Below are 72,089 nucleotides of genomic sequence, written 5' to 3'. Positions count from 1 at the left end.
AGATTGGTTTTGGTTGATAGTAACTTCTAAATATTTAGAGTCACCTTTGTTAGACATTGGTGACATTTAAAAACTTATTTTGGTTCTTTTATTTGGTGTTTAGAGCATACATTATGTAAATCTTATAAGAAAAAGGATTGAAGAAAGATTTTGGTAGCAAAGGGAGTAATTAGGGCACCAATATAGATGAATGGAGATGAATGATGAAAATCTCCATTCCTATTGGTCAAAAATCATGACCAATGGGCTTTGAGGAGGCTGCCCGTGGCCATATTAGGGATTAGAGTTAGTTTCTCGAGGCCATTCGAACATCGAAGGCTAGGGTCAGAAGGTTTAGGTTTTTGGTTAAGGTTTTGGTGCAAGTTTTGTATCATTTGGGGTTTTTATGAAGAAGTTATAGGCGCTCAAAGTTAAGGTGTTAGTTTTGGACCTACTGTCACTCTTTTGGGCATAACGCACGCGTACAGATGGCAATTGAGGATCAGCGAACGCGACTGGAAAGAACACTTTTGCGGCTATACTTTTCTCATACATTTTACTGGATTCCAAGTTGGCATGAAGGAGTTATTGGATTTTGAAGTCAGCACATGCAATCTAAGGGTAGTAAGTAAACCGATTTACTAGTGTTTGTCTCTTGAGCTATATCTTGAGCAATTTTGTGAGGTTTTGGCTCAAAATTTCAAGGAATGTGTAATTTCATGTTAGTAAACTTTGTGCATTAGTTTTATGACATTTAAAGTTCGGATTTTTGAGATATAAGGAAAATAGTTATCGGGTGCTTGTAAATTAGGGTTTGGAGTGTCTGCTAGGGTTTCTTAGATGCTAGAAGATCGGGAGTGAATTTGCAGTTGGTTTTTTTTGTGGTACAAGTTAAGGATAAATTCTACCTATTTTGTAAATTTGATACAAACTGAACGGTTCGATCAATAGTTATGATTTTTTAAAGTTCGGGGCGAGAAAACCCTTCGCGGAAAAAATATGTTTTGAAGGGATTTTGTTATATTTGGAGTTTTATACAAAAATAAAGGAGTTTTTGGAAGCTAAGAAAAGAATCATATAAAGGTTTAAGGTACACTCTCTATGGCTAAATACCTAGTGTATTCTCAGATAGCAAATCACGCCATACGACAACGTAAACGTGCTTCTCCTTCTGGAACATATAGGCGTCCTTTGAAATAGAGTAGGTTGTTCTTGAATTCAAATTTAGATGGATCATGAGATTTAGAAGAATTATTCTTGATATCATGAACAAGAGGATCTGAAGACATACTTAACTGGACTTACTTAAGAAAAGTTAAATCAACAGTCAATGTTGATTTTATTGCTCAAAGATGAAATTGCTTCGGCTTCAAGAGAACCATTCTTTGTTGCTCAAAAGCTGCATCTCTTTCTTTTGGTGTAAGATAAGAACGTCTAGACAAGGCATTGGACAAACCTTATTTTTTTCTTGACTGATAACTGATAATGAACTCGAATCTTCATAAAGACATGCTCCAACGAGCTTGACGACGATTTAATACACGTGCTGACATAAAATATTCAAGGTTCTTGTGATCTGTATATACGCTGACTGGATTGGAAGTGCCTTCTAAAAAATGACACCATTCTTGAAAAGAATCCATAATTGTAAGAAGTTCTTTGTCATAAATCTCATAATTGATTTCTGCTATTGAGAATTTTTTTGAATGAAAGGCTACTAGATGAAGTTTGTCATCTGTTCCCATTTGTGATAAAACCGCACCTACAGCAAAGTCTGATGCATCTGTTTCCATAAAGAATGCTTTGGAAAAATCAACACGATACAAGATTGATGCAGAAACAAATGCTATCTTCAAAGATTCAAAAGCAACTTCCGCTTCTTAATTCCATTAGAGTTTGTCTTTACAAGTCAAATGTGTAAGTGGAGCTGCAACTTGAGAGAAGTCCTTGATGAAGATTCGATAGTAGTTGACAAATTCCAAAAAACATTGGATATCTCTTACCATTTTTGGGATCTTTCAACCTATAATACTTTGAGTTTTTTTAGGATCTATCATAAGTCCATCATTTGAAATAATGTAACCTAAGAAATTGACTTGAATAGTATAGAATACACACTTTTCTATCTTGGCATAAAGTCCTACATATCTTAATTTTTGTAACACATGACGAATATGAAGTTCATGTTCTTTTGGATTCTTAGAATAGATCGAAATGTCGTCTAGATAACAAACCACAGAATCGTCCAAAAACTCTCGAAAAACATCATGCATTAGATGTTGAAAAGTTGCTGGTGCATTTGTAAGTCCAAAAGGCATGACGTTGTATTCAAAATGTCTATACCTAGTTCAAAACGTAGTCTTCCATTCATCTCCTTCTTTGATGCGTACTAGATTGTATGCTCCCCGAAGATCTATTTTTGTATAGATCTTAGCTTGATTCAACTGATCAAGAAGTCCAGATATTAAAGGTAGTGGATACCTGTTCTTGATGGTAATCTTGTTGAGTCCTCGATAATCAACATACATCCGCAATGATCCATCTTTTTTCTTCACAAATAAAATTGGAGCTTGTGCCAGAGATTTAGAATGGTGTATGAAATTCTTAACTAGATTTTCTTCAATATACTCCTTGAGTTCAGTCAACTCATTTTGTGATAAACTGTAGATTGGTCTGAATGGCAATTGTGCTTCTTCTTGAAGGTCAATTGAGCAATGATGGGGACGATGTTCTGGGAGTGTATCTACATTCTTTTTTTCGAATATATTTTAAAATTCTTGATATTGGCTTGAAATGCCACTTGAAGTCTTTTCACCAGTAGGAACAAGTGTGGCATAAATAATATATGGTGATTCTTTCATAGCAGCATGCAAGAAAGCTTTTGCACCTATAAATACGAGTTTAAATGATCTGGACTTATGTCTCTCTACTTGATTAGCTACACTATTAGTTATACTTTTAGAGAAAGTAAGAATTTGAGAAATCCAATCTATTTGAGGGTTGTATTTTTCTAACCACGATAAATCTAAAATGACAGGATTAGAGGAAGATCTAATGATATTAAATACTACAAAACTATTATGACCATTGATTATTACTTCTATAGGAAGGATTTCGAGAGTAATATCTCTAGAAGACAATGGACGACCATCTATGACTTCTACATAAATAGGTTTAGTTTTCTTTACTAAAGATATGCTATGTCTTTTAGTAAATTCTTCATCTAAAAAACACGCCGAGGCTCCCGAATCTAACCAGGCAGAGACTTTGTAATGTTTAGGTCCTAAAATAATATTTAATGTAAAATAAGGAAAGGGCTCTGAGGAGAGAATAGGACCTTTACTAGATGTTGTGCAAGGTTCCAGCCGCACGGTCCCTATTGTAGCTGGACAAACTCGTTTTCTGATAAATTGTCTTCTTTCATAGCCATACTCCTCATTTTGTAATTGCGTCGTTTCTTTGCACAATATTGAGTAGTGTGCTTTGGTTCTCCACAATATAAACATAATCTTTCTTGACGACGACGAGTCTTTTCTTACTCAGTAAGAGGTTTGAAAAGTACTGCATCAATTTGCATATCCTCTACTTTTGAATGTATGTGTTGAAGAGGTGTTGGTGTTGCCATTGAATTATAGTAATGTTGAGGTCCACTTGTACGGTTCTCAGATCGAAATTCAAAAAGGTGATTGTCGTACTTCACAGCAAAGTCAATTGCTTGACTCAATGTTTGAGGATCTGGTAAGTTGAGCATTAATTTTTTTACCTCATATTGTAATCCGTAGAGAAATTGGCTAATAAGTGCAGCATCATCCCACTTGATATCAGTTGCAAGTTATCGAAATTGTGAAGCATATAACGTTACAGATTGATTGCCTTGTCGTAAAATACAGATCTTATTGGTTGCAACATGAATTGCATCATATTTTCCATACATGGATCGAAACTCCGCCAAAAAAGTCTCTAGATTATCCAATATTGGATCTCGTCGTTCAAGAAAAGATAAAAACCACGATAGTACTGAACTTGAAAGAATCGTATCAATGAATCTAACTTGTGATCCTGGAGTTGGATAACTTTGGGGTTGAAGTTCAATCACAAGTTGCACTTAATTGATAAATCCTCGAAACTTGGATCTGGTGCCATCAAAATTCTTGGGTAGGGTAATTCTTGGTTCTCTAACATTTGAAGGGCGTTCCACCATAGGAAAAAAGACATGGTTTGGTGCAGATGTTGAAGCAGTTCCAACCATTTCTATATCTACACTTCCTGCCAATCTTGTTGCTCCTTGTGGTGGTAAATTGAGTTGATGCATTGCAAGCATTAACTCCCTCAATTGCTCTTGCATTTGTGCCATTGCACTCTTCATTTCAAGAAGTTCTGCCATGATAACACTTAGACGAGGGAAGATGTCTAATATCACTCAAGATAAATAGAAGAGAGGACTTGTGGACAAAGAAAATATTAAGGACAATATCAGTTTAGAAGAAGGTAATCTGAAACTTCTAATACGCTTATATCTTATCAAAGAAAAGGGGTAATCCACTCTTAATCAAGATTAGACAAAGCTCTGATATTGTAGGTGTACTTTTGTCAATCTGTCAAGGATAAGAACTCGATGAAAAAATAATCCAGACAAGTGAGCCTTCACTCAAAGAAAGGTAACAAAATATAAATAAATAAGTATGTATATTAAAAGAGAAACTAGAATGGCTATTGCCAAAAGACAAGAAAACTAGAGACCCTTGAAACTAAACTAGAAGCAAGAAAGGAGTTGACAAGAGTGAAGAAGGCTTCACTCTTGTCCTTATATATACTATCTAACTAAGGGCTACGTTGTCGTATTACGTGCTTTCCTGCTCGAGAACGCGCTGAGCGTTTGGTTATAGAAGGTAGTATGGAGATTTGCTAATAGTCAAGCAGTCTATCAGTTTTTGACTGCTGGAATATAAACGACTGCAAGAATACATCGTAAATCTATACGGATGCCCTTCGACTGCTTGTCGAAGGCCTTTTTGCCCCAACCGGTAGGTCTCTAGACGTTACAGAGAACCTCGAACAACCCAATCTGCTAATCTTCGATACCGCTTTGTACTTATGATCTTGTATCCACTGACTATCTTGTTAGATTAACCCAATAAATTTCATTCACTCCGCATACTCAATCCTATAGACACCCTTTTAATTCTTCAATCACAAACGTACCTCGATTTCATAAAACAGTTCAGAGTAATCAAACCTACTTCATTAAAAATCTCGATTCACCATTACAACACTGACTTCAGCAACGATTGCCTCAGTCTTCCCAAAACCCCATGAAGAAGAAAAACCCAATTCTCCGTCTTTTCTTCCCCGACCTGAAGCATGAAGCTCCTCTCCAATCCCCTTGATCTTCAAAAACCTCCAATAAAACTGAACTAGTAACCTTGAAAAAGCTTGAAGCTAGCTCCTCGATCAAAAAAAATCCCCCCAAAAACTTATTCTCCTCCTAACCTTATCCTCTGAATTTCTTCAATCTTCCATCTTGGATCCGGAATTGGCTCCCACAGTCAGAGCTTAGATCCAAAATTGGCTCCCGCTATCAGAGCTTTTTCCTCTGTTTTTACCTTTAAGAGATCCATTTACCGAAAACAACGTTCCCTGAAACGGCACAGAGAATAGGTGTCAAGGACAAAGACTCGATGAGGGAAAATATACACAAAAAGGCTATCTCGATATAATAAGTCAAAATATAAATAAGGAGGTATATTAAAAGGAAACTGGAATGGCTATTGCCACAAGACAAGAAACTAAAGACTCTTGAACCTGGACTAGAAGCAAGAAAGGAGTTGACAAGAGTGAAGAAGCCTTCACTCTTGTCTCTATATATACTATCTAACTAGGGGCTACATGGCGACGTTCTATAGGACCTCCAATATGTGTTGACTTTGTAGGACACATGCCTTGACTTACAAGGCAAGTTTTTCTACGTGTGGGCCACATAGTTAGCTTGATCTTCAAGCTAACAACATGTGTGGCACATGGCCAACTTGTTGACCACGTTTCTAATCCAAAAAGCCAATTAAAGACACCTATGAAGTCAAAGCAGCATCTAGGAAGTTTCTAGGAAGCTTCTATATTAAATATTATAGAATTAACTTACTTTTATCTACTTTTACTTACTTCTACCTATTTCTATATGTAATTATTAGCTTACATGATTATGGCCATGACATTACCCCCCCTTCTAGAGACGAGTTCCATGAGGAGCGGTCATCATATGTTGAGAAAATCTATGATGCGACGAATTGTATTCGCCACATACTCTGATCTCTGTTCTCTTCGAAGATGATTGATAGGGCCTCTCAACCATCGGTAGTGTCCCATACCAGGGCGTGAAGATCTCCCAGTTATTTGATCATTGTTGAGGCCTTCGTAACTTCCTTCGAATAGAATATTTGGAACACCATCAGGAGTTGTTCCTACCTCTAACAAAATCACCAAACATCGGGAGTCCCTTCCCAAATCGTGATACCAAACGCGTTGTATCTCACCATCTATTCGAGGAAGAACATGTCGTTCTTGAAGATGTTCATCTCGATTGCGTCGTCTTGAAGGTTGTGACAATCGTAATGTCTCGTCCGGTAGGTCAACAAACGAAGGTTCTTGAGTTGAATCCATTGGTTGTTGGCTCTCTATCTAATTAGCGTCACAAATGCAAAGAAGTTACAAACAAGGATAGGAAATTGAATGTTATCTTGCCTCAATCTTGTCTCTTTTATAAGAGAGATTTTCATCTTGGTTTTGATGGATGTCGTTGATGAAAAACTTTGACTTTAGCTGATGCATTTGCTAGATTCCTGGATGGCTCCCATGTGCGTTCACTAATATCATATCCGCGCCAATGAACAAGATATTCCAACTTATTTCGGCGCCGCCTTGAGTCTAATATCTCTTCCACCTCAAATTCTTCATTATTATCTACTTCTATAGGAGGCGGTGGCATTTGTCTTCTTCCTTGTATATCCACTGTCTTATATGGTTCAAGAAGAGACACGTGGAATACAGGATGGATTTTCATTGACTCTGGTAGATGTAACCGATATGCAACTGGGTTGATCTGTTCAGAAACAGAAAAGGGGCCAAGCCTACGATAGTCCAACTTGTCACAAGGTCGAGTAGTCTTGATATTGCGACGAAATAGCCATACCTTATCATCCACGTTGAGTTGTGGTTGCTCCTTACGATATAGATCTACGTTTATCTTTTGTCGTTCTTGAGCTTCCTTCAATTGTATCTTCATTATTGCATGTAACTCTGACAACCGATTTGCCATATCTTCTGCTGCACGATTATCAACTTTTAAAAAATCAAAAGTATCAAGTCGTGGATGATAGCCATAATTGGCAAAGAAAGGTGTTTGTTGTGTGGAAGAATGTACCGTATTATTATAAGCAAACTCTGCCAATGGCAGAAGGGTTATCCAATTATCTTGTTGGTAGTTGATAGTACACCTTAAATACTGCTCCAAGACTTGATTTACACGCTCTGTTTGTCCATCAGTTTGAGGATGGAAAGCCGAAGATAGCTTTATGTCCACTTTTAAAATCTTGAAAAGGGTCCTCTAGAATCTTGACACAAATTGAGTTCCCCTATCCGATATGATATCTTTAGGTAATCCATGATAGCGATAGATATTATCAATGAAAAGCTTAGCTGTTTCTTCACCTGTGATAGATTTTGTACATGGCACAAAGTGTGCCATCTAAGTGAAACGATCTACTATCACAAATATAGAATCATAAGATCTTGAGCTTAGAAGATCTATGATGAAATCCATAGAAACAGAAGACCATGGTTGTTCTGGTATAGGTAATGGCTGAAGAAGTCCGTAAGGTCGATGACGAGGAATTTTTGATCTTGAACAAATATCACATGATTGTACAAAGTCTTTGACTGACTTCCACATTTGTGGCCACCAAAAATCTCTTGATATGAGTTCCAAAGTCTTATTATATCCAAAGTGCCCTGCTGCTGGAAAGTCATGACGTGCTTGAAGAACACGTAAACGTGCTTCTCCTTCTGGAACATATAGGCGTCCTTCAAAATATAATAGATTATTCTTGAATTCGTACTTAGAAGGATCATGAGACTTGAAAGAATTATTCTCCATATCATGAACAAGAGGGTCTGAGGACATACTGGACTGGATTTGCTTGAGAAAAGTTGAATCAACAGTCAATGTTGATTTCATTGCTCGGAGATGAAATTGCTCCGGTTTCAAGAGGACCGTTCTTTGTTGCTCAAAAGCTGCATCTCCTTCTTTTGGTACAAAATAAGAACGTCTAGATAGGGCATCGGACAAATCTTGTTGTTTTTCTGGCCGATAAGTGATAATGAACTTGAATCTTGACAAAGACATACTCCAACGAGCTTGACGACGATTCAACACGCATGCTGACATGAAATACTCGAGGTTCTTGTGATCTATATACACAGTGACTGGACTAGAAGCGCCTTCTAGATAATGACGCCATTCTTGAAAAGAATCCACAATCGCAAGAAGTTCTTTATCGTGGATCTCATAATTGATCTCAACTGTTGAGAATTTTCTTGAATGAAAAGCTATCGGATGAAGTTTGTCATCTGTTCCCATTTGTGATAAAATCTGATGCATCGATTTCTATAAAAAATGCCTTGGAAAAGTCAACACGATATAAGACTGGTGCAGAGACAAACGATGTCTTCAAGGCTTCAAATGCTGCTTCCGCTTCTTGATTCCATTGAAATTTATCTTTACTAGTCAAGCGTGTAAGTGGAGCTGCAACTCGTGAGAAATCTTTGATGAAGATCCGATAGTAATTGGCAAATCCCAAGAAACATTGGACATCTCTTACTTTCCTTGAAATCTTTCAATCCATGATTGTTTGGACTTTCTTAGAATCCATCATGAGACCATCATTTGAAATGATATATCCTAAAAAGTCAACTTGAGTAGTGTGAAATACACACTTTTCCATCTTGGCGTACAATCCTGCATCTCTAAGTTTTTGTAATACTTGACGAACAAGTATTTCATGTTCTTCGACGTTCTTAGAATAGATCAAGATATCGTCTAGATAGCAGACGACAAAATTGTCTAAGAATTCACGAAATACATCATTCATGAGATGTTGAAAAGTAGCTGGTGTATTCGTGAGTCCAAAGGGCATGACATTATATTCGAAATGTCCATACCTAGTTCGAAACGCAGTCTTTCATTCATCTCCTTCTTTGATCCGTACTAGATTATATGCTCCTCTTAGATCTATTTTTGTATAGATCTTAGCTTGATTCAACTGGTCAAAGAGTCCTGATATCAAAGGTAATGGATACCTGTTCTTGATTGTGATCTTGTTGAGTCTTCGATAATCAACACACATTCGTAAAGATCCATCTTTTTTCTTTACGAATAGAATTGGAGCTCCTGCTGGAGATTTTGAATGGCGTATGAAATTCTTCGCTAAATTCTCGTCAATATATGTCTTGAGTTCAGCCATCTCATCTTGCGATAAACTGTAAATTGGTCCAAATGGTGGCTGAGTTCCTTCCTTGAGGTCGATTGAACAATCATATGGACGATGCTCAGGAAGAATATCTACATTCTTTTTCTCAAAAACATCTTGATACTCCTGATATTGACTTGGAATGCCACTTGAAGTCTTTACGTTTTCAGAAATAGGTGCAGCATAAATAGCAAAAGTTGATCCTTCTTTTGCTGCGTGTATAAATGCTTTTGCACCTATCAGTACGGGTTTTACTATACTAGACTTATAATTTTTTACTTGGTTAGTAGAACTATTAATAACGCTCTGGGAAAAGTCAAGTTTATGCGAATTCCAATCTATTCGAGGGTTATATTTTTCTAGCCAAGATAAACCTAAAATAACTGGATTGAACGGGGATTTAATTATGTTAAAAGCTATGTAGCTATCATGACCGTCTATTGTTACTTTTATAGGATGAGTTTCATGAGTGACATCTCCAGAAGACAAGGGACAACCATCTATGACTTCTACATGTACTGGTTTAGGTTTCTGTATAAAAGGTATTTTACGACTTTTAACAAATTGTTCATCTAAAAAACATGCTGAGGCTCCTGAATCTAATAAAACAGAGGCTTTGTAATTCTTAGGTCCTAAATATAAGTCTATTATAAAACAAGGAGAGGGTTCTGAGGAGAGGATAGGACCTTCATTAGGAATTGTATAAGGTTCCAGCTGCACGGTCCCTATTGTAGCTGGACGAATCCATTTTCCGACATGTTGTTTTCTTTGACCATCGTATCCCTCATTTTATAGTTGCGTCACTTCTTTGGACAATGTTGAGCAGTGTGCTTAGGTTCTCTGCAATATAAACATAATCCTTCTTGACGACGACGAATCTTTTCTTGCTCAGTTAGGGGTTTAAAACGTACTGCGTCAATTTGCATGTCTTCTACTTCCGAATGTACGTTTGACAAAGATGTTGATGTTGCCATTGAGTAATAACGTTGAGGTTCCCGTGAATGATTCTCAGATCGAAATTCGAAAAGTTGATTATCACATTTTACCGCAAAATCGATTGCTTGACTCAAAGTTTGAGGATCAGGTAAGTTGAGCATCAATTTCTTTACTTCGTATTGCAATCCATAAAAAAATTGACTAATGAGTGCAGCATCATCCCACTTGATGTCAATTGCAAGTTGTCAAAATTGTGAAGCATACACTATTACTGAGCGATTTCCTTGTTGCAGAATTTTGATCTTATTTGTTGCAACACGAGTTGCATCGTGTTCACCATACATAGATCGAAACTCCGCCAAAAAAGCTTCCAAATTGTCCAATATTAGATTTCGTTATTCAAGAAAAGACAAAAACCATGATAATGCAGAACCAAAAAATAGAGTGCCAATAAACCTAACTTGTGATCCTGGAGTTGGATAGCTTTGCGGTTGAAGTTCAATTGCCAATTGTACTTGATTGATGAACCCTCGAAACTTTGATCTCGTACCATCAAATTTCTCGGGTAAGGCAATTCTTGGTTCTCTAGTGCTTACAGGGTGTTGTACAATTGGAGAAGGAACGTGATTTGTTGTAGATGTTGAAGCAGCTCCGATCATCTCTATATCCCCACTTTCTGCTATTCTTGTTCTTTCATGTGTTGGTGAATTGAGTTGATGCATCGCAAGCATTAACTCCCTCATTTGCTCTTGCATTTGTGCCATTGCACTCTTCATTTCAATAAGCTCTGCCATAATGACACTAAGAAAAATTTGTTTGATACTGCTCAAGACAAAAGAAAAGAAAGACTTGATAACAAAGAAGATACTAAGAACAATATCAGTTTAGAAGTGGGTAATCCGTAAACTTCTAATATGCTTATGTCTTGTCAAGAGAAAGGGATAATCCACTCTCACTCAAGAAAAACAAAGCTCTGATATTGTAAGTGCACTCTTGTCAATCTGTTAAGGACAAAGACTCGATGAGGGAAAATATACACAAAAAGGCTATCTCGATATAATAAGTCAAAATATAAATAAGTAGGTATATTAAAAGGAAACTGGAATGGCTATTGCCACAAGACAAGAAACTAAAGACTCTTGAACCTGGACTAGAAGCAAGAAAGGAGTTGACAAGAGTGAAGAAGCCTTCACTCTTGTCTCTATATATACTATCTAACTAGGGGCTACGTGGCGACGTTCTAAAGGACCTCCAATATGTGTTGACTTTGTAGGACACATGCCTTGACTTACAAGGCAAGTTTTTCTACGTGTGGGCTACATAGTTAGCTTGATCTTCAAGCTAACAACATGTGTGGCACATGGCCAACTTGTTGACCACGTTTCTAATCCAAAAAGTCAATTAAAGACACCTATGAAGTCAAAGTAGCGTCTAGGAAGTTTCTAGAAAGCTTCTATATTAAATATTATAAAATTAACTTACTTTTATCTACTTTTACTTACTTCTACCTATTTCTATATGTAATTATTAGCTTACATGATTATGGCCGTGACAATAGGACAGCCTGAAACAGAATCGAAACCCCGTACTCGAGTCCACATTGAGTCGCCCGACTAATTCAGGTCTCATATTGGGTAAGATGCCCGTACTAAGACCTGAATTTTTCCGTAATTAGACTGCATTGGGTTGCTCGGCCAATTCAGGTCTCATATTGGGTAAGATGCCCATAGTAAGACCTGGATTTTCTCGTAATTAGACTGCATTGGGTTGTCCGGCCAATTCAGGTCTCATATTGGGTAAGATGCCCGTAGTAAGACCTGGATTTTTCCGTAATTGGATCAAATTGGTCCTTCGCGTCACACTGACTAAGGCCTGTAGTAAGACCTGGATTTTCTCGTAATTAGACTGCATTGGGTTGTCCGACCAATGCAGGTCTCATATTGGGTAAGAGGACCCGGATTGGATTCTTGAAATTGGATCCAATTGGCTCTTCGAACCAGGCTCACCCGTCGTGTGAATTAGTCCTTTCTCTTCCTGCTGACTCCTGTTATTGGAATCGAACGGAGCATTTCAGTATGCCCCGGCTGACTGTAACGGGGTGACTGAATCTGGCCACTCAGTATTTGCACTGGAGTTGGTCGTTGCTCCCAATATTCGAGGTAACTGAACATTAATAAAAGTCCCCTTTCTTTATATTTTCACGGTATACTCGTGTTACAACACGACAACATGGCGATGTTCTATAGGACCTCCAATATGTGTTGACTTTGTAGGATACATGCCTTGACTTACGAGGCAATTTTTTCTACATGTGGGCCACATAGTTAGCTTGATCTTCAAGCTAACAACATGTGTGGCACATGGCCAACTTGTTGACCACGTTTCTAATCCAAAAAGTCAATTAAAGACACCTATGAAGTCAAAGCAGCATCTATGAAGCTTCTTGGAAGCTTTCATATTAAATATTATAGAATTAACTTACTTTTATCTACTTGTATATGTAATTACTAGCTTATATGAGTATATCCATGACACTTGATGCCATAGCCTATTGAAATAAATGCTCTTCGAAAACCTTCTTCATCTTTTCCTTTCCAAAATTGATTTTGAAAAACTCACCTGTATTTTGCAACGTAGTTTTTCCATCTTTCTATAAAATTACTCCCTGTTGCAAAATATCAGTAAAATCTCCACATTCCTTATAAAGATGTTCAATACTATCACATCAAACACATCTTTGTATATATCCTTGTTTTGATGCAAGTTTGATCTCACATAATCTTTCTTTCTCCTCTAGCTTTGTCAATTTGATTTGTAAGTCTTTCATTCTTTTTACTAACTCATCAATTGCATCTTTTTGTGGTACAAATATAGACATAGGAATTGGAATAGTACTTACTGATATAGCAGGTTATGATAATTGCCTATGAGGTATTGTTGTTGATAGAGGTCTAGTCTCTTGCCTTACTACCACCTTACCCCTTCGATACTTTCTTTTAGCAAGTATGCCCATAGCTTTAGAGACTTTCTTCCAATCAGTAGTAAGTCCATCATCTTCTATATTATCTTCCAATAGTAATTCCAACTTCTTTTATAAATTATTGCTAGTTGATTGAAAAAATAACTCCACCTTATTATTTTCAAGTGTAAGCTTTTCCACTCAAGACAATTGAAGAAATTGTCTTTCAAATTCTTGAAATAACTCATTTACAACCAACCCCTTATTGGATTTAATGATCCATTCTATAAACAATTTTCTTGTCACCTTTTTTGCATCTTCTAAAGAATACTCTTCTTTTAGCTAAAAGATAAAATCCTCCCATTTCTCTCCATGAGTTTGAATAATTCTCTTTATATACTTATGAAGCTCTAGTACAATTGTAAGCTCAAATATTAAGATTATATCTTTCTTCTGTACTTTATTGAGCTCTATCTTTTAAGAATAATACTTAAGATATTTAGAAATATTTCTTCTATCAAATTGATTCAATAAACCAAAAATAGATTGCAGGCTTTAGTAGCCATTGCTTCCTTGCGTTCGACTACTTGCTGTTGTTGCATAAAAAGTGTAAATACTTGAAATATTTGAGTTGTAGTAGGATCAAGTTGCAATGGAGATGCCCCAATGCAATCCCTACTACCACTTCTTTCCCCCCCTTCCATATTAGAAAGCCAAAATATTTCTTCAAAACTCTCTAACTTAGAAATTTTCACATTGGGTTTATCAGGTCTGTAGTATGGCATGATTTTCTATCTCGGAAAAAGATGGATATCTAGCTATAGAGAGTTTAGCTTAAACCTTTATATGAATCTTATCTTACCTCTCAAAACTCCTTTGCTTTTGCATAAAATTCAAAATATAACAAAATCCCTTCAAAACATATTTTTCTTGCAAATGATTTTCTTGTCCCAAACTTTAGAAATTCATAACTCTTGTTCTAACTGTTTAGTTTATTTCAAATTTATAGAATAGGTAGAATCCACCTTTTACTCTTACTTCAAAAAAATCCAATTGCAAATTCACTCCCAATCTTTTGGCATCTAAAAAACCCTAGCAGATGCTCTAAATCCTAATTTACAAATACATGAGCACTATTTTCTTAATATCTCAAGAATCCAATACTCAAATGTCATCAAACCTATATACAAAGTTTACTAACATGAAATTATATATTTTCTCAAATTTTGAGTCAACACCTTATCAAATTACTCAAGATATAGCTCAAGACACAACCACTAGTAAATAGGGTCACTTACTATCCTTAGATTACATGCACAGACTTCAAAATCTAATAACTCCTTCATCCTAACTTAGATCCAGAAAGTTGTATGTAAAAAGTGTAGCCAAAAAAGTGTTCTCTCTAGTTGCAATCACCGATCTTCAATTATCCTCCGTACGTATGCGTTATGTCAAAAAAAGTGATTGTAGCTCCCAAATCAATACCTTAACTTTGAGCGCCTATATTTCTTTTATATAAACTCCAAATCATATAAGATTTGTACCAAAACCATAGCCAAAAATCTAAACTAGCTAATCCTAGCCTTCAAAGCTCAAATGGCTTCAAAAAACTAATCCTAATCCCTAATATGGCCTCGGATAGCCTCCTCAAAGCCCATTGATCATGATTTTTGATCAATAGGAATGGAGATTTTCATCATCCATCTCCATTTATTTATATTGGTGCCCTAATTACTCCCTTTGCTACCAAAATCCTTCTTCAATCCTTTTTTTATAAGATTTATATAATTTATACTCTAAACATTAAATAAAAGAACCAAAATAAGTTTTCAAATGTCACCAATATCTAACAAAGATGACTCTAAATATTTAGAAGTTACTATCAACCAAATCCAATCTTAAAAGCCACTATCAAAATAAAAATTAAACTTATACAAATTTTATAGTAATCTTTTTAAATAACTTTTTCTCAAGATAATAATCAAATTATATTCTACAACCAACTAAAATCTAATAACATAGCTTTCACCATGTTACTTAATAAATTGTATATTAAGTATATAATTTCATTATTTTCATATAATAGCCAAATCACAACATGACAACGTATTTGATATCATGACCTTGGAAGAAACTTTTGATGTTTTGTGATTTTATTAAAGGTAGGAATAACTCTTGACGGTGTTCCAAATATTTTATTTGAACGAAGTTATGAAGGCATCAACAATGACCAAATAATAGGGTGGTCTTCTTGCCCTTCTATGGGACACTATTGATGGTTGAGAGGACCTATTAACCATCTTTAAAGAAAGCAAAGATTGGAGTATGTAGCAAATACAACTTGTCGCATCTTGGACTTCCTCAACATATGAAGACCGCTCCTCATAGAACTTCTCCGTAGAAGAGAGGATAATGTCATAGACATATATATTTACCTCAATAGTTACTTATATGATTAAATAGAAGTAGATAAATATAGAATAATTTCATAAAGTCTTCTAATGAAGCTTCCTAGAAGCTTCATAGATGCGGTTTTGACTTTAGATGTATTTTTAGGTTAGAAACTTGGCCAAAAAGCTAATCATGTATTGGTAGCTTGTGGAACAAGTTATCTTCATGTAGTAGCTTGTAGAACAAGCGAACTACGTCGCGCATACATAGATAACTTTTCTTGCAAGATAAGACATGTGGCTAATAAAGTCAATACATGTTGGAGGTCCTATAGGACATCGTCACGTAACTCTTAATTAGATAGTATATATGGAGGCAAGAGTGAAGCCTTCTTCACTCTTGTCAATGCCTTTCAAGTCTTAATCTTATTTCAAAACTTTCTAGTCTTCTTGTTTTTGGCAATAGCCATTCTAGTTAATATTACATCACCTTTTGAGTGACTTTTTAATTCTTTCCAATGATCAAAGAGTATATTGAAGATTCTCTTTTTTCGAGATTCATATCCTTGACATTAGGTGGAATTTATTATTAAGATCATTTTAGAATGTTCCAAGATGGTTGGATAAAGTATAAATAAGTTTGGCAAGAGCCATTTGGATATTTGATTAGGTATAGCTTTGGATCTTTTTTCTTAATAAAGTTTGATTTTGCATCTACTTATTCAATTTTGTATTATTTTTTATTTTTATTTTTATTTTTATATTATAATTTTCTTTGTTCTTGGTTGTGATAGAATTTATATTGTTGTGAATTAGAATGGTTTTAGATTTTTGAGATAGTTTGGTCTTATTTTATTCATATTAAAGCAAGTGTTAGACTATTCTTTAATGGCATGTCAATAGCCATTGTTTAGTTCAAGGTTAATTATTGTGATCACATTAGATATTATATTAAGGCTACTATGAGCTACTCTTAAGAAGTCAACTAAAAAAAAAAAGACATTATAGTGATGGAATCTAATGAGGAAATTGTAACATAAGAGATACGACAATGCAATCTCAAATAGAGGCTGAAATACAATACTTCCTAGATTAGATAGCTACCTTGCAAAGACAAATTGAAGCCTTTAGTATAAAAGAATTGACATCTATTAGGCTGAAATTGAATAAGTCTGATACATACTCTTGGACTTTAAGGTAAGAAGATGTATGCCAATGGCTCTTAAGCATGCAAGAATACCTCCAACTATGTGGGACAAATACTATTGAAGGAATTATATATGCAGCCAACAATTTGAGAGATACAGGAGCCATTTAGTGGCAACATCAAGTTCAAAGCTATGGAGCGCAAGGTGGATTTTGTCAATAAAAGGAGTTTGAGATTGAGTTTAAGAATCAATTTTGGTCCATCAATATAGAGAAGATAGCATGTAATTAATTTATAAATCTTACACAATCTAAGTCGGTGCAAAATTTTATTATTTGATTTAAGTCTTTATGTCTTTAAATTGACAATGTTTCAAAGGTAGAGATGATAGATCGATTTCTTTGATAATAGAAATCTAGAATCTAGCAAAAGATGGAACTAAGGGATTGACAAATATTTGAAGAATAATTAGGATTGCAGAGACAATCAATGCTATAGATTTTAGAAATAATAGAACATAGTCTATAGCACAAAGTCCTATACTACTATCTAATACTATGGCATAACAGCCAACGTTAATGGAGATTGATGCCTGCAAGGATCATTTGTACCAAAAAGATGATATATATTGTAGAAGGAATTATATTTCAATTGTCAAGAGCTAGGCCATCTAACTGAAGGTTGTTCAAAACATCAAAATTTAAGCATTAACAAATTAAGGCAGGTTCACAATTTCGAGATTCATCAAGTTGATAACAAGATGGAATAAGAAATAGAGCTCTCTAGTAAAGGCACTAAGGGCTAGTACTAGAAATCGCTGTTATTTCTTAGAAACAAATGGTATGGCCTTGGACAACTATAAAAAAGGTTGATTGGTATATTTAATAAATCAACTAAAAACATAGTCATGTTGAGTGCTTGTAGATTGTGGCTCTATAAAAAATTATATTTTAATTAAAATTATTAACCAACTTAGAATTAAAATCAAAGTAATAAAAGGAGGAAATATATATCTTATAGATGTTTCCAAGCATATATTGAGAGAGATATGTGAAGTAGAAACCTTGAAGTTGAATAACACCTATATTTTAAAAAAAAAAATTTAAGATAACAAAGCTAAGATATGATGTTATCTTTGATATGCTTTGGCTAGAGATAGAAAATAAACAAGTTGATTGGCTAATAAGGAAAATTTCTTTCAAAGATGGTGGATACAAGGTAACTCTTTGTACCTCCATATTAAGTGAGGTAAAAAAATAATCTATGGCTAAAAATTTACTTGTAGGGATGATTTTTATGAAGAAGCAAATATAGCATAAGCAATCAATATATACGACAATTTCAAATCTTGCATCAATGGTAGAAAAGATAATCAAAGGAGTAGAATGGACAAATTAATTCATACAAGAATATTAGAATGTCTTTCTAATTGACCTACTTAGTAACATACCTCCTAATTGAGGTGTCTCTTTTCAAATATAACTATCACTTGGAACCAAATCGATAAGTTGACCAATTTATTGCCTAGTACCAAATGAATTTGAAAGGTTACAAAAGACATTAGACAAACTCTTGAAAAAGGACTTTATTTGAAAAAGTACATCAACATAGAGAATACTTGTACTCTTTGCAATTAAGAAGGATAGTGGACTTTGGCTTTGCATTGACTATTAAGGCATCAATAAGCAGAATATTAAAAATACATATCAACTTCAATACATAGATAATCTTTTTGACTAATTTTAAGATATGACTACCTTTAGTAAATTAGATCTTTGGAATGGCTATTAGTAGATACCTATTGCAAGAGAGGATATAAAAAAGAAGGTATTTTATATGTACTATAGATATTTTGAATGGCTTGTCTTACTTTTTGACTTCATGAATGCTTCAACTTCCTTCATAGATTACTTGAACAGATTATTTTGGGATCTTTTGGATAAGTATGTAATTGTCTACATCAATGATATTTTAGTATATAGTAAAATCTTTGAAGAGCATGAACATCTATAGAAAGTGTTACACTAGTTGTAAGATAATTGCTTCTATTGCAAGTAATGAAAGTGTAAACTTTAGAAGTTGGAAGTCACCTTTCTATGGCATGTGGTGTCTTCCAAAGGCGTATACATGGAGCAAAATAAGGTAAAAGTAGTAGAAGATTAGCCAACCTCCAAAAATGCTTCTAAAGTCTACTCATTCTTAGGCCTTGTTGGATATCATTGCCATTTTATTTGGCAATTTGCATACATTGTTGCGTTATTAACAAGCCTATTCGAGAAAGATGCTCTACTTGAATCAAAATTAGAACAAAAAAAGGCATTTAATAAGTTAAAAGAAGCACTCATTACTGCCCCAATATTATAATTATATGATCTCAACCTTCCTTATACACTTCACATTGATACATTCAACTTTCCTATTGACATGGTCCTTCAATAAGATTTTGGTAGGGACCTTCAACTTATAGTGTATAAATTATACAAACTAAAAAGAATAGAGCGTAATTACTTTGTATGTGATTGAGAATAATTAATAATTATACATGCCACAAAGATGTGACAATATTATTTGTTAAAAAAACCAATGATTGTTTAGATTGACTATTGGCCCTTGTTATATGATTTGTATCTAAAAAATATGAAATTATGACATTATTGTTAGGAGGAACAATTGCAGCTCTTTGATTTTTGGATTAAATACAAGCAAGGGTGATAATACATCATACTAGATATCTTATTATGCAACCTTAAAATCTTGAAATCAATCTTAAAATCTAAATCAAGTGACAAGACAAAAGTTGCTACCATTAGTAGTGCTAATTCAAACTTAACCAAAAGAACAAAATGGAAGGAAGCTACGTATTGTAATGCTTATTTCAAAATAATTATTGATCAGCTGAAGGTGGATGATATACAATATTAAGATTACTATCTTAATGATGGATTATTCTACCTCAAGAAGTAGATTTATATATCTCACAATGCTATACTTTACATAGACATACTTCAAGAGGGACATAACATCCTAATATCTGGATATGTAAGGCATAAAAAGATTTTAGAATGGATCTCAAAAACATGGTTTTAGTCAGATTTGGATCATAATGTACAAGCTTTTGTACACTCTTTCAAATCATGTTAATGTAATAAAGAATACAATGCAACATCTCCTAAACTATTCCAACTAATTTTATTATCTATGGCACGTTGAGAGTAGGTCATTATAGATCTCATCATGTATTTGCCATAGATGCTTCATAATTATATTGCCGTGGTTGTCTTTGTGGACCTACTTTCGAACCAACTTCACTTAGTTGCAATGCATTTGGATATTTTATCTCAGTACTTGTACGAGTGTCCTTTGATATTATCTTTTGTCACCATGGATTATCTCATGTCATCATTTTAGTTCAAGATCCACACTTCACAAGAATTTTTTGATTGGCCTTATTTAAACTACTGAGCACATGTCTTACTATGTCTATGACTTTTTATCTTCAAACACATAAACAAATAAAGTGTAAAAATCGGACCTTATAGAATATGCTACACACATTTGTAGTAATTCATCATAATAATTGAGATGAATATTTGACATCTTTGGAGTTTGCTTACGATGATAGTTTTTAAGTAAGTATTGATTATTCACCATTCTTCTTTAATATCAATTAATATTAAATTATACTAGCAACTTTCCATCATGTCATTGACAACAATAATTTGATAACAAAAGAATTTATATAATGACTTACAATGGCCTTATAGGAGGCACGACACTGCCTTCTTACTACTCAGAATTAATAGAATCAATATGCAGATAACTGTAAGTAATACAAGATCTTTTGGATGCATGATTAATTATTATTTTCCAATGCCAATTTGCCACTTGCTACATCAATCCAAGTTCATAAGCTTGTACTTTGGTCGCTTGGATCTTTCTACATTTTTGGAATAATTTTTGATATCACATACCATCTCAAGTTTTTGCCAAATATTTGGATTGATCCAGACTTTCATATTTTGTAATTCAAGGAATTTCATATCAGGCCAAGGCACCTTTTGGACCAACACTAACCACCACTACTACTAGTTGTAGTTGATGACAAACAAGAATATGAAGTGGATAGCATTTTGGAGCATTGCTACCTTTGCCATGATAATAGACATCTACAACTTCAATACAAAGTCCTTTAGAAAGGTTATTCCACCTATGATGCAATATGGAAACTTGTGTAAAATCTCACTAAATCCCAAGAAATAATTTGGAGATACCATTGGAAGTAAAACAAGAATGTTCCGCATTAATAGAGAAGATTGTAAATATAAAAAATAAAAATTAAAAGTAAAAAATATATTTTTTTATTTTATCAATATTATAAAAAAAATATAAATTCTAATTATTATAAATAAGTTATGAAGGTTTAAAAATAACAAGTAAATAAATAAAAAATTAAATAAATAATTTTTATCTCAAAAATAACTTGCTTAAGAGATCAAGAGTTTGTGCTTCACCAAAGCTCATAAGTAGTATATATAGGTGTCTAAGAAAGTCCAAAAGGCCTTAGTATTATCCTCTTAACTATCTTAAAGGTGCTACAACTCACATGAGACTTGTGCACCTCCCTTTTTAAAAGGACTGTACTAGCTGCTGATCTTCCTATTTTCTACTAGTAAATCCAACACTTTTGACTTCACCATGGTATTTAAAAATACTAAATTAGCCTAAGGACCTTTTTTGGCCTTCAAATCTTGCTCCATTTCTTCATAATGGCTCTCAAAGTAATAAAACTCATTTCTATCAAAGATTTAGAAATTGCTCTAAAAATTCCTAAATAATTCTAAATAAAATTTAAAAATTCCTATAATGGTTCTATAATTTAAATATCAGTTTAAGACAATAATTTCATATCTTGATGATTTCTTATAGTGATAAAATAAATTTAAATATATTATAAATCTTATTTTTTATATAACTAATTAAAAAGACATGAAGTTCTTTTTCATGCTTCTTTTAACTACTAACTAATATTTATAGTTTTTTTATAAATATTTTTTATAGATAGAAGGCCAATATAAATATTGAACTTAGTAAATAATCCTCAATATTAAATAATAAGTAAAAAATACTAAACCAATTAAGATAATTACTTCCAAGATTTATTAAGACTACAATTCTACAACAAATATTCTAATTTTCTATTTTTTTAAAGTTTTATATACTATTCACTATATAATATGGTTCTTAGCATTCTAAATACATCTTTTTATCTTAAAATAATTAGTGAATTGATTTGATGACTCACAAGAATTAACTGTAATGGAGTATAATAAGATATTTGTATTATTGATATATAGGGATAGATAATTGGAGACATGTTTGAGAAATTTATATAATTTTCTAGAATTAAGATTAGATTAGTATACTATATAAGAGCCACTATGGAACATTCTAAAAAGAGCTTAAAAAGGTTATTTAGGTGAGATCCACTATTAAAAATATTCTAAAATGGTTGAACAAAGTATAAATAAGATTAATCAGGACCATTTGGATATTTGATCAGATATAGCTTTGGATATTTTTTTTTTAATAAAGTTTGGTTTTACATTTTTTTGTTTCGTTCTATATTATTTTCTTTCATTATAGTCTATTTTGTCCTAGATTGTGATAGAATTTATATTGTTGTGTATTAAAAGGATCTTAGATTTTTGAGATAGTCCGATCTTATTTCAGATTCTTAGATGTAATTACAATTTTACAAAGAAATGAGTAAATAAATCCAATATGTATAGGTTTGTACCACCAATACATAAAAAATACCTCTTCAATATCCTTATATATGTTATATATGTCATCAATGCCTTTCTTGCATCTAATCTAATATAATTCAATTGAAAAAATTATTGCAAAGATAATACAAAGATAATGGCTATGTTAGACATGGTGTATACCTTCTTATCACCAAAATTCAACCTTTATACTTAAAATATCAATTTTATAGAAACAATAAGCACTCTGATCTCGTACTAGTGTGGTGGCAATTATAATTTCTTTAAGAATTTAAGAGACTCTCTTGATATGTCATAAAAATGCGTTTCTTTAAGGATATGATAATACATGCATGCATTAAATATATTTAGATAATTCATTTTAATTTTTAATTTTTTAGAAAGATGAAGTATTATGTAAAGTTCTAAAAGAATCTATGCTTCCAGTTGGCCAAGAAGTACCATAAAGAAGAAGCCATGCTCCACCAACTATTTATAGAGGCGATTGGTAATCTATAAAAAAATCCAATCCATTCAACTATATAAGCTGTCATGGCTATTTGAATCAATTAATTTAAAGTTCTAAAAGATTAGAAAGTAGAAAATCAAATGTTGTGGATTATACTCAAATAGAAAAAAATCCATGACATATGCTTTTATAAATTTTTTAGAGCTAACCATGAAAGATCTGTAGCTTTGCACATAATAAAATTGAAAGATTAATACAACTAAATACATTCAAGCCAAGATGCTATGTTACATATTTACATAGAATATTAATACTATTTATATAATTCTAGCTAAAGCACAAATACAATAAAAGGTGTAGGGCATCAAACATCTAGTTTCTTATTTATGCAATTGAATGAGAAGATGTAGAAGAAGTTAAAAATTCCAATAATTATAAGAGATGACAAGTGCCATCTATGACATATCTACCAACAAGTTGTTAAGCCTAGACAATATAAAGTTACAATTTTATACTACCTTTTGAGATATAATATGATATGAATATCTCAACATAATTTATAATAGTCTTATTTTATTTTACTTAAGAAACCATGGTATAAACAAAGTAATTGGATTAGCTAGTGTTATTTTTTAAACTAGACTTCTCTAAGACATATGACATAGTAGAATGAAAGTTTTTGTTTGATGCCATAGAAGTATTAGATTTTTCAAAGAAATTTGTAGATATGATATGGCTCTTGTTTTTTGATACATTGGCTAGCATTAAAGTTAATGGAGTTCTTTTGGACTTATTTTTAATTATATGTGAGATGAAACAAAGGTGTCTACTTCTGCTTATTTCTTTTTGATTGTGGCTAAAGTAATAAGTATCATTATAATAAAGAAAGTTGTAACTAAAAACATTCAAGGTATTTACCTCTTAATTATAAATCACCAATAAATTCTTTTTTAATACACATATGATAAGTCAATTATCTTATTAAAAAAATATATTTTTGTCTAATCTATATCTTTAAAATCTATTACTTGGCATCCAAATTAATATTGGATTGGCTCAAATCTAGTGGTTATTGAAAATATATTCAAGTCTCTTTTTAATAACTATAAATAGATTAACTTAAAGTAGCATGGACAAAAATAAATAATGTGAGCAAGTTAATGGTGGCATCTTCAAATGTAGAAGTATTCATATACAATAATATTTATAAAAAATTAACTTACTTGTGTATAGTCAAAGTGAATGAAATTGATTGAAGTATAATTATTAATAGTGTGTATCAATGACATGAATATTGAAGAATAAAAAAAATCAATATATTCTTGTATAATTTTAAAAATATGTATATTCAAAATTAATATAGTATTAAAAATATAATGGCTATTATCAAAGACAAGAAGATTAAAAAGTCTTGAAATAAGACTAAGGACTAGAAAGACATTGATAAGACTAAAGAAGGCTTCAATCTTACCTCCATATATACTATCTAACTAGAAGCTATGTGGCAACATTCTATAAGACCTCCAACATGTGTCTAATTTATAAGACTCATGTCTTAACTTGCAAAGCAAGTTTCTTATATGTATACCACATTGTTAGTTTGTACCACAAGCTATCAACACATGTGACATGTGGCTAACTTGTTGGCCAAGTTTTTAACCTAATATTCAGCTATAAATATGTATAAATATGAAATCTCATCTACAAAGCTTTTAAAAAGCTTTTTTATAAGATATTATTAAATTAATCTATTTTTATTTATTCATAATATTTAAATAATCATTTGAATAAATATATATATCCATGACATTATCTCTTTTTCTAAAGAAGAGTTCTACAAGGATTGATGATTATATATTAAGAAAGTCCAAGATGAGGCAAATATTTAAGTAATTTTTTGAGATGTTTGAATTTTTAACCTAATAATCACCAATAAACATGTATAAATGTGAAATCACATCTATAAAGTTTCTAAAAAGCTTTCTTATAAGATATTATTAAACTAATCTATTTTTATCTATTCATAATATCTAAGTAATTATTCAAGTAAATATGTATGTTCATGACATTATCTCCTTTCCTAAGGATGAGTTCCATAAGGATTGGTGATTACATGTTGATGAAGTTTAACATGAGGCAAATATTTATTCATAATATCTAAGTAACTATTTGAGATGTTTGAGTTCCTAACTTAATAATCACCTTTAAATATGTATAAATAAGAAATCATATCTATAAAGCTTCTAAAAAACTTTTCTATAAGATATTATTAAATTAATATATTTTTATCTATTTATAATATTTAAATAATTATTCAAGTAAATATATATGTCCGTGACATTATCTATCTTTTTAAGGATAAGTTCTACAAGGATTAGTAACTACATATTGAAGAAGTTCAAGTTAAAGTAGATATTAATTAAATAGCTTAATAAACTATATCTTGTCAATAACATGGAATTGAGATTATTTCTTGCAATAATAATTTAAATTGAGATTTTGTCATTTTTGAGATTCTTTCAATTGTGCCTTTATTATTACATATAGCTTTGATAAATAATTTGACAAGTCTTTTGCTACAAGATTATCAACTTTTTAAAAAGTCAAAAATATCAAGTCATAGATGGTAGCCATAATTGGCAAAAAAAGATGTTTGTTGAGTAGAAGAAAATATTGTGTTATCGTAAGCAAACTTTGCCAATGATAAAAGAATTTTCTAATCATTTGGTTGGTAGTTGATGGTATACTTCAAATACTACTTTAGAACTTGATTCATTTACTTTATTTGGCCATCAATTTGAAGATAAAAAGCCAAAGATAGTTTTATATCTATCTTCAAAATCTTTAAAAGAATTCTTTAAAATCTTGATACAAATTGCATTTCTTTATGTAATATTATATTCTTTGGCAATCAATGATAGCAGTAGATATTGTTTAGAAAATTTTATCTTTTTTCAATCACTTTTTTCAAATATGGCCTATAAAATTTTTAAGAATGAATTTAAATTATAGAATAATTGTAAATCCTTTTTCATCAAAGATATAAACCAAAAGAAAGTACTTCTAGAAAGAAATGCATCTATAATGTAACTTAAATAAATCCATTAAAATATTAAAAAAGATGCAATCTTAGATAAAATTTTACTTATTATAAAATTCTTCAAAACTTCAATCTTATTCTATCAAACTTCTCTACTATACTTATCTTTGCCTTCCTTATACTTGTAGTAGTAAGATTACTTAGATTTAATTGTAAACTTAATTTATTTACTTCTTTCAATTATATAATTTTTTGGCATAGATTTTAAACTTTATAATTAAGATTAAAGATACATGAGCTTTCTACTTTAAGAATATTGATAAACTCGTGAAGATTTGTAATAGTTGCAAATCTATTCTCACTTCTGCTAAGAGTAGCATCTATAATTTTTTCTTTTACAGACAACTCAAACAAATCTACAAGTCAAATTAAATGAGGATAATCTACAGCTTCTAATGTTAAATGAAAATTTTGATAAAGATTGATAGTCTAATTTCTTTAAGAAAAAAATCTCTATTAAGGAAATATATTAGATTGAAGGTGGATAGTGTGTCACCTTTAAAACACAATAATAGGAGTAGAGTAGTTTACTCATTTCTACAAACAAAATAAGAATAATAAATTAGCACTCATATCAAACTATTAAGAATATGAATTTTAAAGAATAACAAATTCAATATATTCTTGTATAACTTTAAAAAATAGATATTTATTCAAAATTAATATAGTATCAAAATTAAAATAGCTATTTTGAAAGACAAGAAGATTGAAAAGTCTTGAAATAAGACTAAGGACTAAAAAAAAATTGATAAGAATAAAGAAGGCTTCACTCTTACTTCCATATATATTATCAAATTAGAAGCTACATGAAAATATTCTATACAACTTCTAATAGGGGTCTAATTTGTAAGAAATATGTCTTAATTTTTAAGGCAAGTTTTTATATGTATGCCACATCCTTAGTTTGTACCACAAGCTATCAATACGTGCCACATGTGGCTAATTTTTTGGCCAAGTCTCTAACCTATTAATCACCTATAGACTTGTATAAAAGTGAAACTACATCTATAGCTTCTAAAAAGCTTTTCTATAAAATATTATCAAACTAATCTACTTTTATCTATTCATAATATTTGAATAATTATTGAAATAAATATATATGTTCTTGATAATGTATTAGTATTGAAAATATTTTACTTTATATCTATCTAAGGTGGTATTGAATAACACATTATAAAAATTAAATCAGATTTGAAAAATTACTTTGTAGCTGACTTACTTCAACAAACTCATATAAAGGTGAAATAGATCCAAAGTTGTTAATCCGATCATGCATGCAATATTAATCTTATACATCTATGCAATGCTATAGTTGTATTGTTATTTAAGTAGATATTTGAAGTTTTTTTAATCATTTCAATCCAATTTATATCTAATAATTAGATTTTGATTTGGTTACTCACAATCATATTAAGGCGATTGGTGGCAATTAAGTTTAGATTACTTTACTCTTCTTTCACACCAAAACAAGTAAGGCTTTATTATATAGAACAAAGTCATAAGAGTACTTAAAATATTCGTATCAAAAATCTAATATGTTCTTTTAGTATGCCTTGAAGTATTATCTAGCAATATAGAGTATTTCCTTGGATTTTTTAAAATTATGTGCTGATGCTTTATATAAAGCAAGGCTCAAAGATGTACTCATAAAAAGCCACTTTTATTGCAAAAATCTATGTGTATTAAATTTGGACTCCAACCTCAAGAGATAGGAGCTTAACAAGCCCTTACATACTTACTCCACCAAAATTTGCATAAATTATTAAACCTTAATTATTTACAATCTCTACTAGGAAAATATGTTGGATTATATAATCCAAAAGAATATATTAACTTCTAAATGCAATTGTGGCAAATCTCCCCATACTACCTAATAAAAATAAGACAAATTAATACATGGCTATTAATGAAGTATCAAACATATTCAATTAACATAATAATGATATACCTTATAATACATTTTGGTACTATAAAAAAGAATGAATAGACTCAAGAATTAACATGCATCATTGAATAACTCTATTATATAACAATAGTTATAGTCCAATGTAGTTCAAAAAAGATATGGATTTTCTTCTTCTATAAGTGAATCAATTTATTTAAAGTGGGATCCAAGGTATTACAATTGGAGCAAACAAGCTCCCTTTATAAGTTACATAGCTGCTTTATGCCAAACAACACTTAAAAAATGTCATGTGGTTCTTTTTGTAGTAGAGTGTAAGTGGTCAAGAATCCACTTTCAAAACTATAAATTAAGATGGCTCAATACTTAGGACTCAAAGCAGATTTGAAAAGAAGCCACTTTAATGTGGCTTATTTGGCATTGAGCCATCTTTGTTAATATGTTGCACAACAAAATTAATAGAAGCATAGTTCAATATTGCCTAATATATATAAATGGCACATAATGCAATGATTACTATTCATATATATTGGACAACATTATTTATGAAAAAAGTAGAAACACATTCTATTCTAATTCATACTATTGACTGGCACTAATCCTACTTAGAGTAAAAATTTTACTTACACTGCATCAACGACATGTGATACTATAGATACTAATGGCTATAGTGGTGCCAATGACATTGGCAAAGTAATCAATACAAGGAGTAGAATGGGGAGAAGGGACATTTGGCCCATAGATTTTTTATCCAACTAGAAACATTATATTTTTGCATATAAAACCCTACACAAATTACAGAAAGTAATCAGGATGTGGCTACTCCTATAGGATGCCATTACTTGGCTCCTCTTGCTTGAATAAAATAATGTAGTCTTTAATGGGATATACTAGTCACCACACAAAAAATGCATAATAAGATATGATTAAATCTCATAGAATATGGTCAAATGGCATGGATCCAATCCCAACACAAGTGATAACGACACCCTGAGAGTGGAGAACAATTTTTTAAACAATTTCAACGTCAGTGGTTTGCTAACAAAGTGCTGCTCATTTGGACGTTAAATATATGCAAGTGGAAACTAGTAGGAACTAGCACTGACCGGTAAGTTAACCCTATCTGTTAGTACTAGGGGAGTCACCAATCCTGGCTGGGATCCTAGTATATTATTTCTCATTTCTGCAATCTCTATTTGTATCAAAACAAAACAAAAACATATTATTGTTGCATGTTAACGCTCGCAGCGATCACTGCACTATGATTGAAGCAGATGTTTCCATAGCACAGACAGAACTTAAAATAGGAGTCGGTGAGGGTGCCATTGTCCAAACGATCAAAAAGCAAAACTCAACTTCTGCTCTTTTTATTATTATTATTAAGTTCTTGTGATGATGTCGAGTAGAGTAGAAGACTCGAGGTTCGAGGGCCGCAATACTGAGCTAGGATTTGCTGGTTTCGGGTGGTGTGCGTGATGGGGGCCACTTCGAGAATCATGGCGAGGTAGCCGGTGTTTCGACTTAGCTGCACTGAAGGACGTGCGCCTTTCTCATGAAATCCATGTGGCGCTCGCTATTAAGTGCACATTCCGCCCCCCTCCCCGAATGGGAGTGTTTAGGATGGTCTCCGCTGGTTTGAGACTCTGGGAATTACCATTTTTCAAAAAACGCCGCAGTTTTTGAGGAAAATTCGCTCTTACGGGCCTCTACACCAGAATTTCCTCTTATGGGTTTAGTTCTTTTTCCGGCCTCGACGCTCAACCCGAACACATGCAGATAGGGTTTTATGGACTTCAATTTCAGACACAAGAAGGGAGGGTAGTGAAGAATCCGGACAGAATGTGACGAAGTTCGAGATAGGCACTCAAATTTACTGTTCAGTATTCTTCAAGTATATAAAAATGCATCAATTCAAGGGTCGTAACTTAAATTAGTCAAGCTGCAGATAATATCCTGGTCCCGTAGTCTAGCGGTCAGGACATTGAACTTTGAATCCAGTAGCGTGAGTTCGAATCTCGCCGGGACCTAACAGACGAAAAAGTAACTAGAACCTCTCTTTCAATGGTTATTTGCTTATGATCTTCCTACTTTAATTACAACTCCTGATTTTTACAACATTGGCTTGTGCGATATCATGAAAACACTGTACTACACTTTTTCAAAGAAAGTTCATGATATCTTTAACATGATGGATTAATTTTATTTACAATTATAAAAATGACAATCCATGACAAACCCCAATTGTTTAGATGCTGATCACTTTAAACAATCAATTTATTCACATGCTTAAAGTGGCTTTTGGGGTTTTGGTTCAAGACCAAAAATTCTGTTTATTGATGTATCACTTATTTTGAATGCGTGTTAATGAAAATTTAAAATAGTTTCAAATAAAATTCTAATTTTGATTAATAAGTGACCATTTCTAATTTTTTTTTTTTTTTTTTTTTTTTTTAAATTTAATGTTCCAGTAAAAGTCAATACATTAAAAATGTATGTTAACTACTTTAAGTAGCGGCAAATAAGTGGATGTATTTAAAATTTTATTTTTCATAGAAGAACTGATATTAGTTCTGATACTTTTGTTTTTTCAAGGTAGTTCAATATTTTTTGTAATCAAATTACTTGTAAATGTATTGTGTTATATTTTTGAAGTATATATATATATATATATATATATATATATACCATATATGTATGATAGTTTAAAATATATGTATTTGTTGTGTTGAATGTTACTCTCATTATTTTCTATCAATTAAATGAGTGATGTTTCTTAAATGAGTTTGATATGTGTGTTTCATAGCTGCTAAAAATTACAAATAATGTGTTTTTATTCTATTTTATTGTGTTTTCATTTTATTGATTATTATTATTATTATTATTATTTTCTTTCTTTCTTTCTGTTTGATACTTTTGAATTTTTAAGAATGTCAAATTTTTGAATTGGTGCAACCATTCAGTTTGTAGCACAACTATATATATTGATTACTTTTTGATATCTAGTTGAAAGATTGTTTAGAGTAGGATGTTTAATTTTAATTCCTTAATTTCTTAATTAATTACTATCAAATCTCTTTAAAAATAAAAAAATATAAAGTGAAAGATAAGTTAATATTAAATGGTTATTATACATAAATATATAAAATATTGGTTCAAGTTGTATATGATTATAATTACAAGTATATCAAAAGTTTTCAAAAAAGTATACAAAATGTTCATATAAAATAAATTTTATTTTATTCATTTTGATAGATATAAATAATTAAGTGAGTACAAATAATTAAAATTTTATTAAATAAGAGGTTTTTAAATGAGTGGTTTTAAAAGAAACTTAGGTATTCTTTAACATTGCAATATCCTATAATATGCTTATATTTGTAGTGGAGCTTATCAATCTTAGTTGTAAAGATCCTTCAAAAGAGATAGTGTATATTTGCAACATGAGGTACCTACAACACTGATGTTAAAGCAAGGTGCACAATTCTTTATGTGAAGGATGGCTTGTCCAATAGTATTTAGATGCTTAAAAGCAAGGATGGAAAAGAGTATTAAGAGAATTCATAGAATTATGATTCTTGTCATCTTCCTATTGATGATTTTGTATATCTTAAATTGGTAGTTGCACCAATAGGTCTTCATTGTTTTATAAGGGGTGAAAAGAAAGGAGTTGCTATCATACTTTTGTATGATAAAAGCTAATAAAAGTGGCCTACAACATGCTTGACATCACTTCTTTTGATTCTTTCTTTAGCAAATTAGATTTGTCATCATTATAAGAAATCTTCTAGCTATGTTTCATCTATTGATAAGAATTAAATACTTCCTCTCATGTATTTGTCACACATTTTGGTGGTCTAGTTACTACAACATGAACTTAAATAAGTACGGTATTGCAATAATATTATTATGGCATTCATCTTTGACTATGTACATTATATAGTCTTACTTGACTAAAAAGGCTCTTAATCAACTAAGTATCATAGACATATGTATTTATTCCAATATTTACTTATATAATTAGGTAGAAATATGTAAAATTAGATTAATTTCATAATATCTTCTAAAATATTTTTCTAGAAGTTTCATAGACATTGCTTTGATATTTCACATATTTGTAGTTAATTGGTAGCTTAGAAACTTGGTTAACAAGTTAATCACATATCATATATGTTAGTAGCTTGTAGAACAAGTTAATAATGTGACACACATATAGAAAACTTTCCTTGTAAGTTAAGATTCATGTCTTGCAAAGTCAACACGTGTTAGAAGGCTTATAGAACATTGTTACATAACTCTTACTTAGAGAATATATATATAGAAGCAAGAATATAGCCTTTTTCACTCTTGTCAATACCTTTATAATCCTTAGTCTTGTTTCAAGACTTTTTAGTTCTTTTGACTTTGGCATTAGTCATTTAAGTTTAATATTATATTATTTTTGAGTGATTATCTTGTCTTTTTGGATAATACAAGAATGACTTGATTTTTCAGTTCTTTTAGATTCATATCCTTTATAGTTTGACAAGAATGCTTATGAATCATCAAATTAACTCACTAGTTATTTTAGGATAAAAAGATGTATTTAGAGTGCTTAAAACCACAATATATAGTAAATAGTATAGAAATTTTTAGAAAAATAGAAAATTAGAGTATTAGTTGTAGAATTGGAATCTTAGTAAGTCTTGGAGGTAATTATCTTAGTTGATTTTGTATTTCTTTTACTTATTATTGAATATTAAGAGATATTTACTAATGTCAATATTTATATTGGCCTTCTATCTATAAATATTATTTATAAAAAAAACTTTAAATGTTAGTTAGTAGTTAGAATAAGTATAAGTAAAAACCTCATATTTTTTTAGTTAGTTATATAGAAAGTAAGATTTATAATAGATTTAAATTGATTTTATTATTATAAAATCATCAAGATAGGAAATTATAGCCTTCAACTAATATTATTATTATAAAATTATTATAAAAAATTTTAGAATTTATTTAGAATTTATTAAGAATTTATTTAGAATTATTTAAGAATTTTTAGAGCAATTTCTAAGACTTTGATAAAAATAAGTTTTACCACTTCGGAAGCTATTATGAAGAAATGGACTAAGATTTGAAGGCCAAAAAATATTCTTAGGCTACTTAGGTATTTTTAAATATCATGGTGAAGTCAAAAATGTAGAAGTGTTGGTTTTTACTAGTAGAAAATAGGAAGACCAGCAGCTAGTGTAATTCTTGTAAGAAGGGAGGTGCTTAAGTCTCATATGGATTGTAGCACCTTAAAGGTAAGTTAGGAAGATAAGACTAAGGCCTTGTGGCCTCTCTTAGGAATCCAGATACACTACTTGTGAGCCTTGGTGAGGCTCGAATTCTAGATCTCTTAAGTAGGTTATCTTTGAGGTAAAATTATTTACTTAACTTTTTATTTATTTACTTTTTATTTTTAAACCTTCATAACTTATTCATAGTAACTCGGATTTATATGTTTTTTACACCATTAAAAAGATTAAAAAAATTCTTTCTAAAATATATTTTTACTTTTTACTTTTTACTTTTTATTAGATAAAAACTTAGTGAATAAATTGTGACTAGTTTTATAGTGTATAATTGCTTGATTACACTTGTTTCACTTGATTTTATTATGTTTTGCTCTTTTTGTCCTTGTTCTTGATACTTCTACTTGACACCACCAATTACAAGAAACTCTTAATTGAGGCCATCTTGTAATTTGGATTGAAGAGTAAATTTTACACTCACACTGCTAATTCATTATTCTTATCTTATTTTAGAAGTGAATAGATTAGTCAACTTCTATTGTTATATTTTTAAGGTTGCGGACTATATACCTTTAAATATATAGTTTAATTTTTTTTTAACATTGATTTATTTTTAAAGAGAGCAAATTATCCTTCTTTGTGGAAATTTTTATTTATCATTAAGGATTGTAGATTATCTTCATTTAATTTAATTTATGGATTTATTAAATATTTTAAAATAAAAAAATCATGGATGCTCTATTTGACAAAAATAAAAATAGATTTGTAATTATTATAGATCTTCACAAACTTGGCAATACTTTTAAATTGAAAATTTCATGCATTATCAATATCAATCACAAAAGCACTGTTCTTTTGCCTATAAAAGAAGACTTGAATTTACATCAAGAAGTTTTACAGTTGAAAGAAGCAATTAGATCAGCTTCATAACCAAATTTAAAAAATCTTGCTCCTATAAACACAAGAGAGGCAAGAATTAGTATTCCAAAGAAGTTTGATGGAACAAGATCAAAATTTCAAGGATCTCTACAACAAGTTAAGTTCTTTTTAAAGTTGTAGCTTTTTTAATATCTCAATGGATTTATTCAAGTTGGATTTACAAATATACTTCTTTCTGAAAGATTTTTTTTTTTTTAGTTTGCACCTTGGATAGAAAAAGATTCATAATTCTTTTATGTTTTAAATTAATTCTTAGAAGTGTTAACAATCACATTTGAAGAAAGTGATCAAGAAAGAATACCAAAGATGAAGTTTTTATTTTTACAATAAAGATTACAATTAGCCACCATATATAGCTAAATTTCAAAATCTTCCTTATAACATAGATTAGAATGATAATGTCTTTATCAATCAATTTTAATATGGGTTGAAGGATAATGTCAAAGATTTATTATTAACAATACCAAAAGGAGATTCTTTTGAAGAATTTATTATTCAAGCCATTGTATATGATAATTGATTATTTGAAAGACATCAAGGATAAAGATTTGGCTAAGAAAGAACAAGGGAGGTAATGAAAATAGCTCCTAAGCTTTCAAATACTTATTCATCAAGATCAAAACCAATACAAATTAATACAATATTTTTTAAATTTCTTACTAAATAAAAAAAATTAACGTTATTAAAAAGGTTTTTACTTATATTATAGAGAAGCTAAGCATACTACTCATCATTATCTAAAGAAGAAATGCAATCATAAAATGAATAGCACAATTGCCAAAGAAGATAATATATCAAAAAATCAAAATTTTATAGATACAATAGACACCATACGAATGAAATCATATGCAATAACTACTAAAGGTGATATTTTTTTTTTTCAAATCCTTCATTTTATTTTATAATAGATGTATGTTGAGGATCCAAAAATCAAAAATTCTTTATCTTATTAGATTCAAGAATCTTAGATTGTTTTATAAAAAAAAACTTTGTCAAAAAATAAGAAATACTATTAATCAAGAAAAATAATCATGTACATGTAGAAGTCATAGATCATTGTTCATTGTCTTTTGGAGATGTTACCTATAAGATTGTTCCATTAGATATAATAATTAAAAATTATAATAGTGTAGTAATATTTAATGTGATAAAATCTTTTCTCAATCTAATTATTTTAAGATAATCATGGTCAAAAGAATATAATCCTTAAATAGATTGGATTTCTTATAATATTAATATTTTTTTGTAGTTTAATCTAAAATTTCATTAGTCAATTACAAATACATAAGTTTAATACATCTAAATTCTTACTAATAAGTATAAGAGCTTTCATGCATATGGTAAAAGAAAGGTCATCTTTTGCTATATATGCCACATCTATTTTTGATAGTGTAAAGATGTAAAGTAGTATTCATAGCTAATATCAAGATTTCTAAGATATTTTTTAAAAGAAGAATAAAGATATTTTTTAAGAGCATTGACTCTATAATAGTTCAATAGATTTGTAAAAAAGAGCTCAACTACCATTTAGACTAATCTACAATTTAATTCAAAATGAGTTCGTTGTACTAAAAGAATACCTTGATAAGAACTTGACTAAAAATTTCATTTGCTATTCAAAATTTCTCATACAAGCTCCTATCTTATTTGTGAAGTAAAAAAATGAATCTTTGCAAATGTGCATAGATTATTGAGGACTTAATAAGATTTCCATCAAGAATAGATATCTCCTATTTCTAATTTTAAGACTTCTTAACTAATTCAATCAAGAAAAGATCTATAAAAAAAAAAGATCTATAAGGAGCATACAATTTGATGCACATAATAGAAAGAGATGAATAAAAGACTGCTTTTCAAAGTAGGTATGGACATTTCAAATATATTGTCATACCTTTTGGACTCACAAATATACCAATGGCTTTATAATATTTCATGAATGATGTTTTTTTTAAAATTCCTTGATGATTTTATTGCATGTTATTTAGAAGACATTCTAATATATTCTAAAAATATAAAAAAACGTGAACTTTATGTTTGTTGTGTGTTACAAAAATTTTAAAAAATAAGATTATATACCAAGATAGAAAAGTATGTATTCTATACTATTTAAGTTGACTTTTTAGGATATATCATTTCTAACAAAGGTCTAATAATGGATCCAAAGAAGGTCTAGACTATCATAAATTGAAAGATTTTAATAATAATAAAAGATATGCAATGCTTTTTGGACTTTGCCAATTACTATAAAATCTTTATCAAGAATTTTTTTGAAGTTGTAGCTTCATTTACAAGTTTGACTTGTAAAGACAAACTTAAGTAGAGTAAATAAGCCCAAGCATCATTTGATGTTTTCAAAAAAGGATTTACTTTTGTACCAATTTTGTATTGTGCTTGACTTCTTTGACACATTTTTCATAGAAAAAAATGGATTAGACTTTGCCTTGGATGTAGTATTATTATAAATAAAAATAAACAATAAATTACATTGAGTAGTTTTTTATTCTACTTTTTTTAACAATAGAAATTAATTATAAAATCTATGATAAAGATTTTTTTGTAATTATAGATTATTTTCAAGAATGATTTCATTATCTATAGAGCACTTTCAATCTAGTCATTGTATATATAAATCATAAAAACCTTGAATACTTAATTTCAATGCATGTATTGAATCCTTGCCAAGCTTATTGGAGTATGTTATTATTAAGATTTGATTTTAAGATCATATATTGACCTAAAAAATAACAAGATTTATCAAACACTTTCTAAATATTTTTATCTTCCATTTGAAGAAGGAGATGTGGATTTTGATTAATAAAAAATAAATATCTTGAAGCTTGAGCAATTTCATCTTTGAGCAATAAAATCAATATTGACTATTGATTTAACATTTTTCAAGCAAATTCAATCAAGTATGTCTTCTAATTTTTTTTGTTTATGATATAAAGAATAATTCTTTTAAGTCTCATGATACTTCCAAGTTTAAGTTCAAAAATAACATATTCTATTTCAAAGGTCGCCTATATGATCTAGAAGAAAAATCACGTTTATATGTTTTTCAAGCATGTCACAATTTTTTAGTGATGTTGTATAGTAACAAAAATATATAGTGAAAAATAAAAATATGGATGTTATAATAGAAGAGCCTAGAAAAAAATGTAGTAAAAAAATAAAAATAAATGATAGAAAGGTAGTAAAAGATATAGTCTTAATATTATTTTTTATAGAAGAAACTTCTATTTAGTTTGTAGAAGCATAAATAAATCAAATAAAAGTAAATGAGATAAGAAATTAATAAAAGTATATTTAAGAAAAAATTAATAATAAATTAAAGTAAAATTTACCTCAAATTACTAAAAATTGATACCCAAAGAGGATTGGTTGTCAATTTGGATTGAAATCAAACCTCAAGGCACAAAACCACATCTATACAATAATTCTAAGGTTTTTTAGTAGATCAAAGAGTGGAATTTGAAAGCAAACTAAAGAAAAAAAATTTCAACAATAGTTTATGTCATTTGAATCAATATTAAGATTTTAAGAGATTTTTAAAGTTAATGATGTTCTTAACAAGATGAGAGTTTGAAAAATAAAAATATTTACAAATTTAAAAGTTTCTTAAATTTTGTGGTGTGTGTATGGATGAACTTTAAGAATATATTGGTATGCTTTTTATATATGTGTATAAAATTTTTGAGATCAATCAAATGGCTAGATTAAAATGTATGTGGATTTTTGTGAGTTGAGATCTCAAAAATTGGAATTTGAGGATTAATAAGAATTTTAAGTTCTTTTGTAATTTATCAATTGGATTTAAGTGAATTTCTTTTTTTATGGATATTAGACTTAATTTCCAATGTTTGAGTGAAATTTGAAATCAGTTCAATTATTCAAGAAAGAGATATTAGTATGGGAAGTTGGACATTTAGGTTGGAGTAGGAGGCCGCTCAATATTTGATTGGATTATCTTGCATTTCTTTCAATTTTTAAGTGCAATCAATTTCATCTTTCTTGTGCTTGTTTGTAACTAAGATATCAAAAAGTATGCAAACTTTGAGTTGGTATCAACGGTTCGATCATTAGTTGTAGAAGTTTCAATCTACTATAGGATTTGTTAAGAGTTTATTTAAGATTTAGAATTTGACCAAGATTTAATTAGGATTTGGTTTAAGATTTTTTTAGAGCTTAGAATTCATTAGGATTTTATTTAAATTTAATCTAAGATTTGGTTAAGATTAAATTAAGATTTTAATTAGAATTTGACCTAAAATTTGATTAAGATTTAATTAGATTTTTAATTAGATTTTTTTATAGATTTAGTTAAGGTTCATTAAGATTTTAATTAAGGTTAAATTAGGATTTGGTTAAGATTTATTTAAAATTTTTACTTTTAATATTTTTTTAAGATTCTTCATAATTTTTTTAAAATTTTTTATTTTTAATATTTTTAAAGATTATTATTATATTTTTAAAGGTTTATTTTTATATTTCATTAAAATCTATTATTTGTTTGTTTTTTTTAAAAAAAAAAATAGTTTAGGAATTTTTTGTGTTTTTTTTATTACTTCTTTTAATTTTATGTTGGATTGGCTAAAGTTTAATTAGAATTATTAAAGTTTGCTTAAAATTTATTTGAGATTCTATTAGGCTTAATAAGATTGTTGTTGCATTTCTACTTACCTTCTACAACTAAGTGCCCACTGCATTTTCAAGCAAAATCATACGTAATACAACAATAGTAGGATATTTTCAATACAAAAAAACTTTGGAGCTTATATCTAGAGATTTTTGGTGGCTGCAAATGTAGAAGGCTCTAAAAGACTTTGTATAATGATATGATATTTTTTTAAGATTAAAAAATCTTCATAATCAATCCTATAGACTTTTCCTACTATTGTATATATTATAACAACTATGGTCTTTTATTTCCATGGATTTTATTACAAATCTTTTAAGTTCAAGTTTATATGACTTTATATTTTTGATTGTAGATCACTTCACCAAAATGGCACATTTTGTACTATATACAAAATCTATTTTAGGTAAAGAAATAAGTAAGCTTTTCTTTAACAACATCTATTGCTATCATGGATTGGCAAAGAATATTATATTAGATAGAGGGACTCATTTTCTATAAAGATTTTAGAAAACCATTTTTAAGATATTGAAGATGGATATAAAACTATCTTTGGCCTCTCATCCTCAAACTAATGGGCAAATGAAAGAGGTGAATTAAGTTCTAGAATAGTATTTAAGGTATACTATCAAGTATCATCAAGATAATTAAACAACTCCTTTCCTAATGACAGAGTTTGTATACAATAATTTGATACATTCTTCTACTCAATAAACTCGATTTTTTGCCAATTATAGTTTTCATCTACAACTTAAAAATTTTGACTTTTCAAAAGTGATAATCTTACAATGGAAAATTTGATAATTTTTTTATCAAAGCTACATACAAAAATGAAGGCATAATTAAAGAAAGAACAACAAAAGATCAATGCACATGCTTATTGTAAGGAACAACCACAATTCAACATAGATGAAAAGATATTATTACTTTGTGGCAACATTAAGACTACTTGTCCTTGTAACAAGTTGAACTATCATAGGTTTAGACCTTTTCTTATTTGTAAATAAATTAATCCTACTGCTTATTGATTACATATACTAAAGTCTATGAAGATCCATCTCATATTCTATATGTATCTTTTTGAGCCATATAAAACAATGAATGTCTTAAGAAGCCACAAATGCCACATCCTCTTTAAAAAGTGGATAATAATGAAGAATTTGAAGTGGAAGAAGTCTTAGATTCAAGGTGGCACCAAAATAGATTGAAATATCTTCTTTATTAACACAAATATGATATTAATAAATGTACATGGGAGCCATCAAAGAATCTTGCAAATGTATCAAAAAATGTTGAAGCTTTTCATCAATGACATCCATAAAAATCAAGATGAAGAATAGCAAGATCTATGAAAGATGATGGTCACCTTTTATAGAACTTATCTCTAAAAGAGAGAATAATTTCATGGATATACATATTTATTCTAATATTTATCTATATGATTAAATAGAAATAGATAAAAGTAAATTAATTTCATAATATCTTCTAGAATAGCTTCATAGATGTGATTTTGATTTTATACATATTTATAATTGATTGGTAGGTTAAAAACTTAATCAACAAGTTAACCACATATCATACATGTTGATAGCTTGAGGAATAAACTAACTATGTGGCACACATATAAAAAACTTGCCTTGCAAGTTAAGATACATGTCTTATAAAGTCGACAAATATTGGAGGTCCTATAAAACATCACCATGTAGATCTTAGTTAGAGAGTATATATAGAAGCAAGAGTGAAGCTTTTTTCACTCTTATAAATGTCTTTGTAGTCTTAAGTCTTATTTCAAGATTTTCTAGTCTTCTTATCATTGAAAATTGTAATTTTTGTTTAATATTATATCAACTTTGAGTGATTATCTAGTCTTTTTGAGTGACACAAGAGTATCTTGATCTTCCAGTTTTTGAAGATTCATTTCCTTGATACTAGAAGGGACACTTATGGTTGTGTATTCTTATTTAATTTATATTTCATACTTTGTTATTGGTTTGTAGCACTCAATGGGTTGAGTGCGACAATCTTTATTTATATGACATGCTTTACATGTAAAAAAATGACAAGATATTACATTCAAAACTATTTGCAATTTTTCTAGATAATAATAGAAATGGTTCACAAACCACTTTTTATGATGATTTTTATAATGGTTATAATTCTTTCTAAAATTAAATTTTGTCTTCTTTTCAAGTATTTCATTTAATATTTAGTTTTCAAATGATAAAGTAACTAATAGAAGAGAATCTCCTTCATACAGTTTTGAAACTAAGTTCTTTTTCGACTATCACAGTAGATTTCAAAGTTGACTTGGTTAGAATTGAATCCATACCACAATAAATGTTTTTATTTTTGTTTTTATAAATATCCTGATAGAGTGCTCTTGTTGTTTGATAGAGAGAAAGGACAGGAGGCCGTGTTTTATAGCAGTACAACAAAAGATCATACACAAGACCACTTTCAATATGAAATTTCTTCACCCTTTTCAAAGGTTTCAGATCAGAATTGCTTCAGTTTGTAAGTACAGTTGCCAGGTCTGAGATTGCTGTAACATGCTGCTTGGCAGCACAAATCGAAAAAGAATCACTTGTATGAACAAAACAAAAAAATGACGAGAGTGTATACTAAATCTCTTTGCTAAGAATTGGGTTCAATCAGTATCTAAAAGCATTTAGTGTAGAAAGATTAAAAACTACGGAAATGTTGTGCAACTAGACCTGAACTAAGAACAGGGATCAAAAACTGTGGTTTTGCTATCTTTCAAGGAAAATCTAGAAACGTGAGACGGAGATGGGAGCTGCAGAATGCTCGGAGTCAGTGTTGCTCAGATTCAAGCAATTGTTTAGTAAAATGGGTCGACGATTGTGTGCCACAAGAAGCTTACAATCGGCGCAGGCGAGGAGCCTTCGGCGCGGCGTACACCGTTACGATGGTCTCATGTGCTGCACGAGACTCAGCTCAGCGCGCGAAGAATCGATTCCCTGGCGGGGTTTCAACTCGCAGATTCATCCTGCATTCGGTGTGAGGAGGGAATTGACCTCTATGGCGTAGTCGATGCTTCGATGCTGAGAGAGATGGTGGTTTGAAGCTCAGATTCCAGAGGGAGAGGTCCTGGTCCATCGCTTGTGTACACTGTTGGTAGAATTCACGCCCATGGGGATCATCGCATCCTCGGGGAAAAATACTACGGTAACGGTCGATTCTGCACTGAAGCGGCAGCCTAGAACCGTTCTAGAAAATGGAGCTACTTGCGTTCCACAACGTTGCCATTCGGTAACGGACAAGCAAGAGAAAGTGTTGAGAAAAAATAAAAAATAAAAAACGAAGGGAGTGCGGTTGTAGAGACATTCACCTCCGATGCCAACTCTCTGAATCCTGTTCTCACCAATAGAGTCTGTGGTTCTCTCCTAAGAATCGAAGCAACTGTAAGAGCGAGCTTTCATTCGCCTGATTGACATTCACGAAAACTGGCCCGGGTCCAATTGCCAGATTGTTCAAAGTGTCCACCATGCGGGGGATTGTTGCGTTGTCTCTGTCTGGCGGGATGTCTACAGGAGGGTTCCAAGGGACGAGTCCGCAAATCAGGTCGCGGTAGGCGTGACGATTCTGCATCAGGTGCGAAACGTCATCGGTCCAGGAGCTGCGTTCGATGTCTTGCAATGCTTGAACCAAGCGTGGTAAGTGACGGACTTCGAACCTCTGATGCCCTCTCCATTCGTCGTCCCATCCTGCTCTTTCCCCAACTATCACCATAACCTCAAGTGGCGCATCAATGGCCAGTATGCGGGTCACACAGAAGCTTGCACCTCGATAGATTCTTCGTGGGATCTGAGGAGGCGGTTGCGGCATGCGTCTCGAGCGTGTTTCGGGCAAAATGTCCGGTATGAAAAACTCCATATCCATGTTGTGTCACTAGCAGGTATTACTCTACACGATCAGCAAATGCGAAAAATATGAGAGCACTGTGATTTTGTGGTTACATTGTCTTGTCGACTAAGTTGATAGAGAGACCACTACCACACCACTTCCGTGTCTCTTGCAAGATGAAGGGCCAGTGAGAAGAGTTGCAAGTTGTTGAATCCGGAATTGCACGAGTAGCGAAGGTTTAAGTCCTCTCTCGAAACCGCCAAGATGCAGTCAATCCTCGTCTGGATTGCCGGTAGTTTTAAATGAATACCACTAAAGAACAAAAGTCAAACAAGGATCGACAGAGTGAGTCATGCTGGGCTTCAGGGAGCCTGCGTGGAGGTGCCTCTTCTTGAAGGCACCGATTGGGGTCAAGGACAGCAAGCATTTCACACTCACCATTATCGATTTTCAAACTCGCATAGCTCTCCCAGAGGCTAGAAACAGATGTAACTCTAATCTTCCGGCCGGGACGAGAGCTCAATGCTGTCGAATAATCGGTATGTGATTCCTTTCTGATTTTCGATGTGAGCTTGTGTCCGTGTTCTCCGAATAATCTGAAATCCTGGGACGCAGGCATTATTTGAGTCCCACATGATTGAATAATGCCAAATTCAGCGTATCAGAGAATCGCGAAGACCTCCGGAAGCTAACGCGCTAGAACCATATATGCTACAATCCCTCTGCCCGTCTGAACCCATTCGCGAGAGCATTCGATACCCTACAAAATCCCATGAACATGATCATTTGTTGTTTTCTCACGCTTATTTAAATTTTTACCTACAAAAGGTGCGAAACAGCGTTGCAGTCGAAATTCCTTCCGCGATTTTTGACGTTAGACAAACATCAAGTCATAGGTGCTCACTTGACGAAACAATCACGAGGGCGTGTGGAGTGTCACTGTGGCAATTATATTCCGTAAGTAATTAACTCCACTATCTGAGTCAGCACCAGATTTCGCTGTTTCGCAAGCCACATGCAAGCAACCCTCACACACCAGTTCTGACGCGTGAACGAATCTCGCAAAAAAAATTGTTCGCTTTGGCCAAGCGCAGGGGTCAGTCTCCGAACCCAATCCACCATACCCACAGTTAAATGCATGACTAAATATAATAAATAGCCTAAATATGGGAAAACATACGCACACCAAGTTCAGATTCCCTAAACGAGTATGACTGATCAGTTGTTCCAGCACGAAACGTACAAAACTGATAAAGAGAGATCACGTGTGCTCTGTAGCAGAATCGGAACCCGCAATGGCAAATTTCAACCAGTCAGGGTGACGCCTGCGATTGATCACACGATTACCCCTTGACAATGATTTTTCGCTCTGCTCTACACGAATCAGGCGCGATGCTTTGCTGCGGATTTCGCTGATTCTCGCCTTTGTGGCAAATGGCCTCTGGTCAGTTCGGGGCACGTCAAGCTTCACACTCGGATTTCTTCAAATCGTCGTCGTCCCCTCGTCGGTATGGTCCTTCGTTCGTTCGTTTACTTCCTCGTTGGTTTGTTCCGTCGCTGACCCTCTCGTTGACTATTTTTCGTTGCACGTTCCTGCATTCGTCCTTTCTTCGGTCGGCTTTTTTTCGTCCTCTCCTTTTTACTTTTTCTTTCCTGCCGTCTCTTTCCCTTAGTAAAGCGTGCCTCTCCTTCTGAATACGAGGTTCTAGAGGCGTGTGTCTATTTTGGTGGTTTTTGTTGCAGAGTATATGCTTTGTTGCAATGTTTTGTGGTATGGAGAAATGTAAAATAGAGCTTAAATTGTGGCTATTTTTTCATACATATTTAATTGGTAAATTAATACTGAATAATGGGTAAAATTTTGCAATGTTTAAGGTATCATTGTCTGTTTTTGGAGAATGTGATTTTATCATAATATGAAAGTGTTGTGATTTTTGTTATTGAAGTGATGATATTTCAGAATGTTTTTTTCCAAAACTATTTATTTTATTGCTATCTACATCATGCATCTTAAATAGTTTGTAGCCCAAGTTAAAGCTATTGAAAAAAATAAGTCTAAAAGCTACAAACACTTAGCATCAACAAGATTTGTACATAAAGAGAAGTGTGGCATAAGATGACTCTTACTTCCAACACTCTTTACTTATAGGTGGTGGTTGCTAATTGATGAAGCAACTTCCATCCTTTTGATATTACATCTATTTCTACTTTATCCATTAAACCCTACATTCTTTCTTAACCTAGCTGCCACCTACAACCCTTAGTTGCCACCATAGTAACTTCCTTTAACTCTTTGTTACCTTTTGACTATTAGCAACATACTTTGCTTAATTTCTATGTGGTTGTAACTAAGCAAATACTTGCTGATCTTCAACACTCTTTCTTTGCTAATTTTTAAAAGGCTTTCAATTCTAATCTTTGTATCAACTCATGATGTCTATCCTTTACTAATGCCTTTGTAAGTACATCAATAAGTATGTCATTTGTAGCACAATATTTCATACCTATTATTCCATCTTCAATCTTCTCTCATATGAAATGATGTTGAACATCAATGTACTTGGTCTTTGAATGGTATTTTGGATTCTTGGTAAATGTAAGACATCCTTGATTGTCACACATAATTAGAGTTGTTTCTAATTGCTTTAGTCCAATGTCTTTTAAAAGTTGCCTTATCCAACATGCATCCATTATACAATAACTTGCTGCTATGTACTCTATCTCTATCGTTGATCTTACAATGATAGATTATTTCTTGCAATTCCATGAAATAGCTCCCACTTTAATGAAGAAGACATATCTTGTTGTAAATCTTCTATCATTTGTATCTCTTTTTAGTCCTAAACACCTACTTACAACCAACACTAGATCGATTTGTTGGAAGGAGTGTCAATTTCTATATACCATTGTCCATAAGAGATTGATACTCTTCTTCTATAGCCTTTTTCTATTCCATTGCATCTTCGGACTTTAATGCATCATACAAAGATACTCGATCAGCAAGAAGAGCAAGATTTATACGTTCTTCACTTACTTGAGGAAAGATATGATCCTTCCACCATTCACCACGTTACCTTCTTTCTTTCAAAGGATATCTCCTTTCATTTGTACAAGAAGATTTACCTTATTGCATCCTATGTTCTTTTCTAACCTTCTTCTCTCTTAAATCTTGTCATTTCTTATTCAATGGTTAGTATTCCCCATCATCATGATCATCATAATCTTCAACATCTTCATTTCTTTCATTGTTGTTCCTAGCAATTGTAAGAGCATTCATCGTTTTAACCTTCTTTGGCTTTTCATCTTCGTCATCTTTATTATCTTCATCTTCTTGTTTCTTTGTTGAATTCAAAGATATGTCCATAAATACACCATTACTCCCACTTGGATACACCTCCAAGTGCTCACAAGCATTCTTATGCTCCAAAAACTCAACATCGCGACTTTTGATGATCTTTTTTGATTTCCAAGCATATTAGCCTATATGCCTTAGTACCTTCACAATAACCAAAAAATACACACTTTGGACCTTTTGCATTAAGTTTGGACCTCATACAATCTAGTGTTTTTGTATATGCAATGCAACCAAAGGTTCTCATATGTGAAATGCAAAGTTGTCTCCCATTCTAAGCTTCTTGTGGTGTCATTGATGCAAAAACACTTGTTGGACACCTATTTCTTATATACACTTCATTCACCACAGCTTCTATTCAAAATTCATAAGCAAGGTTTTGAGCATGAAGTATGTTCCTTGTTATCCCTACAATGGTTTGATTTGTCCTTTCAACAACACCATTTTGTTGTAGAGTGTATAGAGTTGTGGTTTGTCTAGTAATTCCTTCATTCTTCAAATAAACATCAAATCACTTAGACATATATTCATCTCCATTGTCCATATTCAGCACCTTAATCTTGTATTCACTTTATTTTTTAATAAGTACTTTAAACTCTTTAAACCTCTAAAAGCATGTACTCTTAGCTTTAATAATGTAAATCCAAATCTTTCTTGAATAATCATCAATAAAAATAAGAAAATACCTTGATCTTCCAATATTTGTGTTCTTCATAGATCCACATATATCAAAATGGACAATCTCCAGCAACTTGGTAGCACGTATTACTCTGCTATTTGGAAATGAAGCCCTTTGTTCTTTGTCTTATATGCATCCTTTATATGTAAGTTGTTTTGAATTTTGGCTTATATTGCCAAGATCTAAGCCACTGTTAAGGACAAGAATACGATAAAGACAGATAAACGAGTGAGACTTCTCTCAAAGAAAGATGACAAAATAGAAATAACTTGATATATATATTAAAAAAGAAATTGGAATGGCTATTGTCAAAAAGCCAAGAAAACTAAAGACCCTTAAAACTAGATTAAAAGCAAGAAAAGAGTTGACAAGAGTGAAGAATGCTTCACTCTTGTCTCTATATATACTATCTAACTAAGAGCTACGTGGCAAAATTCTATAGGACCTCTAATATGTGTTGACTTTGTAAGATACATATCTTGACTTATAAGACAAGTTTCTCTACGTGTGGGCCACATAATTAGCTTGGTCTTCAAGCTAACAACATGTGTGGCACATGGCCAACTTGTTGATCACGTTTCTAATCCAAAAAGTCAATTAAAGACACCAATAAAGTCAAAGCAACATCTATAAAACTTCTAGAAAGCTTTCATATCAAATACTATAGAATTAACTTACTTTTATTTACTTTTACTTACTTCTACCTATTTATATATGTAACAACTGGCTTACATGAGTATGTCCGTGACATTATCTCTCCTTCTAGGTACAAGTTCTACGAGGAGCGGTCATCATATGTTGAGGAAATCTATGATGTGACGAATTATATTCGCTACATACTATGATCTTTGTTCTCTTCGAACATGATTGATAGGGCCTCTCAACCATTGGTAGTATCCCATACCAGGGCGGGAAGACCACCCAATTATTTGATCATTGTTGAGGCCTTCATAACTTCCTTCAAATGAAACATTTGAAACACCATCATGAGTTGTTCCTACCTCTAGTAAAATCACCAAATATTGAGAGTCCCTTCCAAGGTCGTGATATCAAACGCGTTGTATTTTACCATCTATTCGAGGAAAAATATGTCATTCTTGAAGATCTTCATCTCGATTGCATCTTCTTGAAGGTTGTGACAATTGTAATGTCTTGTTTGACAGGTCAGCAAACGAAGGCTCTTGAATCGAATCTGCTAGTTGTTGGTTCTCTATCTCGTGAGCGTTACAACTACAAAGAAGCTACAAACAAGGATTGAAGATAGAATGTTATCTTGCCTAGATCTTGTTTCTTTTATAAGGAAGATTTTCATCTTGATTTTGATGGATGTCGTCAATGAAAAGCCTCCACCGCCTTTGCTACATTTGTAAGATTTTTTATTAGCTCCTATGTGCGTTCACTAATATCATATCTGTGCCAATGGAGAAGACATTCTAATTTATTTTAGCGCCGCCTTGAATCTAAGACTTCTTCCACTTCAAATTCTTCATTATTGTCTACTTCTATAGGAGGAGGTGGAGCTTATCTTCTTCTTGGTATATCCATTGTCTTGTATGGTTCAAAAAGAGACATGTAGAATACTGAATTGATTTGTGGAGAAATAGAAAATTATTTAAGCCTTCGATAGTCCAACATGTCTCAAGGACTAGTGGTCTTGATATTGCGACGAAGTAACCATACCTTATCATCCATGTAGAATGGTAGTTGTTCCTTTCAATAGACATCCACATTGACCTTTTGTTGTTCTTGAGCTTCTTTTAACTACACCTTCATCGTTGTATGTAGCTTTGACAAATGAATTGCTAAATCTTTTGCAGTAGGATTATCAACTTTTGAAAAGTCAAAAGTATTAAGTCATGGATGATAACCATAATTAGTAAAGAAAGGTGTTTTTTTTATAGAAGAATGTACCTTGTTATTGTAAACAAACTCTGCCAATGGCAAAAGAATTGTCCAATCATCTTGGTGGTAGTTAATAGTACATCTTAAATACTGCTCCAAAACTTGATTAACATGCTCCATTTGTCCATCAATTTGAGGATGGAATGTCGAAGATAGTTTTATATCTACTTTTAGTATCTTAAAAAGAGTCTGCCAAAATCTTGATATAAATTGAGTTCCCTTATTTGATATAATATCCTTGGGTAATCCATGATAGCGATAGATATTATCAAGAAAGAGCTTAGGTGTTTCTTTACTTGTGATAGATTTTATACATGGTACAAAATGTGCCATCTTGGTAAAATGATCCACTATTACAAATATAGAGTCATAAGAACCTGAGATTGGAAGATCCGTGATGAAATCCATAGAAATACAAGACCATGGTTGTTTTGGAATAAGTAATGGCTGAAGAAGTCCATAAGGTCGATGACAAGGAGTTTTTGATCTCAAGCAAACATCACAAGATTATACAAAATCTTTGACTGCTTTCCACATTTGTGGCCACCAAAAGTCCCTAGATATTAGTTCCAAAGTTTTATTGTACCCAAAATGTCCTACTGCTAGAAATTCATGATAAGCTTGAAGAACACGTAAACAAACTTCACCTTCTGGAATATATAGGCATCTTTCAAAATATAGTAGATTATTTTTGAATTCAAACTTGGAAGTATCATGAGACTTTGAAGGATTTTCCTTAATATCACAAATAAGAGGATCAAAAGACATACTTGACTGAACTTATATAATGAAAGTTGAATCAACAATTAGTGTTGATTTCATTGCTTGAAAACGAAGATGCTCTGGCTTCAAGAAAATTATCCATTGTTGATCAAAGTAGCATCTCTTTCCTTTGGTACAAGGTAAGATCATCTAGAGAGTGTATTTGACAAACCTTGTTATTTTTCTAGTTGATAAGTGATCTTGAATTCGAATCTTGATAAAGACATACTCCAATGGATTTGGCGACGATTCAAAACACGTGCTGACATAAAATATTCAAGGTTCTTGTGATTTGTATACACTATGACTGGGCTAGAAGCACCTTCTAGATAATGGCACCATTCTTGAAACAAATCCACGATTGTAAGAAGTTCTTTATTGTGGATCTCGTAGTTAATTTTGACTGCTGAAATTTTTTTGGAATGAAAAGCTATTGGGTGAAGTTTATCATTTGTTCCTATTTGTGACAATATGGCATCCAAAGCAAAGTCTGATGTATCTTTTTCTATAAAAAATGGCTTAGAAAAATTGACACGATACAAGATTGGTGTAGAAACAAAGGTTGTCTTCAAAGCTTCAAATGCTACTTCTGCTTCTTGATTCCATTGAAGTTTGTCTTTGCAAATCAAACGTGTAAGTGAAGTTGCAACTTGAGAGAAGTCTTTGATAAAGATCCAATAGTAGTTGGCAAATTCCAAAAAACATTGGACATCTCTTACTATTTTTAGGATCTTCCAACTCATAATAGTTTGAACTTTCTTGGGATCCATCATAAGTCCATCATTTGAAATGATATATCCTAAGAAGTCAACTTGAGTAGTATAAAATACTTCTATTTTGGCATAGAGTCCTGCATCTTTTAGTTTTTGTAATACTTGGCGAATATGAAATTTATATTCTTTTGAATTCTTAGAATAGATTAAGATGTCGTCTAGGTAATAGACAACAAAATCATCTAAAAACTCCCAAAAGACATCATTCATTAGATGTTGAAATGCTGTTGGTGCATTTGTAAGTCCAAAAGGCATGACGTTGTCGGAGTAGAGAGAGTTTGCCTCAAGAAAACGCTAGGCGTCTGGCTGTCACTAATTATTCAATCAAGCTTGAAAATAAGGGAAGCCCTAATTTTATATATAATTTTTTCTTTTTGAGTAATTGCACCTAATACACAATCCTCAAGTAACCCACAACTTCCAAAATATGATAAAGTTTTCTAAAACCTTGTTTATTCTTATGTGGAGATTTTCTCGAACTTCAACACCTCATATCTCCTAATCCGACCATCCAAAGAAACACAAATTTTACATGAAGTAGTGATGTATTCTTATTAACTTCTACAACAAATTTCAATTGCAAATTCGTTGTAGATCTTGAGATATCTTGAAAATCCTAACAATCGCTTCAAACCCTTGTCTTTATACATCCTCGTGAAATTTTCTTCATATCTCACAAAATATAGGCTCAAATGCCACGAAATTTGTATGTATAGCTTCTTAACAAAAAAATTTACATTCTTCAAAAGTTCAAGTCAAAAATTCATCCGAATACTCAAGTTATGGCTCCAACCATTACTACAAACAAAACCGCTTACTTACTGCCTTTGATTTGGAAGCGCCGCCTTCAACTCCTTACAACTCCTTCATATAAACTCCAAAAGCAATAATTCTTTCATGAAAGATGTAGGCCTTAAAATCGCCATTCCAGTCGCACCTTCTAATCTTCAAAAGCTGCTGTAAAACTCCTCGTACTCTCAAAAGAATAATAGTATGTCTTAAATAAACACCTTAACTTCAAACGGCTATAACTTCTTCACCTTAACTCCAAATCCTCTAATTTTTGTACAAAAATTGTATCCCAAATCCTAAACTTTACAACCTTAGCTTTTAATCTCCAAATGCTCTCAAAAGAAGAACCCCAATCCCTAATAAGGCCTCGGGCAGCCTCCTTGAAGTCCATTGGGCATGGTATTCGACCAATAGGGCTGAAGTTTCCCATTTCTTGCCTTCATCCGACCATGCCTTGCTTTTATTCCTCCCAATTAGCCTCCTACTAGTTTAGATTTTTATCCTTAGATTTCCACCTTCTCCCAAGGCTTCATACTAAACATTTAGGTCCTATATATATATATATATATATATATATATTTTAATGTCAAAATCAAAAGAAGTAAAGAAACAAAATAAAGTTTCTTATACCAACTCCTTTTAATTTAATCTACTAGCCACTCTAACATACATCTAGATTTATCAATATATAATATGTTTTAACTAATTTTTACATACTGTAAGCATTTATAGTACGACAACGTTGTATTCAAAATGTCCATATTTTTTTTGAAATGCAGTCTTCTATTCATCTCTTTCTTTAATGCGTACCAAATTATATGCTCTCTGTAGATCTATTTTTTTATAGATCTTATCTTGATTTAACTGATCAAGAAGTCTAGATATCAAAGGTAGCAGGTACCTATTTTTGATAGTGATTTTGTTGAGTCCTCGATAATCAACAAACATCCACAATGATCCATCTTTTTTCTTCACAAATAAAATTGGAGCTCTTTCTAGAGATTTGGAATGGCGTATGAAGTTTTTGGCCAAATTCTCTTCAATATACTCTTTGAATTCAGCCAACTCATTTTGAAATAAATTATAGATTGGTCCAAATAGCAGTTGTGTTCCTTCTTAAAGGTCAATTGAGCAGTCATAGGAATGATGTCTAGAAGAGTATCCACATTCTTTTTCTCAAATACATCTTGAAAATCTTGATATTGGCTTGGAATGCCACTTGAAGTTTTGCCACCAATAGAAATAAGTGTGGCATAAATGACAAAAAGTGATCCTTCTTTTGCAGCATACAAGAAAGCTCTTGTACCTACAAATATAGGTTTTATTATACTAGACTTATGACTTTCTACTTGATTAACTACACTCTTAGTTATACTTTCAAAAAAGTCAAGACTACGAGAAGTACAATCTATTTTAGGATTATATTTTTCTAGCCATGATAAATCTAAAATGATTGGATTAGAAAGAGATCTAATAATATTAAATATTACAAAGCTACTATGACCATTAGTTGCTATTTCTAGAGGAAGGTTTTCATGAGTAACATCTCCTAAAGATAGCGGACGACCATCTATGACTACTACATGAACAAGTTTAGTTTTCTTTACTAAAAATATGCTATGTCTTTTAATAAATTTTTCATCTAAGAAACATGCTGAGGTTCTTGAATCTAGCAAGACAGAGGCTTTGAGATATTTAGGTCCTAAAATAATATTTATCGTAAAACATAGAGAGGATTCTGAAGAGAGGATATGACCTTCACTAGGCATTGTACAAGGTTCCAGCCACACGATCCCTATTGTAGCTGGACAAATTTATTTTTTGACATGCTATCTCCTTTGATTGCCGTACTCTTTATTTTATAGTTGCGTCATTTCTTTAGGTAATGTTGAACAATGTGCTTAGGTTCTCAAGAATATAAGCACAAACTTTCTTGACGACGATGAGTCTTTTCTTGCTCAGTAAGAGATTTGAAACGTATTGTATCAATTTGCATATCCTCTACTTCAGAATGTATGTGTTGAAGAGATGTTGGTATTGCTATTGAATTGTAGTTACGTTGAGGTCCACTTGTACGATTCTCAAATCCAAATTCAAAAAAGTAATTGTTGCACTTTACAGCAAAGTCAATTGCTTGACTTAATGTTTGAGGATCAGGTAAGTTGAGCATTAATTTTTTTACCTCATATTGTAATCCATAGAGAAATTGGCTAATGAGTGCAACATTATCCCACTTGATATCAGTTGCAAGTTGTCAAAATTGTGAAGCATACAACATTACTGATTGATTGTCTTGTCATAAAATATGGATCTTATTGGTTGCAATACAATTTACATCATGTTCTCCATACATAGATCAAAATTCCACCAAAAAAGCCTCTAGATTATCCAATATTGGATCTCGCCATTCAAAAAAAGATGAAAACCATGATAATACTGAACTTGAAAGAAGCGTACCAATGAATTTAACTTGCGATCTTGAAGTTGGATAGCTTTGGGGTTGAAGTTCAATCACAAGTTGTACTTGATTGATAAATCTTCTAAACTTTGATCTGGTGTCATCAAACTTCTCGGATAGGATAATTCTTGGTTCTCTAACATTGAAAGAGCGTTCCATCATAGAAGAAGGGACATGATTTGGTGTAGATATTGAAGCAGTTCCAATCATTTCTATATCTTCACTTCTTGCCAATCTTGTTGTTCCTTGTAGTGGTAAATTGAGTTGATGCATTGCAAGCATTAATTTTTTCAATTGCTCTTGTATTTGAGCCATTGCACTCTTCATTTTAGTAAGTTTTGCCATGATAACACTTAGAAAAGAAAAGATGTCTAATATCACTCAAGACAAATAGAAAAGAGGACTTCAGAACAAAAAAAATACTAAGGAAAATATCAGTTTAGAAGAGGGTAATCTGCAACTTCTGATATGCTTATGTCTTATTAATAAAAAGGGATAATCTACCCTTAATCAAGATTAGACAAAGCTCTGATATTGTAAGTGTACTCTAGTCAATCTGTCAAGGACAAAAACATGATAAAGATAAATAAACGTGTGAGACTTCTTTCAAAGAAAGATGAAAAAATAGAAATAACTTGATATATATATATATTAAGAAAAAAAGTGGAATGGCTATTGCCAAAAAGCCATGAAAACTAAAGACCCTTGAAAGTAGACCAGAACCAAGAAAACATTTGATAAGAGTGAAGAAGGCTTCACTCTTGTCTCTATATATAATATCTAACTAGGGGCTACATGGCAACATTCTATAGGACCTCCAATATGTGTTGACTTTGTAGGACACATGCCTTGACTTATAAGATAAGTTTCTCTACATGTGGGCCACATAGTTAGGTTGGTCTTCAAGTTAACAACATGTGTGGCACATGGCCAACTTATTGACCACGTTTCTAATCCAAAAATCAATTAAAGACACCAATAAAGTCAAAGCAGCATCTATGAAGCTTCTAGAAAGCTTTCATATCAAATACTATAGAATTAACTTACTTTTATCTACTTTTACTTACTTCTACCTATTTATATATGTAACAACTGGCTTACATGAGTATTTTCGTGACATCCACTTACCATAGACTTGAGCTCTTTTATAGTCTTCACATTAAAATAGCTAAGGTGACAATGCCATATATTCAACTTATCTTGGTTTGATATAAACTTAACAAATATGGCTACTTCCACTCCATTCACCTTCTTACAAATGAGGTAGTATAAATTTCCATTTTTAAAGCCTTTGAAGATCTTATTTCTACTTAATGTTCTTACAAAATATCCATTTATGTCAAATTAAACTTTAAAACCTTCCATTACAAGTTTACTCACTGAATGTAGGTTTTGCTTCATCTTAGGCATATAAAGGATGTTTTTGAATCTAATCCTATTGGTTTGTCCATTCACAACCACCTCCACCATAATAGAGTCAATTTCAATGGCTTCACATATGTCACTATCTACTAATATCACATTTGATGTTAGAATAGTTTCATAAGTGTCAAATGAATACTTTTAAGATATCATATACTTGGAATAATATGAATCTACAATCCATCTTAATATGGCAGCCATAAAGGTCTCATTTGATACTGTGAATTCATAATCTTATCCTCCAAACTCATCTTGTACAATATTTATATTCTTCTTCTTCATTTTTTTTGTTTTTATAGCAATTTTGAGCAAAATAGCCTACTTTGCCACAAATGAAGCAAGATTTGACATTACCTCTTTGATTTGAATTGTCATCCTTGCCTTAAAGTGAGTAAAGTACAGAATCTTCACTTTAGAGCTCTATTTATTTCTTATTGGTTACTTCATGGACAAGTCTTGCTGTCACATAGTCCATTCTAAGCTCTTTTAGCTTAATGGACTTCAATGCCATAATAAGGTAGTTGTAGGATTTGGGAAGGCTCATCAGTAAGGTTATGATAATATCACTTTTTTCTAAAGGCTTGTCAATAATTGCTAGTTGATTTGTAAGAGACTTTATCTTATTGACATGGGCTATGAAATCTTCACCTTCTTCTATCTTACAAGTGAAGAACTTTCTCCTCGAATAAATAAAGTTGGATAAGTTCTTGCTCTCATAAATATTGTAAAGAGTCTTCTATGCTTTCACTAATCCTTTACAAGAAATAATGTAGGAGAAGTTGGCTTCATCCATATTTGTTGCAATCAATCCAAAAGCCTTCTTTTCACAATATTTGAACTCCTTATTCTCCTTCATATCAACATCTATGCTTTGAGCTTCTTCACTTTCATCTGCAATATTCCAAAGATCCAAAGATACTAATAAAAATTCTATTTTTAACTTCCAATGGTAAAAAAAATTATCTTTGAATTTCTCAATTACTCTCAATCCTTTACCTTCACTTGAAGCCATGTTGAAGGAAGAGATGTATCAAAGAATATTGAAAGAAGAAGTCCAAATGTTCTCAAAATCAGGAAGAAAGTATTGTTTTCTTAGAATAAAAGTATCCTTCTTCGTGAACAAACTAGTATTCTTATTCTCAAAAATACTCTCAACTTCACTTCTAAGACTTTTCACAAGTCTAATGACCTATCTAAATGTCTCAAATCTGATTTGCCACTTAAATATCATTTTTATGCTCAAAAATCACCTCTATATACCATAAGAGGCCTTTTAAATATAATCAGTGTTTTTAGGACATGAAACTACAAAGTTAGACCACCAAGGATCTATCTTAGCAAAAACACAATGCAAGTATTTTATAACTTTTTCATACGGTGAAAAACCAAATACCAATACCAAAATGTTTTTAATCACAAGTAAGAGCAAATCAAGATCTAAATCAAGATCTGAATTTGAAAGTTAGATACTTCAAAATCCTTATATCAACAACAACTTGATCTACTCCTTACATCAACAACTACTTTAGAGAACTTAAAAACATTCAACTAAGTGTGTGTGTGGATCCATAACCTATTGAAAAAAGAAGTTTAAAAGTTACAAACACTTAACATCAGTAAGGTTTGCATACAAAGAGAAGTGTAGAGTAAGATGACTATTACTTCCAACATCCTTTACTTACAGGTGGTGGTTGCTAACCAATGAGGTAACTTCCATCCTTTTGATATTACATCTATTTCTACTTCATCTAACTAAACTCTAGATTCTTTCTTAACCTAGCCATTGTCATACTGTAATTACTTATAGTATGCAAAAATTAATTAGGACATATAATATGTTCATAAGTCTTAGTATATGTTAGAATGGTTAATAGATTAATTTGAAGAGAGTAGATATAAGAAACTTTATTTTAAATTTTATCCATTTTGATTATAGAATTTAAAAAAATTATAGGACCTAAATATTTAGTATGAAGCCTTGAGGGGAGATTAGAGCCTAAAGAAGAAAATCTTAACTAGTAGGAGGCTTATTGGGAAGGATAAAAGCAAGGCATGGTTGGATGAAGGCAAGGAATGGGGATCTTCATTCCTATTGATCGAAGGCCATGCCCAATGGACTTCAAGGAGGCTACTGGAGGCCTTATTAGGTATTAGGGTTTCTTTTTTGAAGTCATTTGAGCTTTAGAGGATAGAATCAGAAATTTTAAGTTTTTGATACAAATTGGGTGCAAATTTTGTGTATTTTGGAGTTTTTATGAAGGAGTTATTAGCGCTCAAAGTTAAGGTGTCAATTTCATACCTATTGTCACTCTTTGGAGCATAACATACGTTTATAAAGAGCAAAGAAGGATCGGCAATTAGGATTAGAAAGGACACTTCTTTAACTATACTTTTCATATCTTATTTGATGAATTTGGAATTAGAATAAAGAATTTATAGAGTATTGAAGTCATCACATCCAAATCAAAGGCTGTAGGTAAGTGATGTTGTTCATACTAATGGTTGGAGCCATATCTTGAGTTTTTAGACGAATTTTTAGCTTAAATCTTTTGAAAAAGGTAGATTATTGTGTTAAAAAGCTATATATATAAATTTTGTGGTATTTGAGTGCTTAGTTTGTGAGATATGAAGAAATTTACACGTAGGTGTATAAAAACTAGGGTTTGAAGCTAATATTAGGATTTTGGTGATATCTTAAGATCCACAACGAATTTGTAGTTGAAATTCGTTGTAATAGTTGTTAGAAGTACATCAATACTTCATGTAGAATTTGACAATGTTTGGATGGTCCGATTGAAAGATATGAGTTTTTGAAGTTTGGAAATAATATCTCATAAGGACATATAAGGATTTAGATGTTTTATCATATTTTGGATATTTTTGGAAACTTAGGACTTATATATTTGGTATAATAGTACCTAAAATTATATATATATATATATATATATATTAATTTGGTCTTTTTTATCTCAAGACTTGATTGAGTAATTAGTGGCAACCAGAAGCCCATTGCTTTCTAGAGACAAACTTCTTTTATCCCGATGCCACCACCTACAAACCCTAGCTTCCACCATAGTAACTTCTTTTAATTCTTTGCTACCTTTTGACTATTAGCAACATACTATGCTTAATTTCTATATGGTTGTAACTAAGCAAGTAGTTGCTGATCTTCAACAAAAGCAATATCTTTGAAAAGCGGCAACAAATGCTTTAGATTCACAAATCAAAAGATTTTTGGTGGTTGTGCAAAGAAAGAAAGGGCGTGAGGCAATTGGTCTTAAATTAGTGAAGTATTTTTTTTATAATATCATTCATGGTGTCATCAATATAAACTTCTAAGACCATTTGGTAATATTGTTGTAAAATACCAATTGGAAGGAATTATCACCTAGTGATAAAATTATTTATTAAAAAATCAAAAACCTATTTAAAAAAAATATCATATTTTCTTATAATATATAAGTTGTATATTCATGATTTTTTCTTTAATTGCAACTGAGTTAAAAATATTTATTTAGATATTTTAGAAATAATATATGTTTATGTATATATATACATACACATACACTAAGAAACTAACATTGGAAAGAATATATTATTTTGTATAGTAGAGTTTTTTTCTTGAATTTTATTAATATTTTTTTATTGAATGTAAAATTTACATGTAGAATTTTTAAGTGTTCAAGTTTTTTAAAATTTTCTTAAAAAATCATCAAGTTTGATACAAATTTATAGCTTATTTATACCTAATATAATTATTATCAATATATTTATTTGTGTATATATTATTTACAAGTTACAAAATGCATACTAAATTATTCTTGAGTTTTTTATTTTTTTATTTATGGCACAATAGTTTTAATTATATTTTTATTTTATTTTATTTATATTTTATTATTTTATAAATTTTGATGATTAAATAATATGATACATAAATATAACTATAACTATTAATAATAAGAAGAGCTTTCAACAATGTTAGATGCTTTCAAACATATAAATTTCTCCCATTTAATACAATATGTACTAAAAAAAGTATTGTCTTGAGATAATGTTTTAAGATGCTCCAATTTTTTATTACATAAAAACTTACATATTACAATAGTTGGAAATTTTTCATTATAAGCTAAGATTTATTTTTTCTATCTAATTAAAATATTATTTTATTCTTTATACAAAATAAATCATCTCCAATTAATTTTGTTATACAATATATTTAAGTAAAAAATAATTTAAAAGAAATTATTTATTCTACTCCCAAATTTAAAAATATTTTTTAACAAAAGTAATAATCTTTATGAAATATATGCAACTTAAAAGGGAGTGATGAACTTAATATTATTCATAACTTCAACCAAAAAGACATAGAATTTAAATCAAAAGTATATAAAGAAGTAATGCTTGTTAAGCTCATATATTATTAAAATTTAGCCATTTCTATTTAAAAAATATGATTTAATAAAGACACTTCTCCAACCTACCAATTTTATAACTTAGGCTTTTAAGAAGAAATGATGTATTTATTCTAAAAGTGTCCATAGGTAAAATATATTTAGAATTACACATCTTCATTAATACACAAATTGGCCACAAGTTCTAACAATTTGAAACCTTAAAAAATATTATTTTGAAATATAATATTTTCACATAAGAAATTCTATCTCTATTCAAAAGATTTGAAATATTAAGTTATTTTTTATAAGACTTGTGATTTTCAATAATTTTGATACAATAAGATACAATATTATTAAAAATAAAATTATGGATTGCAAAAAGAATCTAAAATATAAACCTAAATCAATCTTCTAGAATATAACCAAATGTGTCACAAATACGAATATTTGTATCAATAATTAAAAGAATAAGAAATAATTGGTATAAGCAAAAATAAGAAATTTGATAATATCTTATGGATAAGCTTCTTATAAGCTTTGTAGATGTGAATTTGAGTTTATAAGTGTTTGTAGGTGATTGGTAGATTAAAAATTTTGCTACATATTGTTGTGTTGTAGTACAACTATTGAATGAAAAAGAAAAAGAAAAAGAAATATAATATTATAAAAAAAATTATTTTAAAATATAGTAAAAAAATATCTTAAAAATACAAATAAAAGTTAAGGATGTAATAAAAATGATAAATATTAATACTACCTTTTTATAAAAATTGATTCTATTTACTTTTTAGGGCTACAAATCAGTCAAAACAAAGTAGATTAGCAAAAATAATATCACATGCTTTTTTAGATAAAAATAAAGAATAGAAATCAACAAAAATTATTTATATGAATTTAAGATTGATATCTATAGAGTGCTAATTATGAGCCATGGTAAAACTAGAGTTAAGCCTTCAAATTGCACATTATAAAAAATGAGATTTTTTTTTTTTAATCAAAGTGTAGAGTTTAAGAACAAACTTGATAAGGTTTCTATGAACATTGGTTTTGAAGGATTTGATATCATATGGACTTTGTGAGATCTTTACATTAGAATTATTTTGAGTAATAATGTTTTGTATTAAATAATAGCTTTTAGTATTAATTATTTTATATTTTTTTAAGATTACTAAATAGATTTTTAAATACCTTATGATTATATTTTTGGATTTGTAAATCTAACACTAAGGTAAGATCAAATCCTTCTACAAACAAATGCCTTATGCATTTCCAAAATAACTTTCAAATAATACTACATTGTATGTATTGACTACAAGTTTTACAAATTAGTTACTTGTCAAACATGTCAGGCACTTTTGCTACAAATTGGCTATATAATGCACAAATGAAAAACTTATCTTGAAAATTAGACATATATTAAATGACTCATAGAACATTGTCAAGTAGCTCTTTGATTAAATAGTACATATGAAGGCAAGAGTGAGACTTTCTTCACTCTTGTCAATGCCTTTCATGTATTATTGTCTTAACTTAAGAATCTCTAATCTCTTTATATTTTATAATAAACTATTTTAGTTTTTTTCTTAAATCTATCTTTGATTTCTCTACTTTTTTTTTTTTTTTTTGAGTGTCATAAGAATGTATTGCTTCTTTAAGATTTTGTTATAATTCATGCCATTGATAAAATATTATTAATAGTCATTCAAGAAAAATAGACAAAAAATTAAATAGAAAAAAAAAATAATCTACAATTATAATATATTATAAATGGTATGATATTTAACATGCTTGAAATCCATTCAAATAAATTTATGCAATAGACTTGTAGGATTTGAGACAATAAATTTATAAGTCATGATATAATATTGAAAACCAAGCGTTTGAATTTTAATACATGACAAAAGGTTTGTTTGTAGTTCATTGTTGGAAGTTTATTCTTCAAAAAATTACTATTTTATGGCATTGTACGCCATTGTTTTTAACAAAAACACGTTTTTCAACACAAATCAATGCATCAGATAAACCACGGTTGTAAGAAAAAAGAAAAGAAAAGAAAAAAAGAATGCCAGATTTCCAAAACCTCATGTCAAACTAGTAAATATACTAAAGCTTCATAATGGTGGCTTAAGCTTGTGGCTGAACGATGCCCGTGCTGCGCCGATCTCGGCCTCTTTGTATGGAACCCACGGCGCCACTGCCAATTGGGTACATCTGATATTCACATTTTGTTTATCTGCAAGTAGAATTACAGAATTAGAAACGTTGGTTTTAAGCCACAGTTGATGACTTCGCATCGACAATCATGAAGTGGGACCCTCACCGGCTCATCGCCTAGTGGAATGTTCAAGTGGCTGAAAGCGTGAACAGTAGTTGAAGCTGCAATAGCAGCACAAGCTCCATGTGAGCCGGAAAAAGAACAGCGCCAGCAATGTTTCCAGTGACTTGGGTTCTTAACCAAGAAGGTTACGCTCATCAAGTATCGTTGAGTGACTGAATCTGCTGTGATAGAACGTTGTGTAGATGCTCACCCGCATTCCACGGTTTGATTTGTTCCGAAGGCTGAGCAGGCTCGCAGCTTCTGCGCAGATGGACCTCTGCGTTACTCCAAAGAAACCGAATTCGTAGATGCCCGGGTTGCTGAACAGTCCAGTGTCGGTGTTTGGGAGTGGCTCGCTCTGACAAGTTGATTGCTTCCTTGTCCACGAACTTTCATGAAATGAGGGTGGCTAGCTTCGCCTTGATTAGCTGATTCTGATGAGGAATCCGTTGGCTTTCAGATTTCTCGTGGACAAGGCTTTGCTGGCTTTAAAATGGAACGAGAAGCCATGGGAGCCTCGTCAAAATGTCATTTAAAAATAGAAATTGTTACAAGTGCAAGAAGGGTGGAACTGTGGACAGAGAACACAACTGCCCCCGACACGTCTAAAGCACATAACCTTAACTAAGTAAGACAAATTCAATCGTTGGCTCTGAGCAGTTAAGACATAAATTGCATACATGGTTGACTTCAGAATGCAGGCGGAGAAGTCAGTAGATGGGCGAAATCTTGTTGAAGACTCACTAGTTTTTCAACTTAGCACTGAAATTGAGAGGGGAAAATGACATTTCCGTTCAGAACTCGCCCAGGACCACGACAATCCAAAGCAACATTGTCAATTTGCAACAAGACAGGTCTTCTTAGCCAATGATCGACATCAGATCCCATCTTATGACGGGATTGTCCTGCCGCTGCTTCAACATTCTCTGAATGCAAAAGAGACTACAGATGCCCCTTGCACCTAATAAAGAGTTTCAGTGTGCAAGGGGCATTCGCACACTAAGACTCGGCAACTCAAGGACGGAACTAGTTGTCATTCTACTGATCCACATGGTCTGTGGCAACAACTTGCAGCAGAAGGGCAAGTATTATCGACAATCGATAAGAATTGATTACTCAAAAATGAACATCATGACTGGCAAGTTAGTGGTGGAGAAAATGCGAAGGTAATCCCCTGATATCTCTCGTGCAGAACGTAGTTAAGGATGATGAACACCGAAAATCATCAATGACAGTGTTGCCAGCTAATACATTCGGCCTGCACCTACTGTACATTTCAATATAAACCACACTACCCAACGACGAAGCTAATTGACATGGATGAAGATTTCACTGACGCGCCATTATTGTAGTCACACTATGCTTCATGGAATAAGATAAACGATCGAATGTACGAGGGCTAGCCGTTACGGATAAATATAAATATGACCCAAAAAAAGAAAAGAAAAGTAAAGAAAAGAAAATAAGTCAGATTACTTTTGGGGTTCACCATAATCCTCTAAGTTTTTTTGCAAATCTCGAACACTGTACAAAGCATGAACTGAATAATGATTTCAGTAGCCTCTTCTCCCACGGTTATCTTCGCATCTTTCCAAGGTCAACAAAAAAATTGTTGAGACTTCCAAGAGCCAGAGTCCAGTGAGTCGTGCAGATAACTACCATTCCCAACATCTTTTAATCAAAAACAAACGCTCCACACCGTATTTGTATTCAATCAAAAGAAACGTAAAACCGGATGCAGAAATTTGGCTGTGATGGAGAGGGTTTTGCGAGAAGATGCGCTTCAGACACAGGCCAAGTCAATAGAATATCTCGCATGTAAGCCTTACCTCGAGCAACTAGAGAGCGAGATAACAGCAGCAGGCTAGTTCCTGTTCTTGAGCTCTGCTAGCCTTCGACTCAAGTCGTCTTCAGCATTTACCGTTGCAGTCTCCTTCACAGGCATGGCTGTGGCACCTGCTTGTGGAAGATTGACAGAAACTTCAAGACCGTAATCGTCAGCGACTTGGTGTAGAAGAGAATTGACCTCGTCCTCCGGAGTCGACAAGCTGGTACTACCAGCCATGGCGGTTTCAATAAACTCAGACTGCACCTCCATGTTCACGAAAGTCTTCTCAAACTGGTCCATTGTTTGAGAAATTTTCTCCATGTTGCCGACAGCGAGGGCACTGTCCAGCGACTTCACAATTCCGGCCATAGATTTGGATATGGTCTGCATCTTGCTTTGCGTTCCAAGCCGGGCAACAACCGCATCCAGCCGCGAAGAGAGACGTAAGTAATTGAGCTGCTCATTGTGTTTCCTAATGGCGTTTTGGGCATAAATCCGGGCACCATCCATATTCCCCTTCTCGATCGCCTTCTTCACCTTCAATTTCTCACCCTTCTCCTCTTTCTCGCACTTCTTCGCCGCCCGCACCAGACTCTTCGACGTAAACTTCAACTGAAAAATCTGGTCCATAAGCTTGTCCTGACTACTTCTTCCCCACATGGTTATAGACTGTCTGCTCACACAAACCTGTAACCTAGTCACCGACTCAATTCCTATAATCACCACCACGACCACTCTCAACACTGCCGCAGAAACAAAACCCGTCAAGCTTCAAAATCCACACCCGATGCAGCCCAAAAACCTTAATCCTCAAGCACAATACCTAGACTCCGCAAAACACGATAAAAGAGGAAGCCCTAAATGCGATCCATCACTAAAACGAGAAATTCCAGCTGCAATCGACAAGAGGATTAGCACACTTCAAGTGCCAATGATGCGGCCGCGCGAATCTGTTAAAAATCGATGGATCGATGGATCGATCAATCGATCAATCAATCAATCAATCGACTCGGGCGATTAGGCAGAGCTGATTTGAGAAGACTGGCTTGGAATCGGAGGAGGAAGAGGAGGATAAGCATACGGGTTTAGCAAACTTTCCTAGAAGGAACTTGCTATGCGCGTCCGACGTGGCCTAACGTTCTTCTGCCGCAACCTACGTGGCATGGTTGACCAGTCAACGGTGGTCTACGGCTTCGCCGAAACTTCTCACGTCCTTCTCTACATCTTCTGAGAATAACAATCTAAGTCTTGATGGTAGTTTGTATGTATTTTAAAATATTATAAATTATTTTGATATATTAGAGTGTTGCCAGAAATGATAGTTTATATGGTAGGAGGCCTGCATAATATAATAAAATAATAGAATCATTTGAAATGCATGTATATAAATTGTCTTTATTCTTATATTGTTCTTTAATGATCAACATGTTATATAAACAAGGATCATTACATACAATACATTGAGTGCTACAAACCAATTATAAAGTATGTAATTTAAAACAAATGCAAATGTACACCCAACACATTTTCAAGGAAAGATTAGAAATCTACACCAAACTAAGTCAAGGTATCTTTCATACCACAAAATAAGAATCTTAGAGTGTAAGTGAGGAAATAAGAGAAATCCTAAAGCTTTATTAAAATGGCTAAAATACCATAGCTAAGCAAATTCTTACAATAAGTTCTTTCACTCTCAAAATCACTTTTAAGACTTGATTTGACAAGAATGTCAAGTCAAGGATTTTTTTCTATTTAAATATTCAAACACTAATTGACATGAATAAAGTTGATTAACGAAAAAAATTATCAATGGATGAAAAACCATTAACCACACTAAATTACATATATTTGCATCAAAAATATGAATTTCAAAGCAAGAAATCCTCAATACACTCTTGTATCATTTGAAAAGACTAAAAATCACTCAAAGATGATAATATATTGAATTAGAATGGCTATTGCTAAAGACAAGAAGACTAAAAGGTCTTGCAACAAGACTAAGGACTAGAAAGGCATTGATAAGAATAAAGAAGGCTTCATTTTTGCTTCCATGCATATTTTCTAACAAAGAATTCGATGGCGATCTTCTATATGACTTTGAACATGTGTTGACTTTGCTAAAAACATATCTTGACTTGTGTGATTGTCGTTTTACTTATTCTATAATTCCTTCCAAAATAAACCTGTATAGGAAAATTTGAACTCAAGGAAAGACTAAGCGCATGAGTTTCACTTGTTAGGGTCACAAAATTAACTATATTTCAAACCACTAAAATACTAAGAAAGACTACAATGCTTCCTCCCAATAACAATACTCCTTCATCAACGGATAACCACAATGTGCAACCCTACACTCTCAAAAGACCACTCAAAATTCAATAAATTCCAACCAACACTAGGAATAACAGACTTTATTCCAACCAATCTGAATTCACAGAATTCTTATAATAACAGACTTCTTCTGTCGAAATACACACACACAACTCTTAATAAACAACAATCATAATCTTCCATCCATAATCAATCTTCTAATAACTTTTCATATAATTCAATCACTCAGTACTCCAATTATATAATCAATAACTCATAAATCAATCTCTGATTTATTCCACACACTCACTTCTCACTATTCAGAAACTATCTATTACTCTTCAACAACAAAAAAAACAAAAAAAACAAAGAAGAAGCACCAAGCTTAACCCCGACTCATGACTATCATACTTCGGCTCTCCAACAAACTTCTACAACTCCTATATAATTACTATTGATTTCCATATCCTAATCGTAATCTTGTAATTAACCGCTTTTGATAACTAAAACAACCATCTATCCTCATAAACTGACTATTCTATGGACTACTAGTTTATTTTACCAATATCTTACAAAAACGAACTAATATCTATTCTACAACTTGCAAGGCAAGTAATCTATATGTGTGCCACATAGTTAAATTATTCTACAAGCTACTAACACATGTGACATGTGATTAACTTGTTAACTAAGTTTCTAACCTATCAATCAAGTATAAACACGTGTAAAGTCAAAATTGCATCTATGAAGCTTCTTTAAAGCTGTTATAGAAGATATTATAAAATTAATTTATATTTATCTACTTCTACCTAATCATATAAGTAACTATTAGAATAAATATGTATGTTCGTGACATTACTCTCTCTTTTAGGAACGAGTTCTATGAAGAGCGGCCATCATCTTTTATGAATCTTGCAATTCTTCATCTTGATTTTAAAGAAATATTATTGATGAAAGGCCTCAATCCACTTTGGTGCATTTACAAGTTTCTTTGTTGGTTTTTATGTGTATTTACTAATATCATATCCGCACCAATGAATAAGATATTTCAACCTATTTTTACATTACTTTGAATCTAAGTCTTCTTCCAATTCAAACTCTTCATTAATATCCACTTTTATAGGAGGAAGTGGCATTTATCTTCTTTTCTAGATATTCACTATCTTATATGGCCCAAAAAGAGACATGTGGAATATAGAATGGATCTTCATAGACTTTGGTAGATGTAATTGATAAGTAATAGAATTGACTTGGTTACATATAGAAAAATATTCAAGCTTTTGATAGTCCAACTTGTCACAAAGTTAAGTAGTCTTGATATTGTCATCAAGTAATTGTATCTTCTAACAAGGACAAGAACTTGATAAAAACAAATAAACAAGTGAGCCTTTTTTAAAGAAAGTTGATAAAATAGAAATAATTAAATATGTATATTAAGAAAGAAACTAGAATGGCTATTGTCAAAAGATAAGAATACTAGAGATCCTTAAAATTAGACTATAAGCAAGAAAAGAGTTGACAAGAGTGAAGAAGGCTTTACTCTTGCCTCTATATATATTATCTATTTAGGAGCTACGTGGCGACGTTCTATAAAACCTCCAAAAATGTGTTGACTTTGCACCACATGTATCTTAACTTGCAAGACAAGTTTTCTATGTGGGTACTTTATACTCAGCTTGTTCTGTAAGCTACCAATATGTATGGCACGTGGTTAACTTGTTGACCAAGTTTCTAACCTACCAATCAAGTATAAACACATGTAAAGTCAAAGCAGTATCTATGAAGCTTCTAAGAAGCTACTTTAAAAGATATTATGAAATTAATCTACTTTTACCTACTTCTACCTATTCATATTATCAGGATAAAAATTACAATAAATATATGTCCCTGACATTACCTCCTCTTTAAGGGACAAGTTCTACAAGGAGCGGTGATCACATATCGAGGAAGTCTAAGATGCGGCAAATTATATTTGCTACATACTCTGATCATTGTTCTCTTTGAAAATAATTGATAAGGCCTCTCAACCATCGATAGTGTCCTATACCAGGGCAAGAAGACCACATAATTATTTGATCGTTGTTGAGGCCTTATCAATTATCTTCTTTCAAATAAAATATTTGAAACACCATCAGGAGTTGTTTCTACCTCTAGTAAAATCACCAAATATTGGAAGTCCATTCCAAGTCGTGATACCAAACATGTTGTATCTTGCCATCTATTTGACAAAGAATATATCGTTCTTGAGGATCTTCATGTTAATTGCATCGTCTTGAAGTTTGTAATAATCATAATATCTCATCTAGTAGGTTATCAAACGAAGGCTCTTTAGTCGAACCGCTAGTTGTTGGTTCTCTATCTCTTTATTGACACAACTACAAAAAAGCTATAAACTAGGATTAAAAGTAGAATATTATCTTGCCTAGATCTTGTTTCTTTTATAAGAAAGGTTTTCATCTTGATTTTGATGGATGTTGTTGATGAAAGACCTCCACTGTCTTTGCTGCATTTGCAAGATTATTTGTTGGCTCACATATGTATTCACTAATATCATATCCGTGCCAATAGATAAGATATTCTAATTTATTTTGGAGTCACCTTGAATCTAGTACTTCTTCTACTTTGAACTCTTTATTATTATCCATTTTTATAAAAGAGGTGGAATTTTTCTTCTTCTTAGTATGTCCACTATCTTGTAAGGTTCAAAAAGAGATACATGGAATACTAGATGGATTTTCATTGAATCCGATAAGTATAAATGATATGCAACTAGATTGATTTATACAGAAATAGAAAATGGTCAAAGTTTACGATAATCCAACTTGTCACAAGGATGAGTGGTCTTGATATTATGACAAAGTAACCATACCTTGTCACCCGTGTGGAATGGTGGTTGTTCCTTTTGATAGACATTTGCATTGATCTTTTGTTGTTTTTGAACTTCTTTTAAGTGCACCTTTATTGTTACATGTAGCTTTGATAAATGATTTGTCAAATCTTTTGCCACAAGATTATCAACTTTTGAAAAGTCAAAAGTATCAAGTTATGGATGATAACCAGAATGGACAAAGAAAGGTGTTTTTTTTGTAGAAGAATATATCATATTATTATAAGCAAACTCTACCAATGGCAAAAGAATTTTCCAATCATCTTATTGATAGTTGATAGTATATCTTAAATATTGCTCCTAAATTTAATTAACATGCTTTATTTATCCATTATTTTGAAGATGGAATATCAAAGATAGTTTTATATCTATTTATAGAATCTTAAAAAGAGTTTACTAAAATCTTAATACAAACTGAGTTCTCCTATCTGATATAATATCCTTAGATAATCCATGATAGCGATAGATATTGTCAAGAAAGAGCTTAGCTATTTCTTCACCTATGATAGAGTTTGTACATGGTACAAAATGATCCATCTTGATAAAATAATATACTATCACGAATATAGAGTCATAAGCACTTGAAATTGGAAGATTTGTGATGAAATCCATAGAAACAAAAGACCAGGGTTGTTCTAAAATAAGTAATGATTAAAGAAGTCTGTAAGGTCGATGACGAGGAGTTTTTGATCTTGAACAAACATTGCATGATTGAACAAAGTCTTTTACATCCTTCCACATTTGTGGCTACTAAAAATCTCTAGATATTAGTTCCAAAGTTTTATTGTACCCAAAATGTCCTGCTGCTAGAAAGACATGATAAGCTTGAAGAACACGTAATTGAGCTTTATCTTCTGGAACATATAGGCATCCTTCAAAATATAGTAGATTTTTCTTGAATTCAAACTTAGAAGAATCATAAGATTTTGAATGGTTTCTCTTTATATCATAAATAAGAGGATCAGAAGACATACTTGACTGAACTTGCTTAATAAAAGTTGAATCAACAGTTATTGTTGATTTCATTACTTAAAGATGAAGATGCTCTGGCTTCAAGAGAATTGTCCATTACTAATCAAAAATAACATCTCCTTCCTTTGGTGCAAGTTAAGATCATCTAGAAAGTGTATTTGACAAACCTTATTATTTTCTCGATCGATAAGTAACATTGAACTTGAATCTTGTCAAAAATATACTCGAAGGGATTTGAGAACGATTCAAAACATGTCTTGACATAAAATATTCAAGGTTCTTGTGATCCGTATACACAATGACTAGATTAGAAGTACCTTCTAGATAATGGTGCTTTTCTTAAAATAAATCCATGATTACAAGAAGTTCTTTATTGTGGATCTGGTAGTTGATCTCGGTTGCTAAAAATTTTCTCGAATAAAAAACTATTGGGTGAAGTTTATCATCTATTTCCATTTGTGATAGTACTGTACCTAAATCAAAGTCTGATGCATCTGTTTCCATAAAAAATGGCTTAGAAAAATTGACGCGATACAAGATTGGTGTAGAAACAAAGATTGTCTTCAAAGCTTCAAATGCTACTTCTGCTTCTTAATTCCATTGAAGTTTATCTTTGCAAGTCAAACGTGTAAGTGGAGCTGCAGCTTGAGAGAAGTCTTTGATGACGATCCGATAGTAGTTGGCAAATCCCAAAAAGCATTGGATATTTCTTATCATTTTTGGGATCTTCCAATCCATAATAGCTTGAAGTTTCTTAGGATCTATCATAAGTCCATCATTTAAAATGATGTATCCTAAGAAGTTGACTTGAGTAGTGTGAAATATACATTTTTCTATCTTGGCATAGAGTCTTGCATCTCTTAGTTTTTGTAACAAACAACGAACATGAAATTCATATTCTTTTGTATTCTTAGAATAGATTAGAATGTTGTCTAGGTAATAGACAATAAAATCAATTAAAAACTCCCAAAAGACATCATTCATTAGATGTTGGAATGTTGTTGGTACATTTGTAAGTCTAAAAGGCATGATATTGTATTCAAAATATCCATACCTTATTTGAAACGCAGTCTTCCATTCATCTCCTTCTTAGATGTGTATCAGATTATATGCTCCTTATAGATCTATTTTTATATAGATCTTGGCTTGATTCAATTGATCAAAGAGTCTACATATTAAAGGTAGCGAATATGTGTTATTGATGGCAATTTTGTTGAGTCCTCGATAATCGACACACATCCACAATGATCCATCTTTTTTCTTCACAAATAAAATTGGAGCTCCTGTTGGAGATTTGAATGGCGTATGAAGTTCTTGGCAAGATTCTCTTCAATATACTCCTTGAATTCAGTTAATTTATTTTGTGATAAACTATAAATTGGTCCAAATGGTGATTGTGCTCCTTCTTGAAGGTCAATTAAGTAATCATAGGAACAATGTTTCGGAAGAGTATTTATATCTTTTTTTTCAAATACATCTTGAAAATCTTGATATTGGCTTAGAATACCACTTGAAGTCTTTTCACTAGTAGAAATAAGTATGACATAAATGACATAAGGTGATCCTTTTTTTGCAGCATCCAAAAAAGCTCTTGTACCTATAAATATAGGTTTAATTATACTAGACTTATGACTTTCTTCTTGACTAACTATACTCTTAGTTATACTTTCAAAAAAATCAAGACTACGAGAAGTCCAATCTATTTTAGAATTATATTTTTCTAGCCATAATAAACCTAAGATGAGTGGATTAGAGAAAGATCTAATGATATTAAATATTACAAAGCTACTATGACCATTAGTTGCTACTTCTATAGGAAGGATTTTATGAATAACATTTCCTGAAGACAACTGACAACCATCTATGACTTCTACATGAACAGATTTAGTTTTCTTCACTAAAAATATGCTATGTCTTTTAGCAAATTTTTCATCTAAGAAACATGCTGAGGCTCATGAATCTAACAAGGTAAAGGCTTTGTGATATTTAGGTCCTAAAATAACATTTATTGTAAAACAAGGAGAGGGTTCTAAAGAGAGAACATGACCTTCTCTAGGTATTGTACAAGGTTCCAACCGCATGGTCCCTATTGTAGCTGGGCAAACTTATTTTCTGACATACTATCTTTTTTATAGCCGTATTCTTTATTTCATGGTTGTGTCACTTCTTTGGTCAATGTTGAGCTGTGTACTTAAGCTCTTCATAATATAAGGATAATCCTTCTTGATGACAATGAGTCTTTTTTTGCTTAGTAAGATGTTTGAAACGTACTACATCAATTTACATCTTCTCTACTTTGGAATGTATGTGTTGAAGAGATGTTGGTGTTGCCATTGAATTATAGTAATATTGAAGTC

At 31.7% G+C, this 72,089-nt stretch overlaps 2 protein-coding genes and 1 non-coding gene across 5 annotated transcripts; 1 reads left to right on the top strand and 2 right to left on the bottom strand.

Moving 5' to 3' along the window:
- The first annotated feature begins 30,124 nt into the window (after positions 1 to 30,124).
- On the top strand, positions 30,125 to 30,196 carry TRNAQ-UUG (transfer RNA glutamine (anticodon UUG)). Its single transcript has one exon. It is a non-coding gene; the product is annotated as a tRNA-Gln (tRNA).
- An 11,287-nt stretch (positions 30,197 to 41,483) lies between these two features.
- On the bottom strand, positions 41,484 to 43,505 carry LOC141044566 (uncharacterized). Of its 2 annotated transcripts, none has more exons than XR_012216165.2 (2): positions 41,902 to 43,505; positions 41,484 to 41,572 (listed from the first exon to the last, which is right to left on the bottom strand). XR_012216165.2 is itself a non-coding variant. In XM_073529292.2 (2 exons), exon 1 carries the CDS (start codon positions 42,918 to 42,920, stop codon positions 42,399 to 42,401), a length of 522 nt encoding a protein of 173 aa, XP_073385393.1. In that variant the 5' UTR covers positions 42,921 to 43,505; the 3' UTR covers positions 41,484 to 42,149; positions 42,370 to 42,398. The 2 variants fall into 2 exon arrangements, 1 of the variants encoding a protein (XP_073385393.1); XM_073529292.2 differs by having other exon boundaries at positions 41,484 to 42,149; positions 42,370 to 43,505.
- A 17,818-nt stretch (positions 43,506 to 61,323) lies between these two features.
- LOC112273379 (ESCRT-related protein CHMP1B) lies at positions 61,324 to 64,616 on the bottom strand. Of its 2 annotated transcripts, none has more exons than XM_073529525.2 (3): positions 63,565 to 64,616; positions 61,739 to 62,221; positions 61,324 to 61,651 (listed from the first exon to the last, which is right to left on the bottom strand). In XM_073529525.2, the coding sequence occupies exon 1, from the start codon at positions 64,221 to 64,223 to the stop codon at positions 63,600 to 63,602; it is 624 nt and encodes a 207-aa protein (XP_073385626.2). In that variant the 5' UTR covers positions 64,224 to 64,616; the 3' UTR covers positions 61,324 to 61,651; positions 61,739 to 62,221; positions 63,565 to 63,599. The 2 variants fall into 2 exon arrangements, with proteins under 2 accessions (XP_073385626.2, XP_090101176.1); XM_090245050.1 differs by having other exon boundaries at positions 61,947 to 62,221; positions 63,565 to 64,605.
- Positions 64,617 to 72,089: the final 7,473 nt, after the last annotated feature.

This window comes from Physcomitrium patens, chromosome 20 (genome assembly GCF_059467195.1).
Source record: "Physcomitrium patens ecotype Gransden chromosome 20, ASM5946719v1, whole genome shotgun sequence".
In the NCBI taxonomy this organism is placed as follows: Eukaryota; Viridiplantae; Streptophyta; class Bryopsida; order Funariales; family Funariaceae; genus Physcomitrium; species Physcomitrium patens.
Note: the sequence above shows the minus strand (reverse complement) of the source record. Positions and strands in the feature narration are given on the sequence as shown.

What these genes read in the sequence shown, in the direction of transcription:
- LOC141044566 (XM_073529292.2), bottom strand. Translation starts at nt 42,920, where the DNA reads ATGGATATGGAGTTTTTCATACCGGACATTTTGCCCGAAACACGCTCG.
- LOC112273379 (XM_073529525.2), bottom strand. Translation starts at nt 64,223, where the DNA reads ATGTGGGGAAGAAGTAGTCAGGACAAGCTTATGGACCAGATTTTTCAG.